The sequence below is a fragment of the Xyrauchen texanus genome, chromosome 22 (assembly GCF_025860055.1).
Source record: "Xyrauchen texanus isolate HMW12.3.18 chromosome 22, RBS_HiC_50CHRs, whole genome shotgun sequence".
NCBI lineage: Eukaryota > Metazoa > Chordata > Actinopteri > Cypriniformes > Catostomidae > Xyrauchen > Xyrauchen texanus.
In genome coordinates, this window is record NC_068297.1 from 32,143,914 (window position 1) to 32,213,269 (window position 69,356).

Below are 69,356 nucleotides of genomic sequence, written 5' to 3' on the forward strand. Positions count from 1 at the left end.
TTATTAAAGTATAAACAATTATACATTGTTCAAAAGGGGTTTTAAAACTGGGGTCTGGGTACCCCCAGGAGGCCGCAAGGGGGTGTTAGGGGGTCTGTGAAAAATTTCTGAGAATTTTTATTTTTTAATTAGTGCCGTTTCATTATGTTTTCTAAGAATGGAAATAAAAATAAAAAATGTTTTTCTTCAGGTTTATACATCTAACAGTTGCCTGCTCTAGTGGTTAGAAATGAAACAAGACATGTTGTCAATTTACTGTAATAAAAACAAAAGTATTTGACAGATTATATATTGTCTTTTTTACAATGACAATATCAAATATAGTTTTTAATTATTTGTATGTTGCAAAAAAAATAACGTCTTAAGAATATCACATTATTAATTTTCACACAGAATGAATGGGTCTTTACGCATTAAGATATATCACTGCCTTTGTATTTTAGGGTTCGCTTGCAACAGGAATATCATATTCTGATGTCCTTGGCAACTTTGAAAACCCCTGATTTGGTAAAAATCAATTAAATTAGCATTCTTTTTAGGTTTTTGTACAGCAGTAGAGAAAATATCTTATTTAAATTATATTTACTTATTTTACTTGTTTTGACTATAAAACAAGACAAAATGCATTATTGTATTATTGTATATAATAATTGTATTAATTGCAATTATTGTATACATTATTGTATTCATTTGCTATACTAAGTATCTTTAAACTCCAATACATAATAGCTGTATATTATGTACACATTATTTATGTATTTAATTGTTAGACTATTCATAAGAGAAAGGTTGGGGAACATAAAAGAGGTGGGGGAAAACCTCCAAGGGGTAAAGGGGGAGATTAGTGCTTGGATTTTATCACAATTTGTGGGCTTCTGCTTGTCCAATCGCCTTTTGAGTTTTGACCACAGGTTCTCTATAAGATTAAGAGGGAGTTGCCTGGCCAAGGATCCAAAATGTCAATGTAATGATCTCCGAGCCACTTCATTATCACTCTTGCCTTGTACGGATCATCACCAAATTGCTCCTGGGTCGTTGGGAGAAGTTGCTCTTGCAGGACGTTTTGGTACCATTCTTTATTCATAGCAGTGTTTTGGGGCAGAATTGTGAGAGGGCCCACTCTCTTGGATGAAAAGCAACCCCACACATGGATGGTCTCAGGATGCTTCACTGTTGGGACGACACAGGACTCACGGTAGCGTTCACCTTTTTTTCTGTCTACTCCTCAGGAGTAGACAGTCCTGGTGCCTGCTGGACACTCTGGGATGTCCTGAAACTTCTTCACTGCAGTTGAACCTCTCTCCTTGAAGTTCTTGATGATTTGGTAAATGGTTCTTTCAGGTGCAATATTCTTTGCATCAAAATGGCCTCACAAGCAAGGAAATTGCTGCAAAGTGGTGATGGCTGCACGTCTATTTTAGAGGTAACCATTGCTAACAAGAACACAGTGATTGTAAGCATTTCTTCCCTCCTTTTATAGCAATCAGTCTGTTCTTCTAATCCAATCAGAATGAGTGATTTCACATGACTATTACTCGTTCACACTTTCCCAGGTGCTGCTGATATGGTTAGTGAAATTATGTTAGCTGGTCATTTTGTGATATAGTTATTTTTTTTGGCCAATGAGGCTTTTTCAATTATTTAAAATGCATCTGATGCATTCTGCACAATAATCCAGAAACAATGTGAATCAACACCACACCAATTGAAGCAGAAACCTTTGCAAAACACAAATTGATGTCACTGCCAATACTTTTGGCCATGGCTGTAAATATTTAAGCAATATCACACAAGCAAGATTGCGATACGGCCCTACATCAGCAGCGCTGTGATTCACAGCAGTGCTGGTGTAGGGCCATATAGCATGATTGCGAGTGTGATATTGCTTATATACAACCGTTCAATGACAAGTAAATAAAAAAAAAATATTTAAAAATGAGTATGTTCATAAAAACGCATTTGTGTAGCCATTTTAAACAGTATGTATCTAATGTGGAAACTCCGGTAAGATATAAGCACCTTGAGTTCTGTAATCTTTCAGTCTGTTATGTCTCTCAGCTGTAATGAGCCTTAATGCTGAAGTTGTTTGTTTAATGCTGTTTAAAGCTATTTCCTATAGCTTTAGTAATGTAGTAGTAATACAAGCTATCATGGAGCGCTATATAAACACTGATTCATGGATTAACTTCACGTCAACAACTGGCACATATTACACACAAAAATTATCTTATGCCACCACCTGCTGGCTAACATATGTAATGTTAAAAATCAATAGATGTAAAAAGAGACACATAACCTACAGTAGCGCTTAACACATATGCACTGCGCTTACACTTTAGTGAGCGATACACACAGTGAAGTGTCAGAGTGCTGATGGTGTAAGACCATCAGTGCTCATGGAACATCTCTCATCCAATCAATCAGATTAGACAACCAGAACTAACTGTTTTATATATATATATATATATATATATTGTTCTTAGTGCTTTTTCTGTGATGCACTAAAAAGAGACTAATTTATTATAATCAGAAATATAGCTATAATGATGTGGATAATAATGTGGCTGATTTTGTAGGTTTTTGTACAGCAGCACAGTAAGTCTGTGTCACTGTGCTCACTCACTGCACAGAAATACACACCACTGTCATCAGGTTGCACCTTTTTCACTGTGAAGGATCCATTCTCAGCAACAGTTTTACTAGCTGAATATTTCTCCTCAGAAAATTCACCAAATTGTGGTTTGTTGTCTGTCATAATAAATGCAATGAGTTTCATCGACTTTTGCTGTTGTTGTCGGAACCAATACATGTAATAATAGGTTGAGCCCTTGGTATGACTGCAGTTCATATGTGCAGATTCTCCCTGTGGAACCCATAGTATGCTTGGCATCTGCGTAACATCACTGGCTCCTGCAAAACAGTTGTAAAGAATTAAACTGATTTTAGGATTAAAAAGTAACAAAGATAAAAAATTACATATGTCTTACCTAATGTACATTGCAGAATTATCAGTTTAATGAGTGCTAGTATAATCATGATTCTCTCGCTGAAGGAGAAATAGCGGATATTAATGCAGAAGCAAATCATGAGTGCTTTAATAGGAATGCACAGGACATGACATCACTATGACACACACCACTGTGTTCCGTTATACTGTTACTTTATGAGAGTTTAATGATGCCCTATCTTTTATCTAGAAGAAAATTGAATGATAATATTAATAATACATTTATAATGAAGCTACAGTAACTGAATTCATCTTCTATTGCTGACATTCCACATGCAGTTTTGAAATTCAGTTGCGTTTTGGCACAAATCAAACCCAGAGCCCTCGTGCAGTTGAGCTACAGCTGATATGGTTCAAAACAAATGCTTTTGGTACAGAGGTATGACTGTTTGCAGTTTTGCACACTTTTTACTGCATTTTCACTTGTTGAAAGATTTTTAGCCTTAAGAAACTGCACCCACCATTTTCTGGCCCATATTGAAAACCATTCAAAATGGTTGGGTACCCAGTGAAGAAGGTGGGGGAGCTAAAGAACAGTATGGGGCCAGTGGCTAAATTTGAGACAATGTACAACATTTTTTGGTCATATTTGATTCATATATTTAAAGCTGCATAACATCCATAAAGTCCAAAGCTGAATGGTCACAACCGTTTTTTCCTAAAGGCCAAAATGTACCTGTTAAGATAATGGAGGGATCAATTGGTTTAATATATATATATATATATATATATATATAAAACTTAAACTACTTCAAAGTGTTCTCATCAAAAAATCCTCCACGTAGAGCGATGACAGCTTTGCAGATCCTTGGCATTCAAGCTGTCAGTTTGTCCAGATACTCAGGTGACATTTCACCCCACACTTCCTGTAGCACTTGCCATAGATGTGGCTGTCTTCTGGATGTTGGGCACTTCTCTCGCACCATACAGTCTTGCTGATCCCACAAAAGCTCAATGGGGTTAAGATCTATAACACCCTTTTCCAATTATCTGTTGTCCAATGCCTGTGTTTTTTTGCCCACTCAAAACTCGAGGCAACTCAAAAACAATATTAAGCTTCATTTAATGAACCAAATAGCTTTCAGCAGTGTTTGATATCATAACAAGTGATTTTCTAGTAACAAATTAGCAATTTAGCATGATTACTCAAGGATACGGTGTTGGAGTGATGCCTGCTGGAAATGGGGCCTTATTTAATGTGATAAAAAAAGACTTCTTTTTTTTTCAAATAGTGATGGTGCTATTTTTTTACATCAGAAATATCCTGACTATACTTTGTGATCAGTTGAATGCCACTTTGTTCAGTTAATGTACCAATTTCCTTCTGAAACATCAAAACTGTACATTATTCCAAACTTTTGGCCATCAGTGTCTGTCTGTCTGTCAATCTATCTATCTATTTACATATATATATATATATATACATGTGTGTGTGTATATATACAGGTGCTGGTCATATAATTAGAATATCATCAAAAAGTTGATTTATTTCAGTAATTTCATTCAAAAAGTGAAACTTGGATAATGTATACATTCATTCCACACAGACTGATATATTTCAAGTGTTCATTCCTTTTAATTTTGATGATTATAACTGACAACTAATGAAAAACCCCAAAATCAGTATCTCAGAAAATTAGAATATTGTGAAAAGGTTCAATATTGAAGACACCGGGTGCCACACTCTAATCAGCTAATTAACTCAAAACACCTGCAAAGGCCTTTAAATTGTCTCTCAGTCTAGTTCTGTCGGCTACAAAATCATGGGGAAGACTGCTGACTTGACAGCTGTCCAAAAGACAACCATAGACACCTTGCACAAGGACAGCAAGACACAAAAGGTCATTGCTAAAGAGGCTGGCTGTAACAGAGCTCTGTGTCCAAGCACATTAATAGAGAGGCGAAGGGAAGGTAAAGATGTGGTAGAAAAAAAGTGTACAAGCAATAGGGATAACCGCACCCTGGAGAGGATTGTGAAACAAAACCCATTCAAAAATGTGGGGGAGATTCACAAAGAGTGGACTGCAGCTGGAGTCAGTGCTTCAAGAACCACCACGCACAGACGTATGCAAGACATGGGTTTCAGCTGTCGCATTCCTTGTGTCAAGCCACTCTTGAACAAGACACAGCGTCAGAAGCATCTCGCCTGGGCTAAAGACAAAAAGGACTGGACTGCTGCTGAGTGGTCCAAAGTTATGTTCTCTGATGAAAGTAAATTTTGCATTTCCTTTGGAAATCAAGGTCCCAGAGTCTGGAGGAAGAGAGGAGAGGCACAGAATCCACGTTGCTTGAAGTCCAGTGTAAATTTTCCACGTCAGTGATGGTTTGGGGTGCCATGTCATCTGCTGGTGTTGGTCCACTGTGTTTTCTGAGGTCCACGGTCAACGCAGCCGTCTACCGGGAAGTTTTAGAGCACTTCATGCTTCCTGCTGCTGACCAACTTTATGGAGATGCAGATTTAATTTTCCAACAGGACTTGGCACCTGCACACAGTGCCAAAGCTACCAGTACCTGGTTTAAGGACCATGGTATCCCTGTTCTTAATTGGCCAGCAAACTCGCCTGACCGTAACCCAATAGAAAATCTATGGGGTATTGTGAAGAGGAAGATGCGATACGCAAGACCCAACAATGCAGAAGAGCTGAAGGCCACTATCAGAGCAACCTGGGCTCTCATAACACCCGAGCAGTGCCACAGACTGATCGACTCCATGCCACGCTGCATTGCTGCAGTAATTCAGGCAAAAGGAGCCCCAACTAAGTATTGTACATGCTTATACTTTTCATGTTCATACTTTTCAGTTGGCCAACATTTCTAAAAATCTTTTTTTTTATTGGTCTTAAGTAATATTAAAATTTTCGTAGATACTGAATTTGGTATTTTCATTAGTTGTCAGTTTTGGAATTGAATTGAATTACTGAAATAAATCAACTTTTTGATGATATTCTAATTATATGACCAGCACCTGTATATGTATGTAATCTTGACAAATTATGCAGCATTTATAACGTGCCGTGTCAAAATTTACCCTTAGACAATAGAAAGGCTAATGATTAAAGATCCATTCTGGCTTGTCTCTCCTTTCAGTTAATTTTTTATGTAAATTTAGCCTCCTTTTTTGCCAGCTCAACACACTCTCCTCTCTTTGTCAGATCGTTGTTTGGTGCCCTCAGTGTTGTTTCTTCGTTTACCTGTCTGCAGTCCTGTTCTGGTTTGATTCCTGTTCCTGTTCAGTGTCTTCGTGGTTTCGTCTCGTCTGGATGTTTACTCGTACTGGATTCACCACTCTTTGTACCAGCACGCTGACCATCTAGCCACTGCGTCACCAGCCCACCCGAACTCCAACACTGCATTGTTTTCCTTCACTCTAATAAAGAGTTACTTGCATCTTTGCTTCCGTCTAGTGATTGTGACAGAACGATCTGACCAAATTATGGAAGCAGCAAGCGGAACCTCTTCGTCCTTGGAGGAGTTCATCAAGACCAGTGTGGCACGGATGGATTCCCAGCAGAGGTACATGAATGAGTCGGGTCGGGCAATTCAAGCTCTTGTGACGCAGGTGTCCGAGCTCACCCAGCGATTCCAACTGATGCAAGCTCCCACTGCGCTACCCACACCGGCCGCTTCCCCCCGTACCACCAGAGCTCGTCTCCCAGTCAGAGCCCCGCCTACCCGTTCCCGAGTCCTACAACGGTGAGTCGAACTTTTGCAGAGCATTCCTAACACGCTGTTCGATGCACTTTTCTCTGCAGCCCAGGACTTTTGCTGACGAACGTAGCAAGGTTGCGTTTGTGCTCACGCTACTAACGGGGAGGGCAGCGCTATGGGGAACGGCGGTGTGGGAGAACCAAGATCCATGCTGTACCTCGTTCCAAACACTCGCCGCCGAGATGAAGAGAGTTTTTGATCGTGCGGTCGCAGGAAGAGAGGCGGCACGGGTTCTCGCGGACCTCAAGCAGGACGAAAGGTCCGTATCAGATTACTCCATCGAGTTCCGAACCTTGGCGACAGAATGTCAGTGGAACGAGGAGGCGCAGTGGGATATGTTCCTGCATGGGCTGGCTGACCGCGTCCAGAGAGAGATTTATGCGCTGGATTTACCTACTACCCTCAATGGGTTGATCGAATTGGTGCTCCGTGTCGATTCCCGACTCTCCCGAGTCGAACGTCGGAAGTTACCCGCTCGGGTGTCTGGAGCGGCGGAGACTCTGCGAACCAGCAGCGGGGATGCGTTCAGCCCCGTCTACGATCACGAGCCCATGCAGGTTGGGCGAGCTCGGCTTTCCCGGGAGGAGAAGCAGAGGCGGAGATCTCAGGGCCTCTGCCTTTACTGTGGCGCAGCGGGACATTTTGCTTTTAACTGCCCGGTAAAAGGGCAAGCCCGGCAGTAAATCTGAGGCTATTGTCGGGTGGGATCTCCGCTGAGAAGACCTCATCTACATCCATGCTCCTCCCGGTACGGCTAAGATGGTCAGCCCACACTCACGACTGTCGAGCACTACTGGACTCGGGGCTGAAGGTAACTTCATGGACTACACATTTGCACTCAAGATCCAGGTTCCCCTTCTACCCCTCACCCGTACCATCGCAGTCCACGCTCTCAACGGCCAAGCACTTCCCACCATTTCATTCACCACTGGACCCATTATACTCAGCGTATATGGCAACCACACAGAGACCATTTCATTCTACATCCTGGACTCCCCCCTTGCACCTATTGTTTTAGGACACCCCTGGCTCATCCAACACAACCCCAAGATAGACTGGCAGCGTAAATTAATATCGGAGTGGAGCAGTAAATGTCATGAGTCCTGTATTGTGTCTGCTTGTCCGTTTGTTTCTGTCTCTAAGTTTCAGGAGGAGGCAGTGAACTTGCCCACGGAGTATCTAGACCTGAAGGAGGTGTTCAGTAAGTCTCGTGCTGCTTCCCTTCCTCCGCATCGTCCCTATGACTGTGCGATAGAGTTACTGCTAGGTACGTCTCCGCCTAAGGGCAAGTTATATTCTCTTTCTGTTCCAGAAAAGGAGGCTATGGTGAAATATATTTCTGATTCTCTAGCAGCAGGGTTCATCTGTCCCTCCTCTTCTCCAACGGGGGCGGGGTTCTTTTTTGTGGGGAAGAAGGACGGGTCTCTGCGACCTTGTATTGACTACCGGGGGCTGAACAGCATCACGGTAAAGAATACTTACCCTTTGCCGTTGATGTCTTCAGCCTTCGACAGGTTGCAGGGAGCGTCGATCTTCAAAAAATTGGATTTACGTAATGCTTATCATTTGGTCCGCATTAGGAGGGGGGATGAATGGAAAACTGCCTTTAACACCCCCAGGGGGCATTTTGAATACTTGGTCATGCCTTTCGGCTTGTCCAACTCCCCAGCAGTCTTCCAGACACTAGTCAATGACGTGCTGCGAGATATGGTCGATCAGTTCATATATGTTTACCTGGATGACATATTGATTTTTTCTTCTTCTCTCCAGGAACACGTGCAGCACGTTCGACGAGTGCTTCTGAGACTGCTAGAGAATGGGTTGTTTGTCAAGGCGGAGAAATGCGCGTTTCATGCACAGTCTGTTCCTTTCTTAGGCTACATTGTGTCGTCTGAGGGAATGCGGGTGGATCCTGAGAAGGTAAAGGCTCTGGTGGATTGGCCAACTCCGGATTCGCGTAAGGCCCTACAGAGGTTTCTGGGGTTCGCCAATTTTTACCGGCGGTTCATTCGCAATTTCAGCCAACTAGCCTCGCCTCTGACCGCCTTGACCTCTCCCAGAACTGCGTTCAGGTGGTCAGACGCAGCTGAGGCTGCGTTTGCCAAACTAAAAGGCCGCTTTGTTTCAGCCCCCATTCTGGTTACCCCTGATCCATCACGTCAGTTCGTGGTGGAGGTTGATGCGACAGAGGCGGGGGTAGGTGCAGTGTTGTCCCAACGTTCTCCCACTGATGACAGAATGCATCCTTGCGCGTTTTTATCTCACCGTTTGTCCCCTGCCGAACGTAATTATGACATTGGTAATAGAGAGTTGTTGGCAGTCAAGTTAGCATTGGAGGATTTGCGCCACTGGTAAGACTTCCAACCGACCCCCAGATGGGCTCCTTCAACCACTGCCGGTCCCCTCGAGACCCTGGTCCCATATCGCACTAGATTTTGTCACCGCCCTCCCACCCTCTCAGGGTAACACGGTAGTTTTGACCGTGGTGGACCGGTTCTCGAAGGCGGCTCATTTCATTCCTTTGCCCAAATTACCCTCAGCCAAGGAGACGGCGTTAACAGTCGTTAACCACGTCTTTCGGCTACATGGCCTCCCGACAGACGTGGTTTCCGACAGGGGACCCCAATTTGTGTCCAAATTTTGGCGAGAGTTTTGTAAATTACTGGGTGCGACTGTTAGTCTGTCCTCAGGGTTTCATCCCCAGAGCAATGGTCAAACTGAGAGAGCCAACCAGGATTTGGAGAGGACGTTGCGATGTCTGGTCTCCAAGAATCCTTCCTCATGGAGCCAACTACTGTCATTTGTGGAGTATGCCCACAATTCGTTACCAGTGTCATCTACGGGCTTATCTCCGTTTGAGTGTAGTTTAGGGTACCAGCCACCAATTTTTCCTAGTCTGGAATGCGAAGTCGCGGTCCCCTCCGCTCACGCCTTCGTCCAGAGGTGTCGTCACACTTGGACTAGAGCCCGTGAGACTCTTCTCCAAGTGGGAGTGTGCACCAAGGCCAAGGCCGATCGCCACCGGTCTAGACCTCCCGTATACGTCGTCGGTTCCAAAGTGTGGCTTTCTACCAAGAACATTCCGCTCCGCTCCGTTTCTAATAAGCTTGCTCCCAAATTCATTGGCCCGTTCACTGTCACCAAGATAATTAGCCCGGTGGCAGTCCGCCTCAATCTTCCTCCAGTGTACAGGAGAATTCATTCCGTGTTTCATGTATCCAAAATCAAACCTGTATTTTATTCTCGCATTAATCCGCCAGCCCCGGTTCCCCCACCTCCGCGACTCGTAGAAGGGGAACCCACCTATTCAGTTAATCGTATTCTGGACACGAGGCGGAGGGGACGTGGTATCCAGTACTTGGTGGACTGGGAAGGTTACGGTCTGGAGGAGAGAAGTTGGGTGCCTGCTAGAGACATCCTGGATCACTCCCTTATTGATGATTACAATCGACAGGTAAGGGAGTCTGGGGACGCCAGGAGGCGTTCCTAGAGGGGGGGGGGTACTGTCACGGTTCATGAATTCGCTGTCTCCTTCATGTCTCGTGTGATTGTTGTTCTACGTGTGTGTGTAAGCGTGTGTGAATGGGCGTTGCCGCTTGTTTCATTGTTTAGTGCACTTGTCATCATTCCCCGCACCAGCTGCTGCCTACTAACTCCCCTATATCAACTCATCACACTCTCCTCTCTTTGTCAGATCATTGTTTGGTGCCCTCAGTGTTGTTTCTTCGTTTACCTGTCTGCAGTCCTGTTCTGGTTTGATTCCTGTTCCTGTTCAGTGTCTTCGTGGTTTCGTCTCGTCTGGATGTTTACTCGTACTGGATTCACCACTCTTTGTACCAGCACGCTGACCATCTAGCCACTGCATCACCAGCCCACCTGAACTCCAGCACTGCATTGTTTTCCTTCACTCTAATAAAGCGTTACTTGCATCTTTGCTTCCGTCTAGTGATTGTGACACTCACCTGGATATACGGGTATAAAAGGAGCTGGCTCACAACCACTCATTCAGATTGATTATTTGGAGCCGAGCAGTTGATTCACAGAGAGCTGAATTCCACTGCTGGTTCATTCACCTCTGCATGCTGTTAGATTTACGCCGCATTCGTGCACGGATTGACCGCAACTGGAACTAAACACAGACGGAAAGCTGAGTGGAACCCTCCACCAGCACGTGGCTTGACGATTGGTTCCTGGACTCAGAGCGTAGCTCACTGCCTTGACGCCCCCATCTCCCTGGTTGGCCTATTTGGTGAAACCATCAAGGACTTTGTCTAGCAGTTCTCGGTTGTCAAGAAGCAGATGGAGGCCATCCAACACATCCTGCCCTGGTGCAAATTAAGGTCCCGCTCCATGTGCTTGTCTGCTTGGGCAGATTTCCCTCTGCCACCGGTCGCCGTGTTTGTAGAGCTCCATCCCCTCTGGGTAGGGATCCTGTCTCAGCTCCTCAGTGCAAAACCTGAATGGGTGGCCAGCTCCTTTTATATCCATATGTCGTGGGGAGGGGAATGTAAATTTCACTCGCCAATTCCCACTGGCATTTTCTCAAAGATCAAAGTTCCATTGCTTTTGGAACAATTTAAGTTGTGACCAGCTGTGAATATATGTGCAACACGTCAATGAAAATTGACCGGAATTTATAGCCTCTGCCGGTGACATCATTGGATGCACCTGTAGCAGAGCTATAAATAGATGTGTCACAGGTGCATCGTCAGATCTTTTGTCTTCAAATCAATCTATGTGTGTGTGTGTGTGCTTCATGAGCCTGTCAGAAACATTCTACTTTCCTCTGCTAGGAGTTTTGTTAGGCAGTGTGCAGATACCTTTCTCTTTTTTTCTCTAAAAAAAAAGGAAAAAGAAAATGACTGAAAGACAGAGCAAGCGGTGTGTGTTCCCTTGTCTACACTCTATGGCTGAGAGGGACACACATCAGTTTTGCTTTGTATGTTTGGGGGAAGAGCATGCTGCTCTCGCGTTGGGGAGGGGTGGGTGCGTGCATTGCGATCTGCTCTCAGTCAAAATTCTTCGCACTCATCTTGCTTACTTCCGAGAGTCAGCGCCAACACTTCAATCGTGGGTCTCTCATATGGATCTGGCTGAGGAGCGAGAGACGGGTCCGTCCCTATTGCTCGCTCCCTCCCCAGATCCAGCTGGTCCTTCCCGTGATCCTGAAGCACGCTCCGGACGCTCTTGCACCCAGCCTGGTAGACCCCTCGGGACAGGGTGTGTGTATCATCCACTTCGACCCTCCCGATACCCCCACGAAAGCTCTCCATTCCCGCCGCCTCTGGTCTTTCGAGAGTTAGAGGCTTCCAGCGAAATGTTGGCTGTACCGTTTCCTGCCTTACTCCAGGATGCAGAACACTCGACATCCCCTCAACAGGACCTGGAAACTTCTTCCAGGTATTTCTATGTGGTTCCTAAGAACATTAGAAAAAGCCTTCAGAATTCAATTCACTCGCCGCCCTCCGCGTTTCAACGGTGTGGTTTCCACTACCGTGAAACTGGAGCAGGCATGTCTACTGTGGCAAGAACTGCAAAATCTCTTGGTCAAAGGGGCCATAGAACATGTTCCCCTTCCAGAGAAAGAGTCAGGTTATTACAGCAAATACTTCCTGGTTCCCAAGAAGGGTGGGGGGTTGCGTCCGATCTTAGATCTTCGAGGCTTGAATCGCTCAGTCAAGGCATTCAAGTTCAAGATGCTAACTATCAACACGGTCACGTCACAAATCCAACATCACGAATGGCTGGTCACGATCGATCTCATGGACGCATACTTTCATATAGAAATTTTGCCACAGCACAGGAAGTTCCTGAGGTTCACTTTCTGGGGCGAAGCATTTCAATACCGGGTTCTTCCGTTCGCCCTAGCCCTATCACCCCGCACATTCACAAAGTGCATGGATGCAGCACTGGCAACTTTGCAACTCCGGGGCATCCGCATTCTGAATTACATAGACGCCTGGCTGATACTAGCCAGTCTCAAAAACTGGCAGTTCAGCACAGGAATATTGTCTTAGCTCATCTGGTTTCTCTGGGTCTGAGACTCAATGTTAAAAAGAGTATTCTCTCTCCCACTCAGGGAATTACCTATCTGGGAGTTATATGGAATTTGATGAACACGATGCAGAAACAATTGTCTCCCGCTCGAATCATGTCCATTCAGAACACCTTGAGCAAAGTCAGGCTAGGCCAAGGTTTCACTGTTCCCCTAAGGCTAATAACGGTTACGCACCATGCGCTTCATTACCTTTCTATGTGGTTCAGACCCCGGTTTCTCACTCTGGGTCCCACTCTAGGTGCGTCTTGTCGTCGCAGGTTGCTAACGACAGACGCCTCCCTGGCTGGGGGAGCGGTCTTAAGTAGTCGTCCAGATCAAGGGGAATGGGAGGGTCATCAGCTCAATTGGCAAATCAACTGCCTCGAGTTGATGGCGGTATTTCTGGCCCTGAAATACTTCCTCCAGCATTTGAGAGGCTGCCATGTCCTGCTGCGGGTGGACAACACAGCAGCAGTCTCTTACATAAATGATCAAGGAGGTCTACGTTCACGTCAGCGTAATACTCTGGCACATCATATTCTCCTTTATTTACACGCCTACATGCTCCAATAATAATCATTAGACTAAATAGTTTTTCCAGAATCTTTCCAGTCATGGTAATTGACCCAGTATGCAAAATAGAGAACAGTGTATTTGATGGCCATGATTCTGATTACTCAAAGCAAATTTGCCTCTAGCAACTACCATACAATATCAGAACTGCATTTTGAAGAAAGTTTAGCTGAAAATTCTCTTGGCCCTTTCATCTACCAAGTTATAGACATGAAAGTAGTCAGTTTGGTGAATAATGCATCATCATCATCATCATTATCATGGCAGTTATTTGTGGTTAATAATCTCTTTTTGAAGGCCTCAGTTTTTGTCTTTACATTCTGGGTTAGGCTCGGGTTTGGCTCAACTATGCTCAGATGAAGAGAAAACAGTGTGAAAGTATTTTACAATAAACATTTAAGTGGACTATAAAAAAAATCTGTTTCAGTGATGGCATCCATAATGCGTTTTGGCTTTACAGAGATTTAACCTCTGAATGACACATCTAGTTTGTTTGTTCTTTTGCCCAGTGTTGTATAACTGGCAGCTAACATTAATTTATATCAGTGATGTGATTGTCTGCTTCTTTTCATGTAAGTAATTAGATCTAAAAAGCACATGCTTTACATGACTAGCTGAGGGGATCACCTCATGAAACCTGACAAATTTAAATGGTTCTCATTTTTGGACTATGAAGGAACATTAAGAAATCCTGCTATATTTTACAGGTTTACTTAGGTGAGCTGTAAAAACTCTGCAGCTTCTTTCAAAAGTGGTTAATTTTTCCAAAGTGGAGAGTGTTTGTTCTAATTTTTGTTTTTTCAAAAACAAAATCTATCAAACACGTCCCTCTGTTCTTGTAATCCAATAATGACTGTAGCTTGTTATAGACAACATGTAACAAGGCAGCAATTCCAATATTTTCCTTTGGAGTTCATAAGATGTCCACAATATCATGTCATTACTCTTTCCTTTTACAAAGGCTGTTAGAACAATCACCATTTCAGTTTGCATGGACTATTCAGTCACTATGATGTTGCTTAAATTCAATAAAAAAAAAAAAAGAAAGAGACAAAAAGCAAATTACAGCCATGGGTATATTTCTTGGTTCTTGTTGAGTTAAAAATAAATGCTCTAATGCTTTTATTTCAGATTCACAATCATATTCACACATACATATCAAAAGGTCAACAGTAAACAAATTACAAATAAGTGTAAAGTGTATTATTAACATAATAGGTAATCCAGTTTACAATAAAAACAAAAACAAACGTTAACTACAATCAGTTCCACATAGAAAGGAATGCTCTGTAGCCTAGATCTCATCTAAACTTCAAAATAACTTGGATAACAAATAATTAGCTGGTAGTCCAATTTATACCTGCTTCACTGTCATTGCATTTTCCTCAGCCAAGATGTTGGATAGTTTCGTTCGTTGAACTTGGCTGGTTGCAGCCTCAACCATACAAGTCTGGCAAGAGCAAAAAGGCCAAAGAGTTGTTAGATTTCACAGAGTAATATAAACTTACAAAGGTTATGTTTTCTCTGTGAGGTGAGCCAAGCTCCAAGAGTCTTGTTTATAGGGGATTGTCTACAAGGGTCTTCTGTTTTGGGACATAGGTCATAGGTTACCATTTTCTGACTAGATATTCTATGCAGACTAGATTATCTTTAGCATAATCACTGAAACCAATTACTCAATAGTATGTTGTGAACATAAACCAATTAAAAGCATTTTAATCAATCATTGTTTAATGGTCCTGGTAACTTCAAGGTCAAAAAGTCAAGTCAGGGCAACCTGAATGGTCAAGTGAATGTGTTAAAATTTGTCTTGTTATGTAGCGGAATGCCCTCTGCCCCACGGAACTCAGCCGCAATGTCATCAAAGGTGCGTCCCTTGGTTTCAGGAAGACGAAACATGGTGTAGGTAAAGGCAAGCAAGGCCATACACATAAAGAGGAGGTAGACATAGGCCCCACACATGTTCTGAAAACAAAAATGAAAACACAGTAGGTATGTTTCTGTTATTTTCATGTAAAATATATGAGTAGACAATAACTTTTTTTGTAGTAGCTGTAGTATTTAACAAAAGTATTGATGTTTTTGAAATCTTTTTGTAATATATTTTAGACAAGACAAGAGGTACATATACCAGTAGAGATGGAAAGAGCAGAGCTAGTAAAAATTTCCCTCCCCAATTCAACATGCTTGTGAAGGCCATAGCAATGGGACGGGCCGACTGGTCAAAAAGCTCAGCAGCAATGAACCAAGAGATTGGCCCAGGTCCAACCTCATAAGCTGAGATCAGGAAAAATATCACCAGCACCTGAACATTGCGTATGTCTGGAACTATGGGCTAAGATGAGAGAAGAAGAAGAGTAGAGGAGTTAATTTGAAGAAGTTTTGACCTTATATATGATAGAGTTTAAAACAGGAAGAGCATATAATTTTAGAAATCTCACAAGTATGGAATATGTGATGGTCACAAGCAGGTTACAAATTGCAAGGGACAGAAATCCAGCAAGCAACAACTTTCTGCGTCCTGCTCTCTCCACCAGGAAGAACTTTGAAGTAAGAAAAGCATATACAATATTACTTGTAATGATAGGACTCATTGGTCTATTAACACACAGTAAATATACTGATGAATCCTTTGAATTATTTGTAGTGAGAGAAAAAAAAAAACAGCTACCAGGAGTACAGTACTGTAAAATTACAAATGCAAGAATGTTATGAATATAATATTATAAAAATAATTTTAATATAATGTGAAATACTCACTGCTACTAAAGTAAATGCCACATTAACAGTGCCCACCCCCAGTGTCAGATATTTGGCTTCATCAAAATTTGACTGGGCAAACATTTTTGTTGAATAATTTATGATCTGGAAATAAAAAAGAACACATGGGAAAGAGTTTTTACTGAGTAGTTCTGCTATGTTTGCAACCCAGTGGTGGAATCCTTACACATGATCTTCGAATAACCTCCAACAGCAAGGACAGACTGTAGAGGCATGATTAAATAAAAGAAAAACTGAGATTGAACTTGACAGAGTATTTTATCTGGGTTTCATGCTACTGTTACTTGAAAATATAAGTCTGAGATTTGCATGTCATCGGAGATAAAGAGCTCTATTTTCGTGCCAGCACAAAGCGTAATTGGGAATTTGGTGGGAGTGTTTTCCCTATCTGTTGGAGTATGTGCCCAAACTGTGTGTGTTTTGAACATTAAAGAAGTTGCTTAAGGTGCAATTTGCTCTTTTCCAGAGAAATAGATCATTGCGCTGAGACGTTTCAGAAGCAGGTCTGTTTTCAGTCCCAGTGTGTCAAGGAAGCGCAGCATCTCGTTCCGCTTTTATCAGAGAAAAAGGATTACATTTAAGTAACTCGAGACGTTCCCTTTACAAAAAGCTACACTTCTGATGCTGCGCTGGAAGGGCTTTGGGAACGAGAATACCCACGCTGCCGCACTGTGTGCGTTAGCAGCCTGCGATGACGAGACGCACCTAGAGTGGGACCCAAGGTGCTCCAGGGGGATTGTTCCTGTAATAAGTGCACTGTAAGTCGCTTTGGATAAAAGCGTCTGCCAAATGCATAAATAAATAAATGTAAATGTAAAATAGAAAGGGAACGAAGCCCGCGGCGCGTAACCCTTATCAGCCTAGGGCCCTTGGATGAAATCCCCTGGCTTTGAGCCACAACTGAAACAGTCTCATGTGCAGAAGGTCCAAAGGGATCACCGAGGACGCAGTTGCCCTGAGATCTAGTAATAATTGATACTGATGAACAGTGAAACCTTGGCCTAGCCTGACTTTGCTCAGGGTGTTCTGAATGGACTCGATTCGAGCGGAAGACAATTGTGCCCCGCATTGTGATTGAATTCCATACGATCCCCAGATAGGTAGTTTTCTGAGTGGGAGAGAGGATGCTTTTCTTGGCGTTGAGCCTCAACCCCGGAGTCGCAAAGGAGCCAGTGCTGCATCCATGCATTTCGTGAATGTGCAGGTTAATAGGGCTAGTCCAAATGGAAGAACCAGATACTGGAAGGCTTCGCCCCCGAAAGCGAACCTCAGGAACTTCTTGTGCTGTGGCACAATTTCTACATGAAGATATGCGTCCATGAGATCGATCGTGACCAGCGAAACGTGATGTTGGGCTTGTGACACGATCGTCTTGATAGTTAGCATCTTAGACTTGAACACCCTGACTGAGCAGTTCAAGCCTAGAAGATCTAAGGTCAGACAAAACCCCCAACCCTCTGGGAACCAGGAAGCATTCGCTGTAATAACCTGACTCTTTCTCTGGAAGGGGAATACATTCTATGGCCCCTTAGACCGAGAGATTTCGCAGTTCTTTCCACAGCAGACATGCCTGCTCCGGTTTACGGTAGTGGGGACCACGCCGTTGAAACACGGAGGGCGGCGAGCAAATTGAATTCTGTAACCCCTTTCTACTGTTCTTTAGGACCCACATAAAATATCTGGCAGAAGTTTCCATGCTGCCAGGTTCTCTGAGATGGTTATTAATATGAACACTTCCTGTTGAGGGGTTGTCGAGTGTTCCTCGTCCAGTTTTAAGGCAGGAAACAGCGGTACACCCAACTTTTAATTGGAAGTCTCTAACTCCCGAAACACCAGAGGCGGCGGGAATGGAGAGGTTTCATAGGGGTACCGGGAGGGGCAAAGTGGATGATACACGCGCCCCGTCCCAAGGGGAGCTACCCCCATAAGACTGGGCGCAAGACCGTCAGGGTTTCTTCCTCTTAGAAATTACTTCCCTCAGGTCTTGCTTTGGGGGCTTTTGAGGGTGACGAACCTGCCCCCAGTCTTTATGAGGGGGAGCACGACTCGCCATGCTTTGTTTTTGAGCCTCCCTTCTAGCTGGACAGGGATGGGTCTGGCTGGCCGACGGCCCCGCCCCCTGAGTATGGCGAGGAAAAAACTGCCCAAATGTTTCCTCGTGGCTTTTCACCTCCTGGAACCTAGAGATAACTGTATTCATAGTGTCCCCGAATAGGTCAGAAGGTGAAGTCGGGGCATCAAGAAGGAAAATTTGTCCTTATCTTTGATGCCCGAAATGTTGAGCCATAAGTGTCTTTCTGTGCTGACCAAAACAGACATAGATTTTTTTAGCCACCAGACAGAAATCGGTCTTATAGTTTGGAGCATTTGGGGGGGGACTCTTGTTCGCGTGGCCAGTCTAGCTGTAGTCTGGCCACAGCCCGAGTAACCACCTCAAGTAATTTTTCAGTCGCTTTATTATTGTGCGTGGAATGTACAGAGGTTCAGCGCCCCCCTCGTAGAGTGTAAACATGGGACCAATTGCTTTGTTTATCAATCATTCTTTTTCTTCTTTCTTTTTAAAAGAAAAGAGAAAGAGAAAAGGTTCACTGCGCACTGCCTAACCAATTCTAACTCCTAACAGAGAAAGAAAGTTTGACAGGCTCGTAGAAACACACACACAGAATGATCTCTGAAGACAAAAAATCTGACGATGCTCCGGTGACGCATCTATTTATAGCCCAGCCCCAGGTGCATCCAATGATTACACCGGCAGAGGCTATAAATTCCGGTCAATGTTCATTCACGTGTTACACACATATTCACAGCTGGTCACATACATGAAGGTGTTCCCAAAGCGCTTCCAGCGCAGCATCAGAAGTGTAGCTTTTGTAAAGGGAATGACATTTGAGAGGGTAAAACTTAGAATTTGGTATTATTATTATTATTTTACCACTTCTTAATTTTGAGTATTTTCCATTTAGTTTAAAGTGTAATTTGAATCTGGAAATGCTTGGTTTTATTTTTTGTGTGTGTGTTTTTAATAAAATAAAAATTTACCGGCAGAGGTGAATTGCATGCTGATACAATCACTGTTAATACTAGCCATGATTTGTGTGTCAGTAGATGAAAATTATTAATAATAATTACATTCTCTATAATAAAATAAGGGCTCAAAGTCCTATTTCTAATAATAATAATACAAAAAACATTCAGTTAAATGCACAAAATGATAACTGTACAGAAAACACAAAATAAATGTAGTTTACTTGCTGCTAAATGATTTTCAACTTAAAGATTGATGCAATTAACCTGGTAAATCCAGCGATACGTTTTTACTCAAAAGAGCTAATTGAAGCATCCTGGCACCTTTTGAATATGCCTTCCTGGTGGAATTCAAAAACCTGTGCACTTTGACTAGTGGAAGCTGAGTAAGGGCAGGTCGATCCCAACCCCATTAAATACTCCCTACGTCTCACCAAGCACTGTATATTTTTCCTTTGTAGTGTGTAAATCAGTGCAAAAATGTATGCAAGTACTTATCAAAGTCTAACAAAAAGTCATGAATAAACTTAACTAAAATATTACAGAGAAAATAATTATATAATTTAATTATGTAATTAAAGAGTCTTTTTAAAGTGTACAGGATGGTGTGCCCTTAGCTTTAACTTGCTCTGAGATTAGCTATAGTATGCAAAATAAAATTATCCTGCCAATATACCATCACCCTATAAGACCAATCTTAAACAAGTTAAACTTTGAAATACAATCATTTTAAGACTGGATATGGCAATGATGAACATTCAGGCAAAGGAACACCAACCGCATTGAATCCAGATAACTGGCTTCCCAGGTTTATGATGAGCACAAGTATTATAGGCTGCCTGTAGCGTTGCTTTTTTAGGAATTCTCTAAGAGTCACTCCTGTCTCACTGTGGGCTGCTTCATCTCTCATCTCCTCCATTTCTTTCATCACCAACTCTGGATTTCCCCGAAGTCTTCTCAGGGCTAACAGAAAAATAAATAGAAAAGATATTGGATTAAAGTTCTTAAACATTTAAAGTTCAACAAGGAATTAATGTTCAATGTTCAATTTATTTATAAAGCACATATTAATACAACAGAAGTTGACCACAGTGCTGTACATAGGATAAGATAACAATCATAAAATCACAATTAAATTCTAAACATTGTCACAGACACCTCAAAATCTAAGCGGCGTCAATATTAACCTAATACACCACTAGCACAATACTCATGAATGATCAAAACGCCAGAGTGAAAAAATACGTTTTTAAATGTCATTTAAACTCTGTAAGAGAGGAACATTCCCTGATATAATGAGGTAAATTATTCCACAGCCTGGGAGCAGCCGCTGCAAAGGAGCGGTCTCCTCTCATTTCCCTGTACGTGCGCGGGACTACCAAGATATTTAATGATTCGGAGCGCAATGCTCTCTTTGGTTTATTCACCTGGATTAGATCAGCTATATATGTCGGAGTAATGCCATGTAGTGCTTTAAAAACAAATAAAAGTATCTTAAAATTAATCCTGTAGAAAACCGGCAACCAATGTAGTTCTCTTAATACAGGAGTAATATGCTCATTTTTTCGAGTGCCTGTCAAGAGTCTAGCGGCCGCATTTTGGATTAATTGCAATCTGTTTAAGCTTTTGTGTTGAACACCATAGTACAATGCATTACCATAGTCCAATCTTGAGAAAATAAACGCATGAACTATCTTTTCCAGGTCCTTCCGTGTTACAAAGGGCTTAATTTTAGCGACTAATCTTAACTGGAAGAAACTCATTTTGACTGCTTGATTTATCTGTTTATCAGATTTCAGTGCACTATCAAAAATTATACAAGTTTTTTACTTGACGCATCAGATAAGGGGATAGTGTACCCAATTCAATTTTAGATGTATCTGCAGACTCTGAAGGGCCAAATAAAATCAATTCTGTTTTTGATTCATTTAGACACAAAAAATTTGCAGACATCCACCTTTTAATCTCCCCAAGACACTCTACCAGCCTTTCAACAGCAGCAGGGACAGTTGGTTTTAAGGGTAGATACAACTGGATGCCATCTGCGTAACAGTGAAAAGAAACCTCATATTTACTCATGATTTGACCTAAAGGAAGCATATAGACTGAGAAAAGAACTGGTGCTAAAATAGATCCTTGTGGAATACCGCATTATAAAGAAGCTGAGCTCGACGTACATTCTCCCATTTGCACTGCAAAACTTCTGTTTTGGAGATAAGACTTAATCCAATTTAAGACATTACCTCGAATACCTACATAATTTTCTAAGCGTCCTGTACTATGTTGTTTTTTGAACCCCGACTGGAAAATAGTATTGTCAGTAAGGAAGGACTCAAGTTGAATAAAGACTGTTTTCTCCAGGATCTTTGCTAGATAAGGAAGCTTTGAAATTGGTCTATAATTGCACAGCACACTCTTATCTAAATTTGATTTTTTCAGCAAAGGATGCACTATAGCATGTTTACAATAATTTGGAACAATTCCAGACAGTAGACTCTTATTAATTATTGATAATACAAATGGACCAATCAACTCAAAAACTTTCTTAAATAGCACTGTAGGAACAATATCTTGTGGAGAAACTGTCAGCTTTAGCTTACAAACAATGTCTAAAAGTGTGGATAAGGAGATAGGCTCAAAATCGGACAGCACAGCATGAGTTACAGGTATATCCATAGGCTCATATGAACACTGTTGTATATTCCTTCGGATGTCCCATATACGTCCGACAAAGAATTCCAAAAGATTTTCACAATTTTGACAATTCTTCTCAATAATGTCTGAAAAAAAATCTGAACCTGACAGTTTTTATAGCCTGTTGGAATTTACCTAAGGCGTCTCTTAACATTTCATACGAAATTTGTAATTTATCTTTTGTCCATTTACGTTCACATCTTCTGCACTCTCTTCGCAATGATTTAACATGTTCATTACACCAAGGAGGAGGCTTATTTTTTCTGCTCACCTGTCTCAAAGGTGCAATACAGTCTAGTGTTTCTGTGCATATAAAATTAAAACTATTAATAGTTCCCTTTACAAAAAGCTTCACTATGATGCTGCGCTGCTAAGCGCTACGGGGAACATCCCTAGTTGTGACCGAGCTGAATAATGTGTGCAACACGTCAATGAATATTGACCGGAATTTATAGCCTCGGCTGATGTAATCATTAGATGCACCTGTGGCCAGGCTATAAATGGATACGTCACCAGGTGTCATCAGAAACTCTTTTTTCAGAGCGATTCTGTTTCTGTGTGCTTTACAAACCCTGTCAAAACTTTCTTTCCTCTGTTAGGAGTTAGAATTGGTTAGACAGTGCGCAGTGAATATTTTCCTCTTTTCTCTTCTGTTTAGAAAATATTATATATATATATATATATATATATATATATATTTCAAAAAAAAGGAAAAGAAAAAAAAAGAGAGAATGATTGAAAGCCGCAAACGATGCATCAGTTTTTGCTCTGTTTGTTTGGGAGTAATAGCACGCTGCTCTCGCGTTGCAGCAGGGCGGGTGCGAGCACTGCATTTGCTTTAACAGGCAAAGTGCTTCGTGCTCGCCTCGCTTGCTTCCGGGAGTCAGCATTCACGAAAAAAATAAAAAAAAGATCGCTTGCATGGATTTGGCTGAGGAGCAAGAGACGGGTTGATCCCTTTCTCTCACTCTCTCCCCAAACCCAGCTGGTCCTTCACAAGATCTCGAAGCGCGTTCCGACGCTTCTTCGGATCATGAGGAGGATCGCGATTCTCTTCCCGCCTCCGAGCTTTCCGTCCGCGATAAAAAAATCTACGGAGGAATTGCTCGATGTTGTTACTCGTGCGGTTGCCAGATTGGACTGGCCACGCAAAAAAGAGACCCCAAACGCTCCAAATTAGGGGATAGATTTTATCTTCCAGTCTAAGAAAGGGAACGCCTCATGGGTCCCGTCCCTTCTTTGATAACCTCCATGAAGAGCTTTTTCGCTCATGGAGAACCCCTAAAAAAAAAAATATATATATATATATATATATATATTTTTTTTTTTTTTCTTCCCATGTTCACATACCCTCGACGTCATTATATTTGACTATCGTGGGTGCTGACGCACGGGGGTATTCAGTGATGCCGCCGGTCGAAGAGACGCTTGCGGGCTATCTCTCGCCGAGCTCGGCATCGTCACTTAAGAAGCCCTCTCTCCCCTCAAAGCCTTGTAGGACAACCTCCACTTTAGTGGGAAGGGCTTATCAAACAGCAAGGATATATGCCACTGCCAGGTTCTATGTGGCCACTGCGGTTTGCCACGGCTTGGTGGGCGGGGTGCCCTCAAAGAGGCATCCTCATTATTGCCCGGGCCTACGAGGCGCACGGTCAAGCTTCGCCAGTAGGTTTTATGGCACACTCTACCAGAGGGCTCTCCTCCTCTAAAACCTTGGCTAGAGGTCTCCCTCTGCAGCAAGTTTGTGATGCGGCAGGTTGTCCTCTCCACACATTCATTAGATTTTTATAGTTTGGATGTTCTGCCACTCCGGGCTCTTATGCCCTTGAGTCGACATCTCAAACTCATGTCTGGACAAGTTTGTGATGCGGCAGGCTGGTCCTCTCTGCTCACATTCATCAGTTTTTATGACAAGTTTGTGTTGTGATAGGGTTCTCTTCGCACACATTCATCGAACTATATGGGCTAGATGCTTTGCTACTCCGGACTCTTATGTCCTTGAGTCGACATCTCAGCCCATGCCTAAACAAGTTTGTGATGCGGCAGGTTGTCCTCTCCGCACACACTGATTGGACTTTTCTAGTTTGGATGTTCTGCACTCCGGGCTCTTATGCCCTTGAGTCGACATCTCAGCTCATGCCTGAACAAGTTTGTGATGTGGCCGGTTGGTCCTCTCCGCTCACATTCATCAGTTTTTATGACAAGTTTGTGTTGCGATAGGGTTCTCTTCGCACACATTCATCGAACTTTATGGGTTAGATGCTTTGCTACTCCGGGCTCTTATGCCCTTGAGTCGACATCCCAGCCCATGCCTAAACAAGTTTGTGATGCGGCAGGCTGGTCCTCTCCGCACATCTTCATCAAAATGTAACGGTTTAGATGTTTATGCTACTCCGGGCTCTTATGCCCTTGAGTCGACATCTCAAGCTCATGTCTGAGACCTCTCGCGTTTTTGTGAGTACACTGCACAACCGTAGGGGTCCGGACAGCCCCAAGTGCGGCGGCGTGGGTATTGCGTTCCCCGTAGCGCTTAGCAGCACAGCATCATAGTGAAGCTTTTTGTAAAGGGAACGTCAAGGGTTACATGTGTAACCCTTGTTCCCTGAAAAAAGCGGAACGAGATGCTGCGCTGCTTTGCCGCACTGGGACGTCCCAGGACAGCTCTTCAAAAAGAAGTTTCTGACGACACCTGGTGACGTATCCATTTATAGCCTGGCCGCAGGTGCAGCTAATGATTACATCAGCCGAGGCTATAAATTCCGGTCAATGTTCATTGACGTGTTGCACACATTATTCAGCTCGGTCACAACTAGGGATGTTCCCCGTAGCGCATAGCAGCGCAGCATCTTGTTCCGCTTTTTTCAGGGAACAAGGGTTACACATGTAACCCGAGACGTTTCTTCTACACCAAGATGTGGAGATAAAGGTTCACTTTCATACACTGCAACTTCTCCATAAAAGAAACATTAAAATCTACATGTGAATTAGGTATTAGAGGACGATACAATCTTTTAGCTGGACACAGTTTTCTCGGCTGACAGGGAAGAGAAACAGTACATAAAATCGGATTATGGTCAGATAACACAAAATCCTCAATGACAATGTCCTTGATAACTAAGCCAAGTGATAGAATCAAGTCCAATGTGTGGCCACGATTGTGTGTAGGGTCATTCACCATTTGTTGAAACCCGAACAAGTCAATAAGATTTAAAAAGTCTTTTGCTAATGGGTTTGTTGGACAACATACATGGATATTCAAATCCCCCATTAATAAAATATTATCATATTTTAGAACAATGTCAGCTAGAAAGGCAGCCAGTTCTGAAATATAATCCTTATTAGCTCTCGGTGGTCGGTAAATAACAGCACAAAGGACAGGTGTTGTTGATTGCAATTCAAAAGCTTGAAGTTCAAAGCTTGAAAACTGCTCAAACTTAAGTAAAGTGCAAATAAAATTGTTCTTAAAAATAGAGGCCAGTCCTCCTCCCCTTCCTATTTGTCGAGGAGAATTAAAAACTGAATAGTTATTTGGTACAGCTTCTCCCAAGACATATGTATTGTCAGTGTTAATCCAAGTTTCCGTAATAAAAACAAAATCTAGATCCCGAGTACTAACAAATTCGTTTAGGATAAAAGACTTGTTTTTCAGAGAGCGTACATTTATCAAAGCCAACCTTATAGCTGATCTTTCAACGTCCATAATCTCCAACGACCGTCCACAACCAAATGGCACAGAGCGAAGATTCTGCACGTCAATTCCATTCCGGTGGAAATACCGTGCACGCCGAAAATGATTCGCCACAGGCCCCTCCGGCACAATAGGTCGAATCTATCGAGACACCGCGCTGTCCGCACGCCAACACAGCACCCGACTGCCGCTCCAGCCCCACAACTGCACATCCGCAAGCCGCGGCACTCCCGGAAGGGAAACCAGGTATGCCTTTAGTTTGACCAGCCTTCCTCCTCACTTTCCACGGCGACGCCGTCTTTCCGGCAAAGGGGACCAGGGATCATGTTGCAGCCGCGTAGGAATCCTTAGCGGCGGTTTTATAGTATAGGACTGGAATTCCTCCCGAGCTTCATTGCAATGTTTCTCAAATATATTTCGGATATTTAAAAGTGTAGAGCGATCATACACCAGTGTAGTGCTAGAATCATATATAAACAAAGTCATAAGTAAAAACAGAACAGTGATTAGAAACAGACTAGACACGGGCAGACGGCATGCCATTGACATCGGTGCCATCTTCTTTTGCACACACACACTACTGGGTATTGTTCCCTATCAAAAAGGTGGGTGTCGCTAAATCCCTTGAGTCTACGGACTTTGAGCTACCCACCTCTGAACATTCCACGCAGAATAATAAAAGTGGCTGAGGAATTACTCGAGGTGGTAACTCGGGCTGTGGCCAGGTTACAGTTAGATTGGCCACGCGAACAAGAGACACCCAAACGCTCCAAACTAGAAGACAGATTTCTGTCTGGTGGCCAAAAAAAAAAGAAGGAAAAAAAAAGGAAGGGAACGCTATATCAGTCCCTTCCTTTCTTTGATGACCTCCAAGACAAGCTCTCTCGTTCATGGAGGAAACCTTATACTTCCCATGTCTTCGTGCCCACGACGTGGACATATTCGACTATTGTGGATGCTGAGGCATGGGGGTATTCAGTGATGCCGCCGGTAGAAGAGACACTTGCGGGTTATCTCTCGCCTGGCTCGGCATCATTATAGACCAGTCCCGCCCCTTATAGATGGGAGGCTCAAAAACAAAGTGTGGCGAATTGTGCTCCCCCTCATAGAGACTAGGGGCTGGTTTGTTGCCCTCAGCAGCCCCCAAAGCAAGACCTCAGGGCAGTCATCTCAAAGAAGATAAAACCCTGATGGTTTTGCGCCCAGCCTAGTGCGGGTAGCCCCCCTCAGGTCAGGGCACGTAAAGCATCCACCTTTACCTTCCTGATACCCCCACAAAACCTCTCCATTCCCTCCGCTTCTGGTGTTTTGAGAGTTAGCGGATTCCAGGACACGGAATACTTGACATCCCCTCAACAGGAAGTGTCAAAATTGATTCCCATCTCAGAGAACCTGGCAGCGTGGAAGCTACTGCCAGGTGTTTCTATGTGGGTTCTAAGAACAGTAGAAAAAGGCTACAGAATAAAATTTGTTCGCCATCCTCCACGTTTCAATGGCGTGGATCCCCCTACCTGTCTACTATGGAAAGAACTGCAAAATCTCTTGGTCAAAGGGGCCATAGAACATGTTCCCCTTCCAGAGAGAGAGTCAGGTAACTACAGCATCCTGGTTTCCAAGAAAGATGGAGGGTTTTGTCCGATTTTAGACCTTCAAGGCTTGAATCGCTCAGTCAGGGAGTTAAAGTTTAAGATGCTAACTGTCAAGACGGTGGCATCTCAAATCCAACATCTTGATTGGTTGGTCACGATCGATCTCATGGACGCATACTTTCATATAGAAATTCTTCCACAACACAGGAAGTTCCTGAGGTTCGCTTTCGGGGGTGAAGCCTTCCAATATCAGGTTCATCCATTCGGACTAGATTTATCACCCCGCACATTCGCGAAGTGCATGGATGCAGCACTGGCTCCTTTGCAACTCCGGGACATCCACATTCTGAATTATATAGACGACTGGGTGATTCTAGCACAGTCACAAGAACTGGCATTACAGCACAGGGATATCATCTTAGCTCATCTGGTGTCTCTGGGGTTGAGGCTCAACACCAAGAAAAGCATCCTCTCTCCCCCTCAGAAAACGACCTATCTGGGGATCATATGGAATTCGATCAAAATGCGGGCACAATTGTCTCCCACTCGAATCGAGTCCATTCAGAATACCTTAGGCAAAGTCAGGCTTGGCCAAGTTTGCACTGTTTGTCAATATCAACGAATACTAGGTCTCTTGGCATCCGCATCCTCTGTTATCCTTTGGGCTTTCTGCACATGAGACCATTTCAGTTGTGGCTCAAAGCCAGGGGATTTCATCCAAGGGCCGGTCCCCTAAGGCTGATAAGGGTTACGCGCTGCACGCTTCGTACCCTTTCTATGTGATTCAGACCCCGGTTCTTCACTTTGGGTCCTACTCTAGGTGCGTCTTGCCGTCGCAAGTTGCTAACGACTGACACCTCCCTGACGGGCTGGGAGCAGTCTTAAGTGGTCATCCAGCTCAAGTGGAATGGGAGGGTCGTCAGCTCGATTGGCACATCAACTGCCTCGAGTTGATGGCGGTATTTCTGGCTCTGAAATACTTCCGGCAGTATTTGAAAGGCTGCCATGTCCTGGTGTGGGTGGACAACACAGCAGTAGTCTCTTACATGCAGCCAGTGTAGAGAGACAAGGAGTGGTGTAACATATGCTCTCTTTGGTTTGTTTGAAGACGAGACATGCTGCTGCATTCTGGATCATTTGCAGAGACGTAATTGCGCATGCAGGTAGGCTGGCAATGAGAGCTTTGCAGTAATCCAGTACAGATATGACTGGTGACTGAGTAAGGAGTTTTGTGGCATGTTCAGAGAGGAAGAGTCTTATTTTCCTGATGTTGTACAGTGTGAATCTACATGAACATGCTGTCTTTGAGATGTGGTCGGTTAAATTGAGTTATTTGTTGATGTTACCCCTAGATCTCTGACTGTTTTGGAAGGTGTTATTGTTGATGAAACCAAATGAAAAATGTTGCGTTGCAGGTTGTGTTCCTTCATCCAGGCTAAGATATTTGCCAAACAGGCTGAGATTTGAGCCGACACCATGGGGTCATCAGACTGGAAAGACAAGTAGAGTTGTATGTCATCAGCGTAGCAGTGGTATGAGAACCCATGTGCTTGAATGATGGGTCCCTGTGATGTTGTGTATATAGAGAAGAGAAGTGGTTCAAGCACTGAGCCCTGAGGAACCCCAGTAATTAGCTGATGAGACTTGGACAACTCGCCTCTCCAAGCTACCTTGAAAGACCTACCTGAGAGGACTTGAACCAGCCAAGCACAGTTCCTGTGATTGCAAGAGTTGAGAGGGTGGACAGGAGGATCTGATGGTTGACTGTGTCAAAGACTTCAGATAGGTCCAGTAGAATAAGAATGGATGATCTGCATTCCTATCTTGCTTGTCTCAGTGATACGATGATAGACAACAGGGCAGTCTCAGTGGAATGTCCACTTTTGAAGCCTTACTGATTCGACCTAATCTACCTAATTCTGCTGAATTACTGACAATCAGCATCCTCCTGTCTCCTACTGAATTACATACAAGCATCATCCCCCATCACACTTTTTTTTCTTTTGTATAATGGAATGAGTAATTTTCTAATGAAGTTAAAGAAAGAAAAGGTGCGACTTCATTAATTGTTTTAGACAAATGGAACAAAATCTATTCAAATACTACTACAACTCAGTTGAATGACATGCAACTCCATTTATATGTTCTTGTCTGCAGCCAGTAAGATTTTCACACTTCAGCCCAAAGTGAGACTTACTGTCTTAAATCGTTATTCTCTTGCCTGTATTCTGCACTTTGATATCTTTTTGATGCCAGTCTCTATGTCTGCTGCCCTTTTATACACTCATCTTGCAACAATCTTAGCAGTTTCCAAGCCCTGCCAATCCATTTGGCGACAACTAGGGCTGCTTTACACTTGGCATTAACATACAACCTGTATCTGGATGTTGTCCACATACACATTGAAAAGATAAGTGTCTGATCTATGTGTCCTGATGCCAAAGTAGTCAGGCATGCATTGTGATTGGATATCAAGGAATCTAAATGCAATCCAGCCATCATATTTACATTCACATATCAACATCACACAAACCCTGCTCCTCTAACTAAGGGCTAATAGTACACTTAAATTTACCTTGCTGTTTCTCCCATTTGTGAGTATTCATCTGTTGCCGTTTTGGCCGTTTAGTGATTTTTTTGAACATTCATTAGCATTGTGTACTTTGTTTGCACTAAGCAGTCAGGACACGCAAACATCAGCATGTAAGCTTGCTTTCATACCTTGTGTTTAGCTTGATAGCTTATGTTCTTATTTAATGAATATTCCGATGTTATTAACTGTTTTAACAAAGACTAAATAATGACTTGATTTAAATGTCTTTAGTTCTTGGCTTGTGTAAGCATCAATAGTGTGCATCATATATTGATTATGACATTGCAGGATATGTGGGTAATATCAGATATCATTTTATCTTCATTCTTCTTGTAACATTCATGAAATATTATTCAACGTTTCTATTTACATGTAAATGTTTTATACGGTCACAAAGTTTTAAAATGATTTTATTTTGATTTATATCTCTTTGGTACTAGAGAAACATGCAATGCTTTGTTTACGTATTTCCATTCAGCATTGTGGCAGAGGTGTATTTTATGGTGTTATCGAATACTTCTGTGAGGGGAAAAAGAGAAGGCACAGAAGCTAGTTGATGTGGACAAAGGTAAACACGCTGTGTTCTGATTAGGTGATAATCCAATCTGCTTAATTGGATCACGGTGATCGCATGTTAATGCTAAACGTGAACAGGGCCTAGGACATCATATATTTGGGTGTGGCAATCCTAAGAGCCTATTTTAGCATGTGTTGAACGTGTGTCAAGCAAACTGTGCTCCATAGGCTCTGATAACATTTAGTGCCACCCTCCCATAACATTGATAGACTCACTTGGAAGGGTTAGTGTATGCTGTGTAGAATCAAAACTGCCTGATTTGTGAATAAATCGATCTGTTGAGTTGGTTCTTTTTAATGCATTGGTCTAACATGCTAGTAAAATGGAGGAGAATCTTATGCACAGTCCATGCATGGGGAAAACACTTTTTAATGATCTTACATTAATTATTTTCACAAAATCCAATAACAGAGGGTAACAGGTGCATATTATGGCTACATATAGCTTGTTATGGTTAGCATAAACATGAAAAACGACATCTGCTGCATATACTGTCACTTTTAATGATCATAACTGTAAGTGGTAAAAACTGTGTTTTTCCAAATCTGATGATCTATCTTGAAAACACAAAAAAAGTGTGATTGCTTATATCCCACTGATTAATGAATTCATGTATTCTGTTGACAGGAAAGCTTAGCTCCAGTAGCGTAGGGCATGTCTGAATGTTTGCTTAATTGTTTTCAGTACAACCAGTACTTCAAAGTTTTGGCATAACAGAGCTGCAATGTATTCAAGTCCATTTAACTCACCAGCTTCAGCTTCTTTTTCTTTGCCCCTGTTGATGAAGAGGTAGCGGGGGCTCTCGGGACAGAAAGGAAGGGTCATGTACTGGAGCATCGCTGGTATAAGGGACAGAGATAGCATCAGAGTCCAGTTCTTCTCTGTACCCAACACTGTTTCCAACCCAACCACCTGAGACATACAAAACAAATACTTACAAAATCAGGCTTGCATTGATGAGATCCATGCATTAGTTCATTATGTAACCATTAAGGGCTCAGCTGGAGACAAAATAGGTGCAGGTGTGATCTCACCATGCCTAGCAGAATGCCTGAGGCAAATGAAACCTGGTTCAGAGTTGCAAAGGCCCCACGTAGGTTTGTGGGGGAGACACCCTGGATGTACAAAGGGTTCAGACTCATGACCAGGCCACAGAACAAGCCAAAGATCAGCCGACCCAGTATAAGCACTTCAAACGAGGCTGTGGCTTTGCTCATGGACATCAGAGATGCGCCCACCACAGATAGGGCATTTACTATCAGGATGGCATTACGCCTGTGGGATGCAATGAAATAAATTGTGAGTTATTTAAAGATTATTTCTAAAACAGAATTCACTATGCCATTTTCTTGGTAGGATGTTGTCTGGAATTGGGGCCATTTTTGTGCCAATAAATGATACAATTAACAGAATAATGAACGTATTAATATTGATGATATATATCATTCTGAAATTTCACACCGATAGGATAAAGGTGTCCCGAGTTGTTCCTGACCAGGCAACTCAGCCTTACAGGCTTGGATTAGGGTGGGGTCGTGGTTAGGGCATCTGCTTCCTACCAGGAACAAACCCAGGCACTTTTGTACAGTGGGCGAAACTTCACCAATGTTTTTCCCACTTTCTGTGGCTAAAATTGGTAAATATATACATTTTCAGGAGGTCCTCACTTGAGTCAACTGCACATCCTCGCACAGAAACTAATTGTGTTTAGCTGTGCATGCTTATTTATTCTGCGCAAAGCATGTTCCAGGCATAATAAACACGGGAACACATATACTCATAATAAACATGGTAACACATTTACTGTACAAAGAATGCAGACTTTGTGAGCAATTTGCTGTATTACTTCGCAGCGCGAAAATGCTCAACGACTTTCATCTGAACCAGTTTAAAAAGTGAAACTGCATGAGAGAGACCCAGCGTGTGAGAGAGACTGAAGGTGCAGGAATAATTTATATATTTTTTTGTGCTCTGGATTGGATCATGCCCGGCCGACCACCTTTTATTTCTGAGTGTATTCTCTTCTGACCGCAAGCACATATGAACGTGTTCGACACATGCCCTCTAAAGCTGCTTTGTCATACTCTTTTAGTACAGTCAAAGGCCATCGAGAAAATCTTGGCAGCATAGACTGTGCTGATGATGAAATTTGCATTATGCATAGTTTTAACTTGTACATATTTAAATAATTCAAATAAATGATGACCAGTTTCTTGCAGTTGAAGTTCTTTGAGAGTATACGTAAGTATAAAAAAAATACAGCTCTGGAAAAAAATAACAGACCACTGCAAAAACAACAGTTTCTCAGGATTTACTATTTATATGTATGTGTTTAAGTAAAATGAACATTTGTGTTTTATTCTATAAAGCGCTGACAATATTTCTCCAAAATTCCAAACAAAAATATTGTAATTTAGAGTATTTACTTGCAAAAAATGACAACTGGTCAAAATAACAAAAAAGATGCCATGTTTTCAGAGAAAACAAGTTCATATTAAAATTTTAAACAACTCAAAACTTATATTTTAACTTAGGAAGTGTACAGAAATCAATATTTGGTGTAATTTTCCTGATATTCAATCACAGTTTCATGCGTCGTGGCATACCTTCTACCAGTCTGGGTGACCTTAAGCCACTCCTGGTGCAAAACTTCAAGCTGCTCAGCTTTGGCTTGTGGCCATCCATTTTCCTCTTGATTACATTCAGTGGTTTTCAATGGGGTCCTGGTCTGGAGATTGGGCTGGCCATGACATGATCCGGTTGTCCTCCATCCACACCTTGATTGACCTGGCTGTGTGGCACAAAGACGAATTTGCCCAATTCCAGCCTTCCTGAAGCACCCCCAGATCATCACCGATCCTCCACCAAATGTCACAGTTGGTGCGAGACACTGTGGCTTGAAGGCGTCTCCAGGTCTCTGTCTAACCATTAGATGACCAGGTGATAATCAGTGATAATCTGGGGGTGCTTCAGCAAAGCTGGAATAGGGCAGATACATCTTTGTAAAGGTTAATCTGTAAGAAAACTTGCTTCCTTCTGCTCTGACAATGTTCCCCAACTCTGAGGATTGGTTTGTCCAGCAGGACAATGATCCATGCCACACAGCCATGTCAATCAATATTGCAGTGGTCTCTAAATTTTTTCCAGAGATGTATATTTATAATGATTTTTTAATGTTGTAATGTATCATGCACCATAATTTAATTGCAATTAATCACAGAAAATTTTAATTAATTAGTTTTAAAACAATTTATCAATTCATAGCCCTATTTAATGAATGAATAAATGTATTCATTTATTTCAGAATAAACATCAAATGTATTTTTCATTGATTGCTTTCCTGAATTTCTTAAATTGGTTTTAGAAATTTTTGAAAAATTTTGATCAATTGATTCGTCTTTGAGAAATTAGTAAATGATTAAAAGGGGTTTTGAGGAGGGGGCATTTAATAATATTCACCCATTCTCTATGGTGGTTACTGCCCTAGTACTTTGGGCCTGAGGTTTTATTTATTTTACGTTCAGAAATCTTTGAATTTGAACTGATAATAAATAAATAAATAAATAAACCCTGATATTTTCAGGTATAAATGGCTTAGGTTCCTGAAAATAGGTCAGGTATTTGTGAGACAAACTTAGGTTCTCACCTCCCAAATGTGTCAGCAAGACCTTTGACCCCCAGTGAACCAAGCAGTGCACCAAAGTCCTTAATACTAACGGAGAGGGACCACAGGAAAGTGAGACTGTGGTCTGGTATTGACTGATTGTGTCTGGACCTCCATGTTGTGTTGAAAAACTCCTCAATGACCTCAATGAAAAAATACAAAATCATGTTAGCCATAAACCATACCATCCTTTGCCAGGATGAAATTTCATCATGTTAGATCAGGTAAAATGCCACATCAAGTCACAGTATTACTTTTTGCTTCAGTGAAACCATTGTGCCTGAAATAAACACACAAAAAGAAACACTTGAGTGTTGTATACATCCTACTCTTACATTTATTGTGTCTATAAGCATCAACACATTAATTGTCATGTAGACATCCAAGGATACATCAACCAACAAATAGCATACGTAATGCAAAGATGTTGATCAAAGTAAATTTCTCAGGAGAGAAAGTCAAAGGAGACTGTAATTGTAATACTTTACTCTGAAAGTGCATTTCACTTGCTTGGAAGACATGACTAATATCTTGAGAGGAGTCCCAATGTTCTCATAATGAAAGGCTCACAGGAGGGAACTGCACAATATCCACACACAGCTGATAAATCAACACAAACCAGACATCATAGCTACCTGTGTGCAAATACAAAGCATTCCAAATCCATTGCTGGCTAAATGGAAATATTCTGCAACTTGCTAACATTTATTCAGTGTTTTATGTGGATTCTGAGAAGTTTGTAAGTAACTCAGAAACCATGCAAGCGGCTGGCCCTTAAAGTAAATTCTACTTACTCTGGCTGGGGCATTGATGTTGCCTGTGTGGTATCCTATTTGGAGGGAGCCGAGCACCGCTGCTATGATGGAGGTCAGCAGCGTAAGAGTAAGCTGATTCTGGGAGGAATGGGTTGTGGTTAGTCAACTCAGCAGGTCAAAAGTACTGTGTCATGATATGCAATATAGTGCTCAGCAGTGCAGCTCACATTTTGAGCAACCTTGGTTCTAGAAATATTATTCCCACTCATTGAATGCACAGGCATAAAAAAATAAATACAATAAATACAACAGTTCTAAGCTATGAACCAAACAAACCAGCTCTGAGATTTTAAGCGTAAAATAGAATACAAAAAGGTACAAGACTGCGTAGTTAAAACATTTATTTATATTAATTTTACTCAAACACATACCTATTTATATAGTAAAACCAGATAAACTGGAATGGTCTCTTTTAAGTATTGTTCAGTTTCTCTGGATTTACTATTTATAGGTATGTGTTTGAGTAAAATTCAAGCAGGAATTCAACAGACACTGGAATGGAATAGAATGGCTGCCATAAATGTAGAGATGCTGATTTAAGAAACATTTGGAGTGGTCTCTTAATTTTTTCCAGAGCTGAATATATATATATATACCACAGTTAGTTTCGGTCCTCAAATCTGATTGGACGAGAGACGTTCCATGAGCCCTGATCATCAGCACTCTGACACTTCACTGTGTGTGTATATCACTCCGCGTTCATGCTGTTCTAAACTAAAGTGTATCTGTTTGGAGTTACTGGCTTTATTTTTGAAATTACATATGTTAGCCAGCAGGTGGTGGCAGAAGATCATTTTTGTGTGTAATATGAGCCTGTTGGTGACATAAAATGAATCCGTTAGTCATTATTTACATAAAACAGCGCTCCGTGATCGCTCGTATTACTAATACATTACCAAAACAAGGAAATAGCTTTAAACGGCTTTAAATGGACAACTTCAGGATTAAGGGTCATGCTGAGAGACACAACAGACTGATTTATTACAGAACTTGTGAGTGCTTACCTTTTATCGGAGTTTCCACATTGGATACATACTGTTTAAAATGGCAGAGGACATGTGACTCTTGCAGACCGGCTACCACGAAATAGAGAGGAATACCCCTGCTTGGATGTCTATTTTACACAGAAAGCTGACAGAATCTCTGATTGGGTGTGGCAACAGGTGATTGCATACGCTCCTCCCTCTCTCTCTCTCTCTCTCACACACACGCAAACACACACACGCACATCCAGCCGTCTATCCTTGTTTATCCTTGTTAGAACCAGAACAAGCCGCGATACCATTTCTGAAGTGAACTTTATGAATTACTAACGGAGGTTTGTATGCATCATTTGTTTTGAACCAGCAACGGCAGATTCTGATTCGTCGCGTAAGAAAGTAGTTCCATGATCAAATGAGTTTTTATGACCATACTCGTTTTTCCTATTTTGTTTTTTTTACAAATCTACATATTCATTGAACTGTTGTATATAAGCAATATCACACGAGCAAGAGTGCGATATGGCCCTACATCAGCACTACTCTAATTATATAATACTCTAACTCTAATATATGTGTGTTTGTGTGTGTGTGTGTGTGTGTGTGTGTAAGGGATAATCCACATGCGTTAATCTATTTTAAATGCCCTTGTGTGAATTGATTAATTACAGCTGTCATACATTTTTTGCAGTGCAATTTTTGACTGGATGAACAAAAGATAATGGTTAATTTTATCTTAGATCTATAGCTCTGCCTATTGAGACAGAGAAAAGGTAGTTTGAACACACCTTTGGTCAAAACTGTGAATTTAAATGCACAATCCAGAAATAATAATATCCACATAAAATAGAGTCGTTGGCTCGCCATATAAAATGTATTATTTTATTTTTATTCATTGTCATTTCCACATAAATGTGGAAAAACTGACGTTATAAACGTGGTATTGACAGTAAAAGTAGCATTTACTCTATGATAAGGGGAAAACCATTGAAAACACTCTGGATCCTGTGTATTTTGACCTCCGAGACATCGGTATGGTATCCATCAAGGCTGCACGATTGATTGAATCAAGAATGCAATCGCAATTTTTCCTTGATCAATAAAGCTTCACCACAAAATGTTGCGTGCATTTTGTAAACAAACAGTGCTTCTCCTTCAGCATGTCAGAGATGTGTGAGTGCAGGGGGCCTCTAGTGGCTATAGGCGGCACTTCTGCACATAACATAAACAACACATTAGGCTACAGTGTAAATCATCGTAGCATCGCCATCGAAAGACACATTTAATAGGTCCTACTTTCCTTCTCTCACCCTCCGTACAAACAAGCTGAATTCCATTATATTAACTATGCTGATGTAGGCTAAGTGGAAATATTTTCAATTGCTATAGTTCACTCTGCTTGCTCTGTAATGTTATGTCGCTTGGGTTACACAGCACATTAATATCGAACAGTGATTAAAACTGATCGGAACTACATGTGCATTCAATGGTTTGAGTATTCGAACAGTACATGGTGTATATATATATAGCTATGCACATATATATGTGTGTCATATATATATATATATATATATATATATATATATATATATATATATATATATATATATATAGCTATATAAATTGTAGCTATATTTGATATGCCCAAGAATATGCAGTTAATTAATGGTGCATGTCACATATTTAATGGCACAAGTTAAACTGAGTCAAAGTACAAACAAAGTACTTAAAAATATCCACTAACCTCCTTAAAAGACATTGGCCTTAGATTATTTTCACCTCCTGAAAATTAAGGGAAATAAATGTATTTTTGCATTGATTACCTTCCTGAATTTCTTGAACTGCTTTATGAATTTGTTGAGTCAGTCCTAAGTTTTTTTTCTTTTTTTCACATGTCATTAAACAATTTGTAAAAGAACACAGCCAGCATTACATGGAAAGTTGTCATTAGTCAGTTAGATATTGCACTACCTCAGTCGCTTCAGTGTTCTGAAATATAATATCAAACTTTTTCAAATAACTTTGTCAGAATAGTTCAGGTTAATAATTTAACAATGAAAAAGGAGCACCAGATCAATGTGTACTCAGTATCAAGTCAAACTATTCAAATAAACAGAAGGTATCTCTTCTACCTGTTGAATTTCACAACACTATTTGTTTCTCTGTGTGACTAGAGTTCATGACAATGTTTTTTTTCTTTTTTTTTTTTTTAAAATGACACATCCCTTACCTGCGCGTAAATTCAGAAGTGGTTGTGGTTGCCAGGAGCTCTGCTCAGAAATGGTTGACAATGACTCAAAAATGTCCTCACTGTTCCCTGGCACCTGTTTATGTCTTGACTTCATCTATAAAATTGCACCTCACTGTTCACTAACACCAGCGGATCCCGGTCTTCAATAGCATCCATCTACCCCGAACCATCTCTGCACACCCCACCCGTTCTCACCACATGTCTTTTACTTCCCACTTCCACCCACATTGTGACATGCCTCTCGCCCTACACCTACCAGGACTCACACCTCTGTCGCTGGGACCCCTGAGAGCTGTGATGAAGTCACACCGGGTTGGTGAATTTGAGCTGGGTCTGATGGAATGGGAGTGATGAGCCTTCAGTACTTAGGGCAGACCTGACCTTATACTAAGACCAGCTCACACTAACATATGGTTTACTATTTTATCAGTAAATGAAATAATATAAACTCTATATCATAATTAATTTGGCTTGCTATCTACAGTATATATATCTGTCAGTCCATCTGTCCTTCTGTCTGCCTGCCCGATTGTCCATCCATCTGTCCATCCACAATAATCTTCAAACGTCAAGCTGTAAAAACTGTTTGTTTTGAAACTATTTTATTTTTTATTTTCAAGCAGGCTTTGTTAGGCGGACATCAAATTTTGTTTAGACACACATTTGTTTTTCTTCTTCTGTGAGTCCAAAAGACTGAGACCACACTGAAAATCTGAGATTTTTTCATATAAAACCCTGCATAAACAGAATATAAAAAATATAAATTACTAAGAGAAATGTTTAAGTAATATGAATAAAACTTTTCAGATTGTGCATTATTTCTAGGACTAATCAAATATAAGAAAATTTGTGACATTGATCATGTTATGACACTGAACATACTAAATACTTAGAAATGATGTAATTCGTTTAAGTTTTTCCCTTTAAATTTTAATTGAAAAGTTAGTGTGACATATTTTGTGTTGCCAAGGTAGGCAAATATTGCATCCACAATATTTCCATTGTTTCCCTTAGCATTGCTCCAACCATTGCAACCATTGTAAGGCGAGCTGTATGATCAGTGTATGCATCTGTAAGCAGTTTTCTGTGTATGAGGGTGGATTGGTTCCAGGTCTCATGTATTTCACATGAAGATGCTACAATTCACAACCTTGAGGGTTTAATTGACAACCAAAAGTACAGTGAACAGAAACTTCCCCTCATGATCTCTGTATACTAGTTTAGTATATGTATGTGTGAATATTTGAATGAGTTTGCTTTATTTGTATATTATATTTTTTCGCTACTCATATCTTTATTTGTTACTTTCTTTTTTCCTAATTTTGTAAAAAAAAAAAATTAATAAATATAATAATAATGGGTACAGCAACTGCACTTGCACACAGTGTGTGCAGTAAAGCAAGGCATGGCAAGTGCAAGGACAAGGCATTCAAGAGGGTTAAAATGTCATGAAGCACTAAACTACATTTTCTTAGCTGTTACCAGATATATATGAGTTGCACATAATAGAAGACAAAGTAAGCATTCTTTACTTATGTTAAGAGGATAGTGCTTCATTTAGGGATTTTTGCATCTTTCAGGTTTTAAATCAACATTGAGTCAATGTCAAACAAAGTGACATTTCCCTGTTCTGGAGCCAAAATAATTCCATGATTCCTGATAATGTCTCCCAGGGGAAGAATACTGTATATAAGGAGAAAAGCAGAGGACCTAAGACTGAGCCCTGTGAAACTCTATACTTTACTTCTACTTGAGCTGAAAACTTCTCATTTACACAAAGTGGTAGCCTGTCCACAATTGCCAACATAATTATCAAGCTTATCAAAGAGAATGTTGTAATTCATTTGCATCTCTGATAAGTGTAGTCTCTGTACTATGATGGGGCCTAAATCCTGACTGAAGTTCTTCAGAGATACATTTATCTACCATATAATTTCTCAGTGAGGAGTTAATAATATTGAGAAAAGGTTCTGAGATTACAGGAAACACACTTTCAGTAGCTTAGTTGGTGTAGGATCTAGAATATATGTTGTTTGTTTTGATGCTTTTTCATTAGCCATTCTATAACAGAGAAATCAGAATCAGAATGAGCTTTATTGCCATGTTTGCTTACACATACAGGGAATTTGTCTTGTTGACAGAAGCTGAGAGTGCAAAAACAATACAGCAACAAGATAGAGATAATAATAATAAAATAGAAAAAAATAGGGAATAGAAAATATAATTATATACACTAGCGGCCAAAGGTTTGTAATAATGTACAGATTTTGCATTATATTTCAGAAAGAAATTGTTACTTTAATTCACCAAAGTGGCATTCAGCTGATCACAAAGTTTAGTCAGGACAGTAATTATGTAAAAAGACAGCAAATTCACTATTTGAAAGAATACATTCTTGATCAAATCTAGACAGGCCCCATTTCCAGCAGCCATCACTCCAAAACCTTATTCTTGAGCAATCATGATAAATTGCTAATTTGGTACTAGAAAATTGCTTGCCATTATATCAAACACTGCTGAAAGCAATTTGGTTCATTAAATGATGCTTAACATTGTCTTTGTGCTTGTTTTTGAGTTGCCACAGTATGCAATAGAGGGGCGTGTCTTAAGGTCAATATTAGGTCAAAAATGGCAAAAAAAAGCTATATAATGCATGAAACTGCCAAAAAACTGAAGATTCCATACAAAGGTGTACACTACAGTCTTAAAGACAAAGAACAACTGGCTCTAACAAGGATATAAGGAGATGTGGAAGGCCCAGATGTGCATCAGAGTCTCTAGTTTGAGAAATAGACACCTCAAATGTCCTCAGCTGACAGCTTCATTGAATTCTACCTGCTCAACACCAGTTTCATCTTCAACAGATTTCTTGCAGAGAAAAAGACACTTTTGAAACAGAAAAACAAAAAGAAAATGTTGGGCAACGAAACTCAGACATTGGACAGCAAATAATTGGAAAATAGTGTTGTGGACCTTAACCCCATTGAGCTTTTGTGGGATCAGCTAGACTATAAGGTGTGTGAGAAGTGCCCAACAAGACATCTATGGCAAGTGCTCCATGAAGCATGGGGTGAAATGTCACATGAGTATCTGGACAAACTGTCAGCTACAACACTAGAAGCTTTAAACACATAGGTAATCAGCCATTGTAATGCCATAGTATGCTCTGGCATTTGTTGTATGATCTCGTGTTTTTTTTCCCTCTGTGTTTGTGATTGTTTTGACTGTTAATATGTATGGTGTTGTTGTGTTTATGTTTTTCTATGCACCGATGGTATAAACAAATTTCAGGAACTGAAGGCTAGCACATTCTAAAACCAAGTGACAATCAAGGGAAATGAGGTAAATTAAATACAGGTGACACAAATGACATGATTAAGGGGGCTTTCACACTAGCACTTTTGGTGCGCACCCCGGTTCGAATGACGTCAGAGTTCGGTTCGTTTGGATGATGTGAACGCTGTCTTCCGAACTCGGGTGCGCACCCGCGAACCGTACTCTGGTCCGCTTAGTCCGCTTAAAAGGTGGTCTGGGGTACGGTTCATGTGAACTCCAGTACGGTTTGCTGCTGATACGAACGCAATCGAACCAAACCGCGGAAGTGAACCGCTATTGATGACGTATAATGTGGTCGTCAGTCTCACACGCGTCACTTTCAAAATGAGCGGAAAGGGTTTACTTTCGTGCGTGCGTGTGTGCGTGTGTGTGTGTATACACTTACCTTGATGAAAAGCGGGATTGACGCACACGCACTGCAAGCAGAGAGATGATTTCTGCTTGCCTTCGCAAAAATTTTCTTCGGCGGACAGCCCGCTGTCTTTTGAACGATTTCAGTATTTTTGCGGCAGACAGACGCAAGTGTGTTTCTGTATCTTGATGTTGAAAACAAAACCAAAGGTTAAAAAAAAGAAGAACAAATGTGAACCGAGCAAGTCTATTCATTGAATTTTGATGCCTTTTCATTTCGCGGTTATCAAGCAACACGATTACGCACCAGCTGCAGCTTGATGACGCAAGCGTGCCGCGGTTCGGATACAAATATATAATGTGAACACAGTCCATCGGGGGCAGGGGGGAGGGGGGAGCAATCGAACTCGGTTCGGAACAGGCAATCGAACCAAGTGTGAAAGCCCCCTAAAAGAAATGGTGGGAAAACAAGACACAAGGGAAAAAAGAGAACTCTATTGGACAACAATGGAATTACAGGTAAATACATGACAGGAAGAGGTGATGATTGGCCTCTCCCTGATAGGCTTGCGAGGCTCTGAGAAGTTTTGACCAGGCTTTCCTCCAGGTCATCCGACACCGCCTGACGAACCTCTGGGCTAAAGGAACCCTGGCTTCCTCTTGCCTGGGAAAGAGAGGTGGTGCGAACCCAAACTGGCACTCAAAAGGTGACATGCCTGTAGCAGAGGACTTCAGGGTGTTGTGGGCATAATGACAACCAGGAGGACATGTTGCTAGTTGCCATGCACCACATGGTCACTTCAAGCTCCTGGTTGAGTCTCACCATCTGTCGGATGGATTCCTGAGGACAGGCTTACTTTCGATCCCACCAGCCGGCAGAAGGCTTTCCAGAACAGAAGAGAACTGGGGTCCTCAATCAGAGACAATGTACTGGGGAAAGCCAAAGTGCTGTGGCCCTACGCTTACTGAACACCAGCCTAAGGTAATGGAACACACTGGGGCTCAGGAGAGATCAATGGACTTAAGGGACTCGGGAGGTGAGACAGGAGAGTCAGAGTGTAAAAAGGTGGCTTGGCATGTTTGGCCACACTGAATGAGGGATCCAGTGGTCCAGTTCTAAACTTGTAGCCAGGGGTGACCAAGAATGAGTGGAAACTCAGGGGACTGGATGATATGGAATTGCAGCATCTCTCGATGGTGATGGACTGAGAGAGATAGGACAGTTCCTCTTGATTCAAATATTCCAAAAAAGAGAGTCAGCAAAAGCAAAAAGGAAAATCCAAAGTAGAGAACAAAAAAGCAAATCTTCACAGAGCATAATCCACAAGGGAAAGAAATGTCCAAATATCTAATAAATCCAACAGAAACTCGGAATACAATTTAAGTAGAAACAAGGCAGGCAAAAGAGCAACACTAGGAATTGAAGGTTGGCACATTCAAAAACCAAGTGACAAACAAGCGAACTGCTGTAACTTAAATACAAGACATAGTACATAACAAGACACAAATTACATGATTAACAGAAATGTGGGAAAACAAGACACAAAGAGAAAAAAAATTAGACATATGCGCTGGGTTAATGCACACGTTTTTATACACGTGGTCTTTATTATCTTGTTTTTGACACAGGATCTATTTTTTTTATTTGTCAAAATGTAAAATGTTAATATGAGTGGATTGTCTCTCTCCATGTGGAATGTGAATGGGTTGGGGCACCCCATAAAAAGAAGGAAGGTTACTTCTCTTCTTAAACATAAGAAATATGATATAGTGTTTCTTCAAGAAATGCATCTTTCTCTGCAGGAAGCTGAACAATTTGGGAGGAAATAGGGTGGGCATGCTTTCTTTAGTGCTGGCTTGAGTAAGAGCAGGGGAGTCATTATGCTGATAAATAAACATAACTCTTCTGATAACATTAGGCATTTCATTAATATAAATAATTGAATTTGAATTAAATGTAAATTAAAGTAATTATGAATTCCTTCTCAGGATCTCAGGATACAGATTTAATTGGTGTAAATTCAAAGCTTTGGCTCTGACAGTGAACTGCCCGGTAACGGCTTTTCAGCCGGCACCTTCCAGTGTCCCAAACAGGGCATTAAGTAGTTGGTTATTTTATTACCATTAAATTTGTGTGATTTAGTTAGAGATCATTTTGACCCTTTAATAAAAGTTTTTTCGGACGATGTGGGCAGGTGGGCTTCAATACATTTATAGATGATTTGGAAGGTTTATGTTATTAAAATTAATTGTATTCCAAAATGTTACTACCTGCTACAATCTCCCCCTATAGATGTCCCCTCTCTTATCTCAAGCAATTTGATAGCATAGTAAAGTCCTTCATTTGGAATGGTAAACGTTCAAGATTAAATTTCAGTAAGTTGCATAGGTTGATTGACAAAGGTGGGATAGGCCTACCCAAGATCCACCTGAGAGAGCCCCTCCCTGGTTTTGTATTGAACAGGAAGTACGGACAAAAGTATCCAGAGTGTTTAATTCAGACATTTATTTAATTGTTGCTTCAAGCTGAACCCAAAGTTATGTATTAATAATCCCCTTTCTGCTGGACAGAGTGGATTGTGAGGGAGGTTCATGCACTCGGTGACCTAGTGTTGAGATCCTTTAAAATTATGGTTAAACATTTTGGGATTCCCAGGTCTCAATTCTTTAAGTATTTACAACTGCGCTACCTGCTTTGTACTATTTTTGTGAATAGCATACACTCCACTAAAGCGGCAGATACTCTGGAAGTGGCGATTACTAGTTTTGGAAAAGGCCATGAGGCATCAGTGTTTTACTCCCTGCTAATTCAGAGTCTGGGGAATGGAGCTTCAAATTCTCTCAAGAGATTTTGGGAGAAAGATTTAAACTTGGTATTGGAGGAAGGAGTATGGGCTAGGATAAAAAAAAAACATCATGTCTACATAAAGAGATGCAAGGGTGTGCCTTTTGAAATGTAAGATTTGACATATATTCTATTGGACCCCCTCTAGATTGTATAGACTTGGTCTTAAAGACACACCCACCTGCTGGCAATGACAATCAGAAGATGGGGACATAGCCCATGTTTTTTGGTGGTGTGTTAAGATCCAAGAATTGTGGTTAAGGGTTCAGTTTTATGTGTGACATATTGGGAACTCAAATTTCATTTTGCACTAGACTCTGTATTTTAGGCAATTTGGTGGTCATTGATGTAGGGGATAAATGCAGGAAGAATTGAGTCCTGGCCGGTGTTATGATCGGCAGACAGGTCATACTTAGCGGATGGAAGTCGGCTGGAGCGCCCTTGTTTCGTGAGTGGTACGCGGAGATGGAGTAGAGTAGCAGCATTTGAAGAGATGTCATATAGAATTCTAGGCAACATAGATTTGTTCATTAAGAAATGGGGCAGCTATTTTGCCTTTTTAGAAGGCTCGCGGGGAGGGGTAGTGGTGAGAGAGACGTGTTGTTTTAAATGTGTGTGTTGCAACTTTTTTGTTTTAGAATGTATACTTTTTATGTTTTTTTTTTTCTAAATATTTTCTGCTGTTTATTGTCTGTTTGTGTGTCATTGTCAATTGGCATTTAACCCTTTGAGTACCTGTTTGTGTCAGGTGTGTGTGTGTGTGTGGTGGGGTGGGGGGTTGTAAATGTATATAATTTGATTCCAAATATTCTGTTATGTTTTTTGATTTGTTATATGGAATCAATAAAAATATTAATAAAAAAAACAAGTGTATGTAAACATCTAACCCACTGTGATTGTGATAAAATAAATAAAAGCTGAAATAAATCATACTCGCTGCTATTATTCTGACATTTCACATTCTAAAAATAAAGTACTGATCCTAACTGACCTAAGACAGGGAATGTTATCTACGATTAGGTGTCAGGAATTGTGAAAAAGTGAGTTTAAATGTATTTGGCAAAAGTGAATGTAAATTTCTGACTTCAACTGTATATATACACATACTGTATGTACAATTACAAATCTGTTATATACAGATGTGAGGGAATGAATGGCAGAAGAGGTAGGGTATTTTGGATAAATATAAATATACTAAGCTTTGTATTGCACATAATTATTGCTCAGTTGGGCAGTTGTATATGTTCATGAGATGGATAGCCTGAGAGAAAAAACTTTTCCAATACCTGACTGTTCTGATGCTCAGTGCTCTGTAGTGCCATCCAGAAGGCATCTGTTCAAAAAGGTAGTGGGCTGGGTGAGTGGGGTCTAAAGGGATTTTCCCTTGCTCTTGAAGTGTACAACTCTTGAATGGAGGACAGGGGGCAACCAATAATACTCTGAAAAATACTCTGAAAAATACCCTGAAAAATGTCTGATTTCTGATGAACCAAATGAGACAGCTGACACACTCACTCATTAAAACACATCTTTTCCGTGAGCACTTAACCAGTCACTAAAAGAAAAAATCTTGTTACATATTAATCTGTTTTGAATACTATTCTGATGCTAGTGAAACTTTGTAGTATGGCTTAAGATGATTTGCTTATGATTACCTCTTTTGTAAGTGACATTGGATAAAAGCATCTGCCAAATGAATAAATGTAAATGTAGACAGTTATTGAAGTGCAGAGGACAGACTCAATGACTGCTGAGTAGAACTGTATCATCAGCGCCTGTGGTAGGTTGAACTTCCTCAGCTGGTGAAGGAAGTACAACCTCTACTGGGCTTTTTTCACAATGGAGTCAATATGGGTTTCCCACTTCGTGTCCTGTGAGATGGTATTGCCCAGGAACCTGAATGACTTCACTGCTGCCAAAGTGTTGTTTAGAATAGTGAGCGGGTCAATGTTGGGGTGTTCCTCCTAAAGTCCACTATCATCTCCACTGTTTTAAGTGTGTTCAGCTCCTTTTGACTGCACCAGTGAGCCAGCCATTCAACCTCCCTTCTGTATACAGACTCATTGTCATATTGGATGAGGTTGATGACAGAAGTGTCATATGCAAACTTCAGGAGCTTGACATTGCAGTCATTGGTATACAGGGAGAAGAATAGTGGGGATAGCACACATCACTGGGAGGCACCAGTGCTGATCATACATGTGTTGGAAGTGAATTTCTGGTCTGTCCAGATGTTGCCGGATATGATGAAATCCCATGTTGACTGCATCATCTACAGACCTGTTTGCTCTAAGCAAATTGAAGGGTATCTAGAAAGGGTCCAGTGATGTCCTTCAGGTGGGCCAACACCAGTCTCTCAAATGACTTCATGACCACATACATAAGAGCAACAGGTCTGTAGTCATTAAGTCCAGTAATTTTGGGTTTCTTTGGGACAGGAATTGCAAGAGGTGTTGATGTTTGTGTAAAGGTCAGAGCGGGTGTGGGGTGTGCGACTGGGCCTTTCATATCTATAGGAAAAACACATTCAAGTCGTCAGCCAGTTTTTGGTTTTCTACAGTGTTGGGGGATGGTATCTTCAAGTTAGTATTCAGGCCTCTCCACACTGATGCATGGTCGTTAGCTAAACTATAAATTATAGACTGAAGTTGTAAATAGGGTATACTATGAGACACTGTCTTCTGAGGTGTTGTAGCAGGCGGTTGCATAATGCCAAATTTATTTCTGATGGTCTAGATTTTATTTGTAAAAATACAATTGTATTGTCATTAATACAGTGCTGCGGGGCAATATTTGTTTCAGTTGAAGCTTTGTTCCTTGTCAATTTAGCCATGGTACAGAATATACACCTAGGAATGTTGTGGTTATTTTCTATGAGTTTGCTGAACTATGCAGACCTGGCAGCTTTTAGAACCTCTCTGTTGCTAGAGAAACTATCCTTCCATGTGAAACAACTCTAATTTTGTACTCTTCCACTAGTGTTCCTGGGCCAAAAACCAAAATTGCCCCAAAAGCTAACTGGTCTCTACGCAGCAACCGATTACATCAGGGGGTGGAGGGTGGGATTATGTTTTGTCACCTGTTAAAAATTTCCCAAACAAAAACAGTAGCTATCGTCTGCATTAAAGTGTACTTCTTTGCACTTTAAAAACAATAAAAAACCTACAAAAGTGAGATACTACACAGTGAAAAGAACACTACTTACGGTTTGGTTTTTACAGAGATCTGAGATAAACTAAAGAGATCGCAAAGGAAAAAAATGCAGAAGATACAGCACAAAATGATGCACACTGGCTTTAATCAGACAATTGACCAAACCATAAACTAATTGGTACTAAAGGTACCATAAGAAGGACCCAAGCAAAAGCAACATTGGACGGACCAGTGATGTTTTGGACTTGGACACTGACCAGCCAGCTTCTCAGGGCATTGAATTCAATCAGTCATGCTAGAGATAAACACTAAATCGCTGATGTCCTCTGCAGCTGATCTCAGTAATTTATTATATTTGCTAACTTTGTTAGCTTTCCATACTCTGTTGTCATCTTTTGTGCATATTTTTGTTCTGTAAGGGGATTTTTAACCAGCTTTTCACTAAGTTCGGAAGATCGCGGATGTCTGTTAAGTAAACCGGTCGGATTCTTAATCAAGATATAACCACACTATAATAAATCCAAATATAACCATCTGCTACACCAATGTTAATAATGATTCCATTGTTACAGTCAACTTAGTAAGTTAAGCAATAGTTCATACAAAATAGTGTAATTACATTGCCTGTCATCTTCAGCATAGATGTCATCTCTGGCAATATTGTTGAGCAATGTGAAAACGTTGGATTGCATTACTCCATATGTTTAAATATGTCCTCAAAAACAAGAGTAAAAGCTTTATTCAAATACTGTGACTTGCCATGTTTTTTTGGGCAGGTGAGGTAGGTCACATGAAATTACCACATAGCAATTTACATCATTGTTTGGTTCTTAAGTGGAAAAGCACAGCCGGATTACAATAGGCTCTAGATTGTCCCAGCCGTAAACCAGCAGAGCACAGGCTCAGCATGAGAACCATCTCTATTTCAGTGGAGCCACCACTGGGGGCAGTGGTGGCTCAGTGGTTGAGGCTCAGGGTTACTGACCAGAAGGTCAGGGGTTCAAGCTCCAGCACCATAAAAGCATCTGCCAAATGCATAAATGTAAATTTGTAAATGTAAATTTCAGTGTAAAATTCTATTTTGAATGCTCGGGTCCCATCTACAAGAAGGTGATGTGTTTTAAGTGTACTCTTTTTTTATATATATTTTGATATGTAGAAGGCATTTGAACAATGCAAAATTTATGTCAGCATTCAAATAATAGCTTAGTAAGCTCTTGAATTTGCCATTGGCTTATAGATATAAAAAGCTAGAATATCAGCCTTTTTCAATAAATGAGTTGCTTCATAGATATCAGTTATTTAATGATCTTCCTGAAAATAAAAATGAAAATGCATTGTGAACATTCGTAAACTGATTTGTGAGCTCTATTAAAATACAACATCAATGCATTTAATTAAAGGCATTAACCTGAATAATTGACCTGGCTTGATACTGGTACGTAAATTTAAATTGAGTGGTTCGATTGAATTCCTACTCATGAGCGTAATGAAATGAAAATGTGAAAATGTTATTTTGTTTTTATTATGATATGCCTTTAAGTTACAGATGATGGTGTTGGATTGACAAACGCTAATTAATAGCACCAAGGTGCTGTGTGTCTGACTTTGGTTCAACAGAATGCTGGTTCAAGAATGACTTTATCTATATTAAATGTTACTATTTATGTAGACAAACAAACAAAATGGTTAGATAAAGTTAATAACAAAGCACAAAAAAACAACAACAAAAAGCCATTTTAGATCATTGATGGACATTTGGTCTTATTATACTCTACTTTATATAATTTATACATTAAAAGCCTTAATCTTAAATTTGTCACCACTATTGTGTGGTAAAGTAGCATAGTTCAGCAGTGTTCATGATTACATTCTAAAGTTTATGATTTAACTTGATCACATTATACAATGCGATAGCATGAGTGTAGACATTGTAAACATAATTGTTTTTGTCACATTGTATTGCGCACAGTGCAGCCGAGTGAACCAAGACAATGAGCCCCGTGATGTGTGTAAATAAATAACAAACATGCAGTCTGAGGTAGACTTCGAAAGATTTTGTTCTCCTTTGATCCACTTTATATCCAAAAGTTCTACATTTGCTGCTTTATTTGTTCCCTTACCTTTTCACCTTTTAATTTCATTGCACTGGGATAGTGGGGGTTCCCTCTACCTCATTTTCTGGAGTCTGGAATTCCCCCAGTGCATTTGAGCGCAAACTCTAGGGACAGTAGTAGATTTAGAAAGTTAATATGTTCTGGTGATCCGCTTGGACAGTTTATATAAATTAACCAGTAAAATAAAAAAAAAAACAAATACAGATTATCTTTAGCCGCTGCATAGATAAACTGCATCTTCATTCTTTTTTTTATTAAAATATTTAGGTAATTGCAGCTGTTCATCATTATGTTTTCAACTCAGTTATGTAAAATTGTGTTTTATTATATATATATATATATATATATATATTCATTCATTTTATTATGTTGCTAGTTACTACTCTAATTGATCATGTTTATTCTTGCTTGACAACACGTGAGTCGCCACCACTGAAATGAAATCTGGTCTTCACAAAGTGGATTCAGCTTCACAAGCTGGATTTAGTGTTTCAGAGTCAAAAGCTTTCCATCTCAAGCAATCCTAATTTTAACTGCAACCTGACATTTGTGAAATGAACATCTCCCGAACAGACATGTCTCCTGAAATGCAACTATGCAGCTACTTAAGAGGGTAAACGTTTGGTTACGTATGTAACCTCCGTTCCCTGAGGGAGAAGCGACACTAGGGGTCTCTCTTGAGCGCCAATATTCACCTCTGACCTATTGAAAAGGGCCAATGGGAGTTGGCAGTCAGTATTTGCATACCCCGCCCCCGGACATACGGGTATTTAAGCGGGGCAAATACGGAAGTTGGATTTTTCTGAGGAGCCGGAATGGTCCGGCCACAACAGTGGCTCGGTTCAGTGACATGGCGGAGGAAAGACACAACGTGTCGTTCCCTCCCTTGGGGAACAGAGGTTACATACGTAACCAAACGTTCCCCTTCTGTCGCTCTCTCCACGTTGTGTCGGAGAAGCGACACTAGGGGACCCATTCCAATCTTGCCATGTGCTGAACCATGTACGTGAACCGCCGATACAGAGGCGGGCAGGGATTTCATCCAGTGCCGCGCATTGTCTGTACCTGGCTGCACGTACCCTTCCCCAATGCCCCATAAGAACATCGGAGTCCTTCTAGTTACCCTGGGAGGGGAACAAGAAGATGTTTGCCAACATGGGAACGAACCAGCCTGGCTGGGCCTCTTTTCTCTCGATGTTTCTCGCATAGAGCAATCACGGCCGGGGCCCTTACACGCATATAGGGAAGGGGGCCTTACCCAGACCCTGCGGAGACCACACCTGCCCTTTTTCTTGGGGAGGAAAAGTGGTAGACACGTCACACGGCCGTCTTAGGGCTCGTGTGGAAGGTATGGTGCGGTGGTAGATCCAGCCTCGAAAGGGGGGAGTTGCTACAGCACGGTCGACCGAGGCAGCTGTAACTGCCTAAGGGAGACACGTGGGTCTGCTCGTAAGGGGACAGAACCATGGAATTACACATAGGGGGAGTCCGAGCAGGAGGCCTTACCTGTGGAGCACCTATACCAGTACAGGGTAGCCATCAGGGTAGCCGCAGTGGCTTGGGTCGGCGAGTTCCTCCGCTGAACCGCGGACCCGGAGGGCTGGGGAGGAATCGACCAGGGGCCCGACTCGGAGTGGGGCGCCCTGGGAAGAAGGCGCACTACTTTACCTTGACGTCAGGAAAAGGGCGCTGGGCGCAAGCGATCCACCCGGCCGGTCGGTCTACGTGTTACCGAGTTCTACGGGCTCGGACCTGACAAAACACGAGATGCAACCGACTCAACACGGAGGTTGTAAAACCTCACGAAGGTGTTGGGTGTTGCCCAACCCACGGCTCTACAGATGTCTGCTAGGGAGGTGCCCTTGGCCAGTGCCCACGAGGATGCAACACCCCTTGTTGAGTGAGCTCGGACCCGCAAGGGTAGGGGCACGGCCTGGGTGTGATAAGCCAGTGTGATGGCGTCGACAACCCAGTGGGCGAGCCTCTGTTTGGAGACGGCATTCCCTTTCTGCCGTCCCCCAAAGCAGATAAAGAGCTGCTCAGAGCGTCTGGTGCTCTGTGTGCGGTCCAGGTAAATGCGCAGGGCGCGCACTGGACACAGCAATGAAAGGGCTGGGTCTGCCTCCTCCCAGGGCAGCGCTTGCAGGTTCACTGCCTGATCTCGGAATGGTGTGGTAGGAACCTTGGGCACATAGCCCGGTCGCGGTCTTAGGATCACAGACGTATCTGCCGGACCGAACTCCAGGCAAGTGTCGCTGACAGAGAACGCTTGCAGGTCCCCGACCCTCTTGATGGAGGCGAGCATGATCAGCAGGGCCGTCTTAAGAGAGAGGGCCCTGAGTCCAACTGATTCGAGCGGTTCGAAGGGAGGGAACTAGGCCTGGCCGGGAGGGATTCAACCTCCGGGCGCCTCTCAGGAACCTGAGGATCAGGTCGTGCTTACCCAAAGACTTGCCGTCTACAGGATCGTGGTGGGCGGCGATAGCGGCAACATACACCTTGAGGGTGGACGGGGACAACCTCCTGTCCAGCCTCTCCTGTAGGAACAGAAGCACTGACCTAATCGCGCATCTCTGTGGGTCTTCGGCTTGGGAAGAACACCAATCTGCGAACAAGAGCCACTTTAGGGCGTAAAGGTGCCTGGTAGAGGGGGCTCTGGCTTGGTTGATTGTATTCACAACGGTCGCCGGTAAGCCGGCTAGCTCTTCTGCGTCCCGTCCAGGGACCAGACGTGGAGGTTCCAGAGGTCTGGACGTGGGTGCCAGAGCGTGCCCCGTCCCTGAGAGAGGAGGTCCTTTCTCAGGGGAATCCGCCAGGGAGGAGCTGTCGCGAGGAGCCTGAGTTCCGAGAACCAAGTACGAGTGGGCCAGTAGGGGGCCACCAACGTGACTTGCTCCTCATCCTCCCTGACCTTGCACAGCACCGGTGCAAGAAGGCTCACTGGGGGAAATCCGTACTTGCGCAGCCCCGAGGGCCAGCTGTGTGCCAGCACGTCTGTCCCGAGGGGAGCCTCTGTTAGGGCGTATCAGAGCGGGCAGTGGGAGGTTTCCTGGGTGGTGAACAGGTCTACCTGGGCCTTGCCAAACCGTTCCCAAATCAGCTGGACCGACTGGGGGTGAAGCCTCCACTCCCCACCGGGCAGGCGTTGTCGTGATAGCGCGTCCGCTTCGACGTTGAGCTTGCCGGGGATGTGAGTGGCTTGAGTCGCTGCTGGCTCCATAGGAGGAGACGGCGGGCGAAGTTGTGACATGTGGCGGAGCGTCACGCCTTGGCGATTTATGTACGCCACCACCGTGGTGCTGTCCGATCTCACGAGGACATGTTTGTCCCGAACTAACGGGAGGAACTTCCTGAGAGCAAGAAGGACGGTCAACAACTCCAGGCAATTGATGTGCCAACGCAGCGGGGCCCCTTTCCAACGGCCCGCTGCTGCGTGCCCGCTGCACACGGCACCCCGCCCGGACCGGGAGGCGTCGGTTGTGACCAGAACGTGTCGGGACACCTGCTGCAGGGGCACTCCTGCCCGTAGAAAGCAGAGGTCTGTCCAGGGTCGGAGTGTTTTGAGGCAGGCGGGGGTGATCCTTACCCGATGCGTGCCGTGGTGCCATGCTTGTCTCGGAACTCGAGTCTGGAGCCAGTGCTGGAGTGGTCTCATATGCATCAACCCCAACGGCGCGACCACCGCGGAGGACGCCATATGCCCCAGGAGCCTCTGGAAAAGTTTTAAAGGGACCACTGTGCCTGGCTTGAAGGAAGCGAGGCAGTCCAGCACCGACTGAGCACGCTCGCTCGTGAGGCGTGCTGTCATTGAGACTGAGTCTAACTCCAACCCGAGAAAAGAGATGCTCTGAACCGGAGTGAGCTTGCTCTTTTCCCAGTTGACCTGAAGCCTCAAGCGGCTGAGGTGCCGGAGCACCTGGTCTCTGTGTGTGCATAGTAACTCTCGAGAGTGTGCTAGGATGAGCCAGTCATCGAGGTAGTTGAGAATGCGGATGCCGGCTACTCGTAGCGGGGCAAGGGCCGCCTCTGCGACTTTCGTGAAGACGCGAGGGGACAGAGACAGGCCGAAGGGGAGGACTTTGTACTGAAACGCCTGGCCGTCGAACGTGAACCGTAAGAAGGGTCGGTGTCGTGGCAGAATTGAGACGTGGAAGTACGCATCCTTCAGGTCTACCGCTGCGAACCAATCTAGATGATGAACGCCAGCCAGAATATTTCTCTGCGTGAGCATTTTGAACGGGAGTTTTAACAAGGCCCGATTGAAAACTCGCAAGTCCAGGATTGGTCGTAAGCCGCCGCCTTTCTTGGGTACAATGAAGTAAGGGCTGTAGAAACCCTTCCTCATTTCGGTTGGAGGGACGGGCTCTACCGCGCCCTTGGCTAAGAGGGTCGCGATTTCCATGCGCAGGGAACTGGCATGCTCGCCGTGTACTGCGGAAAAGCAGACGCTCCTGAAGGGGGGCGGGAGCCGGGCAAACTGAATTGCGTAACCGAGTCGAATGGTCCGGTGCAGCCAGCATGACGCGTTGGGAAGCGAAAGCCATGCTTCCCAGCTCTGCGCTAGGGGTACCAAAGGGACGAGTATTTTGGACGTACCCGGCGTAACTCGCAGCAAACTGCAGACAGACCATCGGCTCCGAAGAAATTTTCTGACTAAACTTCCGTATTTGCCCCGCTAAAATACCTGTATGTCCGGGTGCGGGGTATGCAAATACTGACTGCCAACTCTCATTGGCCCTTTTCAATAGGTCAGAGGTGAATATCGGCGCTCAAGAGAGACCCCTAGTGTCGCTTCTCCGACACAACGTGGAGAGAGCGACAGAAGGGGAAGCAAACTTAACACTGCCCACACTGAGAAGGATTATTCATTCACATTATCAGGAGAGGGGCACAACTGAACTGTACAAGCAACTAATGTCAGAGCTCTAAGACAGTAAATAGACTCCTCAGAAATTCCTCATCCGTGCTTTAAATTTGAGGCCAAAAATTCGGTTTGCTTATCGAGAAGCTGAATCCAGTTTCAGATATGACTCTATTCTACAATAGAATATGTTCCTGCAGACAGTTCTTACTGGCCTGCAGAATGACAACATAAGGAGTATCTGCAACAAGCAGAAAGTAATTAGCTTTTGCTAGAGAAACATAAAATTGCATGCATGACTGAGGTACAGAAACAAAGTAAAAAGAAAACTGTGGTCCAAGATCTGTCAGTGATGGTGCACTCAGCTGAGTCCACAGAAGTCTCACCTCCAGTTGAAAAGAAAGGAAAATCATCACTTCAGGAGAACTACACTGAATATAATCTTGATGTGCTGAACAAACTTAAAGAAATCCTATCTGATATGGCACTATTAAAGGACCTCAGTGCTAAAGATTTTCAGATCAGGGAGTCAATTCAGATACCTCAAGTTGCTCCAGAACAAAGAATGCCCTCGTCTGGTTTTTACAAAACAATGTTTAAGCTGGCACAATTATGGCCCAGGACAGAGAGGCAGAACAGCACAATTCCAATAAGGATATGCCCCACAATGTTACTACCCCATGTAGGGGCTGTCTAAGGGGATGTTTCAACTGTCAACAGAGTGGCAATGATAATTATTGTATGCACTTTTACAGGTGTGTAAGTAGTGGACATTTCCTTGCAGGCTGCAGAGCAAAGGGACTGAGTTCATCCAGGGGTGCTCCTTTAAACAAGAGAGGTACTGGCACCAAAGCACACTTCTGTAAAAATTGAGAGTTGAGTAAAGACAAGTCCATTAAAAGAGGACACCACTTTGATGTTTTTAGCCTGATATCAATCCACAATGGGCAGAAGGGCTAGATATTCTGGATACACTTGTGGAACTGAAGAAATGTATTCCACCATACATTATAATTAATGCCCAGAATCTAGCAGATCATTACATTATGCTGGCTGGTAAAACTGTCATCGGCACAGCACAAGGGGTACAAGGTGTTTATCTGGCCACCGCCCTTGATCAGCCAAGTCATGCCTTACCTGTAAAAGTAAACCATGTCCAGACTAACATTTTTGAAGCTGCTGACAATGTATGGGATCCTCCAGTGGACTTCTTAATGAGCCTGAAAAGGAAACAGTATGCAAAATGTTAAGAGAGTTATGTGCTTCATTCTCCAAGACAGATAATAACAGTTCCCGCTCTGTTGCCTGCACATACATCTCTGTGCCGAAGCTGCTGTATCGAGAAGTGAAAGACTGCTTGCTTGACCTGATTGCACAGGGTTGGATATAAAAATCAACATAACCTTATGCACCACCTGTTGTCTGTTTGTGTTGATGAATGCCCCAGCAGCATTTCAAAGGTGTATGGAGGAATGCCTGGAAGGTTTGCGAGAAAAGATATGCATGCCATAGATTGATGACACCCTCATCTACAGTAACTTCTTTGATGAGCATGTCCACTTTGTTAGGAGGGTAGTACAGCAGCTACGACAGTATGTTATTAAGCTAAAGCCAAGTAAGTGTGAAGTTTTCAAGTGGGAAGTCCCTTATCTTGGAAGAATCATGTCCGCCGAAGGTAGCAAATTGGATCCATCTGATATGGCTGCTGTGAGGGCTTTGAAGCAAAAGAGACCCAGTACTGTTGGGCAGCTGCAAACTGTGGGCCTTTTACATTACTACCAGCAGTACATCATGGATTTCTCCAAAATTGCTCGACCACTGTATAACTTACTTGAGGGTAACCCAGAAGAAGAAAACGAAGGGAAAAAACAAGACAGAGCAGAGTGAATAATAGAGTACAATTGAATAAGCCAATAGTCTGGAAAGCTAATCATTGGGAGATGTTGAAGAAGTTGATCGATTGATCGATTTATCTTTCATACTGATGCATAAATCCAAGGTTTGGGTGCGGTACTATACCAAAAGCAAGATGGAAAGCTCCAGGTAATATGATATCCATATCGAAGACTTTTCATCTCCATTCAGGAAATCTGGAGTTTCTTGCTCTTAAGTGGTCAGTGACAGAGACGTTTAGAGCCTACTTATATTACGCACCTACATTTGCAGTATGCAGTGATAATAACCCCCTAAAATATGCCCTGTCCAGTCCAAAGCTCAATGTTACTAGATGTAGGTTGGTAGCTGAATTAGCCGACTTCCGTTTCTCAATAAATTACCACCTTGGCCATGAGAACATCGATGCCATTGAACATTTAGACATTGAAACAGTGATGGAGCGTTGCACAGAGGAATTGTCATCGGACTGCATTGGAGCAACCGCACAAGATGTGGAAGTACAAGAACATACCTCATCAAGAGCAGCACCTGTTCAGTGTGCAGTAGATGGAGACATATATGAAGACATCTACATGCTGCCGATATATAACATTGCCAAACAAATAATCCACAAATTGGGCCTGTAATAAAATGTAAATTAAACAACATGAGACCTCATGGCCACCAAATGAAATCTCTCACCTTTCAGAGTCAATGTATTCTTTGTGAATGGGAGAAGCACCATGTTGATGAAGATGGTATTCTGAAACGGAAAACAGTCACTCAAAACCAACTGGCTTTAACCAAAAGATACAAGAAAGTTGTAATGAAAGTGTTGCATGACATGGGCCACCAAGGTGTTGATCGTATGACATCACTGATCAGAGACCGTTTCTTCTGACCTCATATGCAACAGGAGATTGATCATTATGTTGCAAGAAGCTGTCCTTGTTTGAAACAGAAGAACCGTGTAAAGAAAGAAGGGCTCCTCTCACAAACATCATAACCCTGCCATTTCAGCTTATATAAGTTAATCCCTCCATTTAGATAAATGCAAAGCAGGATCCAAATACATTTTAAAGATAGTTGATCACTTTACTTGCTTCATGCAAGCTTATTCTGCAACATCGGAGTCTGCTAAAACAGTAGATGATCAGTTGTTCAATGATTATGCCTTGAGATTTGGATTTCCAAAAGGAATTCATCATGACCAGGGAGGTGATTTTTGAGAACCAGCTTTTAGCCCAGTTGATAAAGAATTGCAGTGTGATCAGTTCCCGCTGAAAACACCATACCACCCGCAAAGGAATATCAAACAGAGCGATTTAACATAACTCTGCTCCAAATGCTCAAGACACTCACAGACAAGCAGAAGTAAAACAGGAAGTAATTCCTGAATAAACTGATCTTGCATATAATAGTACAAGATGTGTGGTCATAGTGTGTTCACAATCTTTTCGGAGGGCAACCAATACTCCTAGTTTATCTTCTTTTTGGTTTGGATGAAAGCACCAATACTGTGAGCCACCAGTAATACATGCAGAGATGGAGAAAACAGATGCAGGAATCATATGAAATATCAAGGGATAATATGGAAATAGCAGAGGTACAAAGTAAGTATTACTATGATAATAAATTGAGAAATACAGTCCTTTATAAGGGTGACCACATGTTCTTTTGGAACCTGACCCATAGAGGGGGCACAGGCAGGTTGCACAACGATTGGGAAGAGACCATCCACACTGTTGTGAGACAATCAAAGAAGATATCCCAATCTATGTAGTTAAGACAGAACTAGGAAAGGGAAAATCTATGAAACTGCACCATAATCTCCTGCTGTCATTCGATCATTTGCAGATGGGAAAACAATCTCACAATAAAGCCAACATAAATATAAGTATGACAAAATAAAGGAAAAGTGACATTAAAGATATTTGTGAAGATGAAGAGGAGGATGAAGATGATTTGTTTTACTATTACTCACCTATCAAACAAAATCACGAGGAACTGTGTGACAGAGACAAAGACAAATTAGAAGAAGAATCAAGTGAACTGCACAAACAGACAGGGTTTACAGAGTGTACAGGTTATTGGGAGGATGCAGATGAGTTCACAGAAGATGTCCAGTGGAAGAACACCCTGAGGAGGAATATGTGGGACAGAAGGTTCCTGCATCACCAGAGCCATTCCAAGACATTGTTCAAATGGTGGAAAGAGTTCCAAGGCCTCAGAGAGAAAAAAATTAGGCCACTAAATTCTTAATTTATGATCACATTGTGACTCCCATTTACTGTGATACCTTTGAATTTCACCACTACAGCATGAGCTAGAGTATACCTTACCTTGGACAGCAGGCATTCACCCTCTGGCCAAGTCCCGTACCACTTGATCAGCCTTGCTTTATGTATGGATACCAAAGATGGATCTTTGAGCACTACTGACTAGGAAATTGTTTACCTTTTCATGAGTAGGGTATAAATTCCTGCGCAGTGCTCCCTGGAGTGAGTTATTTTTGCAAGTGATAGAGGTGGGCAGAGAGTAGAGGAGTATTTTTTTAAATATATTTCTTGTCATAAAAAAATTAAATACTGTATATTTTCTAGTCAACGTGAACAAATATGTTATGTCTGATGTACTGTATTTTTTTTATTTATTTCAATTTATAGATGTAAAAAACAAATGAGCACATAATATCAGCACTCCGGTTTGCCTATATGCACTGTTTGACTGCTGATACATTGTGTGTGTGTGTGTGTGTGTGTGTGTGTGTGTGTGTGTGTGTGTGTGTGTGTGTGTGTGAGCGTGTATTTATCACTTTGTGGGGACCAAATGTCCATAAGGATAGTAAAACCCGAAATTTTTGACCTTGTGGGGACATTTTGTCGGTCCCCATGAGGAAAACAGCTTATAAATCATACTAAATTATGTTTTTTGAAAATGTAAAAATGCAGAAAGTTTTCTGTGAGGGTTAGGTTTAGGGGTAGGGTTAGGTTTAGGGGATAGAATATACAGTTTGTACAGTATAAAAACCATTATATCTATGGAAAGTCCCCATAAAACATGGAAACACAACATGTGTGTGTGTGTGTGTGTGTGTGTGTGTGTGTGTGTGTGTGTGTGTGTGTGTGTTAGACAATTGCTAATGTAAACAGACTTGGCTGTGTCCATCGGATAATCAGCATGTTTTCACTGTGAGTATACAAGATTTAAACTGTTATCGTTGCGCTTTTGTGATAGTTTGGCTGCAACTGCACCTAATAAGAAGATATGGCTGCGTGCATGGGAAGATCGCATTTAGATATGATGGCTGTGCAAATACAAGCTGTGAACTGTTATCGTGCTACTTTTGTGAGTTGGCTTATTTGCATAAAATAAACATATGATGTGCTTGAAAAGATTTGTTGAGTAGCTGTTTGTCTGATGAATGACAACCGCTACTAATGTAAACAAATGGCAGCGCGCATCGAAGGAATATCACGTTAGATGTATTGACATTGCTTATAAGAGCTGTAAAATTTTTATCGTGGTACTTTGGTGATGAGTTTGAGTATGTATATAAAGTAAAGTTATACTGTGGTTTAGTAAGTGTTTGAGCGAATATAAATATAACATAAATACAGCCGCTTGACAAATACAGCGTGTGTCTGTGTAAAAGCTGATTTGAATCTGGCAGCTTGTAATGTAACAGGATTTTGCAGAAACACATATGTGTGATTGTACACTGCAGGGGCCAGTTTTTAATTTGTATGATAGGGTTAATCTACAAATGTTAACTTGGTTATATTCAGATAATACAGATAATACTACTAATAAAACTAATCATAGTATACCTCTACTTATTTTTTCTTGAGTTCCCTTATGACTCTGTACAATTGACATTGCGTGCTAACACATATGGGGAGTGTCGTTCCACACAACCTAGTTGAAACGTCTCTACAGTAATGCCAATATTCTAACAATGGCTGTGGTTTTTAAGTGCCGGCCTTTTAGGCGCGAAGCTGTCCGCTATAAAAGTAGGTGCACAAGCACCATTCCTCAGAATTTCCTTCCTTCAAGACAGCCATTTGTCTCTCATCTAGAAGTCCTCTTCTGTTTTGAGTCAGCGAACCCCAGATACTTAGTTTTCAGAGTGCGAGAGAGAACTCTTTTCTTGATGTTGAGTCTCAAACCCAGAGAAACCAGATGAGCTAAGATGATATCCCTGTGCTGTAAAGCCAGTTCTCGTGACTGTGCTAGTATCAGGCAGTCGTCTATATAATTCAGAATGCGGATGCCCGGAGGCATTCACGCACTTCGTGAATGTGCGGGGTGATAAGGCTAGGTGAATGGAAGAACCCGATTTTGGAAAGCTTCGCTCCCAAAAGAGAACCTCAGGAACTTCCTGTGTTGTGGCAGAATTTCTATATGAAAGTATGCGTCCATGAGATCGATCATGACAAACCAATCGTGATGTTGGATTTGAGACACGATCGTCTTGACAGTTAGCATCTTGAACTTGAGCACCTTGACTGAGCGATTCAAGCCTCGAAGGTCTAAAATCGGACGCAATCCCCCATCCTTCTTGGGAACCAGGAAGTATCTGCTGTAGTAACCTGACTCTCTCTCTGTAAGGGGAACATGTTCTATGGCCCCTTTGACCAAGAGATTTTGCAGTTCATTCCACAGTAGACATGATTGTTCCAGATCCACGCTGTTGAAACGCGGAGGGTGGCGAACAAATTGAATTCTGTAGCCTTTTTCTACTGTTCTTAGAACCCACATAGAAACACCCGGCAGTAGCTTCCACGCTGCAAGGTTCTCTGAAATGAGTATCAACTTTGACACTTCCTGTTGAGCCAGGAGCATGTACACACCACTGACAAGGAGATGCTTTGTGTCCTTTCAAGGGTGGTTGAAAGGCTCGATATCGAGTTGTCTCCTTCAGAGAAACTTACACAATCTCACTTTGATGAATGGTTCTTGCAGTCTGGACACCATCAAGCAACCGCGTCTCATAGATCTGGACCGTTCTTCCCTGAAGTTCATAACAAACTGTCAAAATCCTAGCGCACCCCATTCAGCTCGCCCGTGCAGTGATTACATACTATCCAATCTGGATCGCGAGGAAGAAAATGGTTATGTGCTATGGAGGATGCACAAAAAGAAATGTCCATCTCCAAGCAAAGACTTTCTCACTGGATCGTGGCCTCCTCATGGGCATGGAGGAACAGTGTGTCTTTACAAGACATATGTTTTGCGACAGGATGGTCTTCTCAAAACACATTCACTAGACTTAACATTTCTCTCGTCACACGTCCTCTCTGATTATATCACTTGCTATTTTGTTTTCCAAACATATACTTATGCCCCTCCCCTTAAGTACAGGCTCCCCATCAATTTACACAACTGCCACATCAGACCATTGTAATTTACTATAAAGTCACAAGCACTTTAATTATAAATAAACTCCATTCCCGACTGGGTTCGTGATGGTGTTAATTCATCCTACATGACTATTGAATATATATATTAATTCTGAGTGCTCTCCTCCTGGCCTAAGAAGAGGGTCACTCACTTGCGGCATATTCATGTCTGTCGCCATCCCGCAGCACTGCGGCATCATGTTTCCTCTCTGCAAGGTTATGTCATCTAGTTCGGCATGATGGGATTCTGTTCCCCATATGTGTTAGCACGCAATGTCAAGTGTACTGAGTCGTACGGGAACGTCTCTGTTAGATACGTAACCTCAGTTCCCTGAGACGAAGGGAACGAGACATTGCGAATGCTGGCTGCACTACAAGTCTCAGAGTTCTGAGGTGCGAGTGATGGGCTCCTTGTACTTCAGTCAGAAAATTCTGAGGGTTTGTGCACCTGCTTTTATAACAGACAGCTTCATGCCTAAATGGCGGGGCTCAAACACCATAGTCAATATTAGAATACTGGCGTTATTGAAGAGAGGTTTCAACTAGGCCATGTGGAAGGACACTCCCCATATGCATTAGCATGAATGTCTTGTTCCCTTCATCTCAAGGAATCGAGGTTACAAACGTAACCGAGACATTTTCCGATGTCGATAAGACATCTGTTTTTGAGGGGAGTATGTATTTGTTATAAAATCAATAAGATTCACATAATATGATTCATAAAATCATTATGATTCACATAGCCAATATGATTTATACAATAACTGATCAAATGAATATGATTTATATGAGTCAAAAACAACCATAATTTATTTACAGATGTGTTGGATAGGGGGGAACAATGTTGTGTGTTATAATTAATGTAACCTGTGCTGCGCATTGAAACCAATACAGTTCCACGCGCCGAAAGCAGCACTGTGTTCGTGTTTCAATAATTTTCTGATGTCTATTCCCTCCTTCTTCAGGAGTGTAACTTCAGATTTTCTGATGGTGCTGACAATAGAATAGATATAGCTGAAAATCAGTTTGAAAGCATCCTTCCCCAGTTTATTTGTTAATTGAAGAGAATGCCGAATTTGTTAACATTTTTTATCTTATGGTGTTGACCCAAATTTATATTTGATAGACAAAGAAACACACACACATTTTTGAGAAAAAGAGCAACAGGTTCCACAAAGATGCATATAAATAATGTACCTCAGAACATAAAAGATGAATACAAAATAATTGCTTGATGCATAAACTTTTCCACTTATATGTTGTCCCAGTATGCAAAGTAAGAGTATACAACTTCATCTTAATTTATCTAATCCTACACCAATTAAGTCTCAAGTCTGAGACTAGTATTTCTTCACACTTTAGGTTCCTTTAAGTATTTATTGAGAGAACAAAGCTATTTAAGGGGACATGTAGGCTTCTTAAACTGCAGCCAAAGTCACCTATTCATTAAGACATCAGAACTTGATTTAATTTACACTTCATATGCACTGGGTAAATGAAGACAACTGGGAAGTAAAACATTCCCACGGTACTTAATATGTGTAGCCAATCCAAATAATTAAAATGTTCATTATCCCACTGTGTTTGGCATCCCAGATGTGAAGAGGCATTCCTGTGAATAGACATCTCATATGGGCAGAAACAGCATGACAATAAAAAAGTGGGTAAATCACTATAAAGTTAAATTGCCTTCTGTGTGCCCTCAGGGATGATGATTTCCAGGTAACCCACCTTGTTTTTCACCCCAGTCTTCTTCACAGGAGCATATTATCTAAATAACATCATCAGGCTGCTCTTGGGTTTCATTATGTTTGAATTACTTTTTAGTTTCACCAATTTCATTTCAAGCATTATTATTGTTATTGTTATTATTTAAAGAGTATGCTGCTTTGACTTTAATTCTACTATCAGCAATCTACAGTAAAATTTGGCTCATGTTATTTCAGTTGTACCCCAACAGGGGGCCCAAGTTCACCTAGAATGACATGACTTTCTGTACTACATTTGCTATTATTTAGATTTAATAGACCATAACTCACCATAAAATCCTTTTGGTTTTCAACATAAGAACAAAACTTCAGCCATTTATGAATATCTTTAATATAGATTTAGTGACAGAACAAGAATGAGGCAGGTCTAAGATTAATGATTTGGAAAGACTGGATTATGTGAACAACGCCTGGCCTAATATATGTTTTACTACTGAAAATTACTGAAATTCATAAACAGGAAACTGTTTCTATACTTTTCAAACTGGCAATGATGGGAATAAAATAAACATTCACATAATGAGGTCATATAACTATTTTTAAGAAATGGTTGGCCTTATTCAGTGAACACTTCTCAACATTCAGTTAGCAGTATGCTAATATTCCATTTCGAACACATCCCAAGATGAGGGCTAAATAAAGAGACAGACACCTGTCCTGATTAGCCCAGCTGTGTTCTCAATCACACATGCTGTGTGCGTGTCTGAGATGTGACCTTTGACCTCAAGGGTAAGACTCCTGGCGGGTGACCCTTGGCCCTTAAGAGCACGACCTGTTAGGCAGGTGCTGCTGTGGACAGACAGCAGAGTGTTCAACACAAATGGCTCACATTGAAGACCTGATATGACTCTTTCCCATTTCACATGCTTTTTTGCTTGAACTATTAAGTGTATTATCGTCTAAATTGCTGCCTTCCATGAACTCTAATGTGCTTTATAATGGCTTGCAGAGTTTTGCCCATGTGCGGAGTTGCTTAAATAAGATCCTCATTTCACACAAGGACTGAAGAAACAAAATGGATAAAACCAAATGAAAAATGTCCTGCAATTATCTTTTTCTCTTCATCAAATCTGGAAGTTATTTTCTCAGATAGAGTCACTTTACCTTAGTAACCATAACACAATAGTTCTCTCTGCTTGTGTTGTTGATGAACAATTAAATATCAGGTTTTCTTAAATCGCCTTACACTGAAATTGCTTAAATAGATGTTGGATGGTAAAACTGATTTAGTGGTATTATTTTAATAAAAGAATGTCTCATTTTTATACATTAATTTGAGTAGGTTTTTTTTCATAAACGTTTCCAGAAAATAAAATGAGTTTTGATAAAGGGAAAAACCCTGTTTCTCCATTGACAGCCATTCGAAGTACACCCCCCCCCAACAACAATACTATGAAATAGAAGATTCATTAGTATTCATAATATAATGATTATACAGCTAGATTCATAGTAGCTGCATAATCAGTGACCGATTGACCCAACTGTATCTTCTGCAAGGACATCTAATATAGATTGCTCAATCACATGTCATTTACAGCATAGGGGAAAAAGAGTTTCCAGAACCAATATGATCATATGGGATGATGAAATGTTGCTACCGAAAGTTCCAGTATCCTGGCATTGACCCTATTCTGTCGAGTTACTGACAAGCGCAATCCCCCATCAGACATTTTTGTATCCGTTCATATGTGTTTACCTTCTCATGTGGCATGACTGATAGCGCATTGTGTCAGCAGTGTGTCCTGCATTGAAAAACTAAAATAATTTGCATAATTAGTGACATGTGTAATTCGGAAGGTTCCATTTTCACTTCCAAGTTTTACTCTACTGACAGTTGGGGTTGGGGTTTGGGGGTATGTTAATAAAATATGCATTCCTCTTCACTGTATAACATTAATTGCAGCTGAAAAAACACACTTTACAACACACATTTGGTGCCTCTCTGTGAACATTTCATCTAGAAACAAGCTCAGATGTGTATTTATGTTCAAAAACACTTCCCACTTCTGCCACTGGGGGCAGTGTTTCGTATTTCGGTAAGCAATAGTTTAAGAAATTTCAACCTATTGTTTCAGAATTCACAGTGAGATCAGTCTTCCAGAATTTTGTTGCCAGGACAAAGATGGCAGATTCCAGAAAGTGTACTTTCAGGGCTGTATGCATCAAGGAATGGAATGGAAGTATGCATCAAGGAATCTCCCGTTATATCACAACCTTGCATGAACTTAACCACATGATGTAAAAATGGTGAAGTGGGTAAAACTCAGGGCTTGTAATCAAAAGGTTACTGGTTCGATGCCCACAAGGAGTGAGCCTCGAGTCATCAACATTCTGCCCATATGCAAGTATAGAACCTATAATAACTGCAGGATCTCATGGGTCATAGTGTTTAATAAATGAATACTTCATATCTTGAACACAACCAAAAGTTTAAATTAAGTTAATTTTAATAAAGTATGGCTGAAACTACTTTACAGTTGCATGAAATCACTTGGCATTTATTAGAAAATCAAAGTTTAGTTTTTTTTTCTCGTATAAGTGTTTCTATCTTTTAGGAACAATGCAAATCCAGTATCCTTCTCCACAAAACGAATCGGTTACTAACGTAACCTCGGTTCTCTCTAGATGAGGGAACGAGTATTGCGTAAGCTAGCTTACGCTACGGGAAAGATTTATCTTTTCTGAGATATTGAAGCCAAAAATTATCCTTAATTTTGTATCCATTGTCAACGCAGTTGCGGCAGCTGCAGACCTTGAGCGGGCTAGCTAGCGAGCTCATTGGTTGCTCTGCGGCAACTGCTGCAGCCTATAGACGAGCTTGGGCGAACTCGCATCCAATGAGAGGCGTCCGCGCGCTCACTGCATCAAAGCCCGCCAAAAGGGCGTGACTAGAGTGCATATAAGCGTAGTTCAGTAGGCTGGAACCCTGGTTTTCATTGAATGAAGCGAAAAATGCGCTGCGTGGCGCGAGCACGGCCGGTTACGCCAATACTCGTTCCCTCATCTAGAGAGAACCGAGGTTACGTTAGTAACCGATTCGTTCTCTTACGAGAGGTTCTCTCGTGTTGCGTAAGCTAGCTTACGCTACGGGAACCCTTTGTCAACGCCGTGCGTGCCAAGCATCCACTGCATGAGCCCCAGGGAATTAAGGGGACCGGGGAGCCCTTGTGAGTGGGGAATTAATATTTGGCCGGCAAGAGTGCGGGCCAGTGTGTGTGTAGTACATAAGCACATAGACAGAGCGGCGGTGCCGGTCTGTGTGGACTGTGTCCCATTAATGCAGCTCACCAGGGGAGCTGTAGCGTGATAAACCGCTAGCAGTTTAGCCTGCAGAGCGGGTACTTCCAGATTGTAAAATCTGACAAAGGTGGAGGGAAGCCCAGCCAGCTGCCACACATATGTCGTGAATGGAAATCCCGCTGGACCATGCCCACGAGGAGGCCATGCCTCTAGTGGAGTGAGCCTTAATGCCTAGCGGGCATGGTAGGTCTTTTGACGCGTACTGCGGCAGCAATAGCGTCCACTATCCATCTGGACAGTGTCTGTTTCGAGGCGGCGAGACCTTTGGTGCGCCCTCGAGCGAAACGAAAAGCTGCTCGGAGCTTCTGAAAGATCGCGGAGCGCGCAGTATACAATCTCAGTGCTCTGACTGGGCAAAGGAGATTGGCGTCGCGTTCGCTATCAGATGCTGGTAGCGCCGACAAGGAAATGATCTGTGCTCTGAAAGGAGTACCGACCACCTTGGGGACGTAGCCGTGTCTAGGCTTTAAAATGACCTTGGAGTCACTTGGTCCAAACTCAAGACCAGGCTGACAGATGGCGTGAAGGTCTCCCACCCGTTTAACTGATGATAGGGCAGTTAGAAAAGCGGTTTTAAGTGAGAGGTGTTTCACATCCACGGATTGAAGCGGTTCGAAAGGGGGCTTTCATAGCCGAGAACTATAGAAAGGTCCCAGATAGGAACCGATGGGAGCGCGGAGGGTTCATCCTTCTAGCTCCCTGAGGAAGCGGATGACCAGCTCGTTTTTACCCTGTGACTGGCCGTGCAGGGGTTCAGCGAACGCCGCGACGGCCGCCACGTACACTTTGAGCGTGGATGGGGATCTGCCCTTATCCAGCAGCTCTTGTAAAAACACGAGCAGCGGCGACACCCACATGTCCGTGGGTCAGGTCTCTGTCGGTGCACCATTTTGAAAACACAGACCATTTTGGCGCATAGAGTCTTCTGCGTGGAGGGGCTCTAGCGTGTATGATGGTGTTTATTACTCCTTCTGGCAAAGCGGCGGGTAGTCGTTGATCACCTGCGCGTGTAGCGCCCAGCGCTCTGGGTGGGGATGCCAGATCGTTCCGCGAGCTTGCGAGAGGAGATCTGCTCTCACTGGGATGGGCCCGCGGCTGTCAGTGACAGCTGCGTAAGCTCCGGGAACCATGTTTGATTCTCCCAGCGGGGCTATGAGGAGCACCGAGTGGCAGCGTTCCCTGATCCTCTGCATTACCTGTGGCAATAGCGAGGCGGGAGGGAAGGCGTAAAGCGGCGGTTGGGCCAGTCCTGGGCCAGCGGCGTCCTACGCATTCGAGAAAAATATTGGGCAGTGAGAGTTCTCTTCTGGCGCTAAAGAGGTCTATCTCTGCTCTGCGAATATGCGCCATAGCGTCTGGACTGTTTGGCGTGCAGGGACCATTCCCTGGGGAATATTGTCTCTGGACAGTCTGTCTGGGCCGTCGTTCAGGTGGCCTGGCACGTCGCGTCGCCCTCAGCGGCGCAGGTGGCGCTGGGACCAACTCAGTATGCGTTTACGTCAGATGGAAGAGGTTCCTGGATCTGACACCGCCCTGGCGGTTTAGATAGGATACCACAGACCTGTTGTCGGCGGACCAGGGCGTGGTGACCCTGAATGATCGGGAGGAAGCGCCGCGGCGTGCTCGACCGCTATCATTTCCAGACAATTTATGTGAAGGAGCTTTTCCTGAACTGACCATAGGCCAAAAACCGGAGAGCCCTGCGCGGACCGCCCCAACCCGTGTTGGGCGCGTCTGTCGAGATGACTTTCGGCGAGATACAGCTCCCATCATCACTCCCGCTGATACCACTTCGGCCACTGTCAGGGCTGCAGAGCTGAAATACAGGTCTGAGTCACTCTGATTGGCTGGCGGCCTGTGGCCCAAGCCCGGCGAGCGCGGGTGTTTAGCCAATGCTGAAGCGGGCATGCATCGCAGTAAACCCAGTTGAAGTACTGCTGCGGCTGAGGCCATGTAGCCTAGCACTCTCTGAAACTTCTTCAGAGGTGTGAGGCTGTTCATCTGAAATGACGCGGCTAGTCAGCTGCACACGGCGTGCGCTGTGTAGATAAGCGAGCCGTCATTGCCACTGAGTCTAGTTCTATTCCAAGGAAGGAAATTGTCTGACTGGGCTGTAGTGAGCTCTTGGTCCAATTGACTGCAAGGCCCAAACTGTTCAGATGACTGAGGAGAACTGTCCTGTGAGACAGAAGCTCCGTATGTGATTGTGCCAAAATCAGCCAATCGTCCAAATAGTTCAGAATTCGCAAACCCTGACTCCGCAGGGAGTGCGGCGCCGCGATCCATGCACTTCGTGAAAGTCGCGGGTGCTAAGGACAGGCGAGCGGAAGGGCGGTGTATTGATAAACCTGGCCGTCGGCGAATCT

The 69,356-nt window shown here is 42.4% G+C and overlaps 1 protein-coding gene across 1 annotated transcript; it reads right to left on the minus strand.

Moving 5' to 3' along the window:
• Positions 1-15,110: 15,110 nt before the first annotated feature.
• On the minus strand, positions 15,111-37,489 carry LOC127662717 (solute carrier family 2, facilitated glucose transporter member 1). The gene is made up of 10 exons (XM_052154003.1): positions 37,475-37,489; positions 34,730-34,828; positions 33,918-34,078; positions 31,306-31,546; positions 31,021-31,183; positions 19,909-20,093; positions 16,086-16,190; positions 15,767-15,868; positions 15,457-15,660; positions 15,111-15,290 (listed from the first exon to the last, which is right to left on the minus strand). The coding sequence occupies exons 1-10, from the start codon at positions 37,487-37,489 to the stop codon at positions 15,111-15,113; spliced, it is 1,455 nt and encodes a 484-aa protein (XP_052009963.1).
• Positions 37,490-69,356: the final 31,867 nt, after the last annotated feature.

Coding starts and splice junctions, on each gene's coding strand:
- LOC127662717 (XM_052154003.1), bottom strand. Junction 31,547..33,917: donor CTTGCTGACACATTTGGGAG/GTGAGAACCTAA, acceptor TGCATCCCACAG/GCGTAATGCCATCCTGATAG. Junction 15,869..16,085: donor TGGCATTTACTTTAGTAGCA/GTGAGTATTTCA, acceptor CTTACTTCAAAG/TTCTTCCTGGTGGAGAGAGC.